Below are 72089 nucleotides of genomic sequence, written 5' to 3'. Positions count from 1 at the left end.
GAACTTCCCCTGTGGACTCTTTCTTCCTGGTCCCCCATTCGCTCAAACACCTATTCACACTCAGATGATGCCCTGCCAACAATACCCGTAAGGTGTGGCAGGGCATCCAGGAGATCACCAACTTCAGGGGCAGCGTCGTTCAAACTGAACAACTGGGCGCACAGCTGTCAGAGGAGCTAAACAGCTTCTTTGCTCGGTTTGGAGAATCCCAGCGGCCCTCCCCTGTCCCTGCCCTGTCCCCTCCCCCACCCAGCGCTGACACCCCCCCACTCACTGTCCAGGAGCTCAACGTCAGAAAGGTGCTCCTTGCAGTGAACCCCAGGAAGGCCGCAGGCCCAGACGGAGTCCCTGGCAAGGTGCTAAAATCATGCGCAGGCAAGCTCGCCCCCACCTTCACCAGGCTCTTCAACCTGTCCTTGGCCCAAGCCACCGTTCCGTCCCGCCTGAAAACCTCCACCATCATCCCGGTGCCGAAGACGTCTGCCATCACCAGCCTGAATGATTACCGCCCAGTGGCCCTCACTCCGGTAATCATGAAGTGCTTTGAGAAGCTGGTTCTTCAGCACATCAAGGACTGTCTCCCCCCACACCTGGATCCCCAACAGTTTGCATACCAGGCCAACCGTTCCACAGAGGACGCCGTTGCCGTGGCTCTCCACTCTGCTGTGAACCACCTGGAGCAGCAGCAGAGCTACATCTGGATGCTCTTTGTGGATTACAGCTCGGCCTTTAACACCATTCTCCCGGACAGACTCATCATCAAACTGGGCTCCCTTGGACTCCCCCCTCTCACATGTGCCTGGATTAACAACTTCCTGACCGACCGACCCCAGGCTGTGAGAGTTGGCCCCCAACTCTCCTCCACCCGCACGCTGAGCATCGGCTCCCCACAGGGCTGTGTGCTGAGCCCCCTCCTCTTCTGCCTCTACACCCATGATTGTAGACCGATCCACAACCACAACCGGATCATCAAGTACGCCGACGATACCGTTGTGGTCGGTCTCATCTCCAGGGGCGACGAGGCCGCCTACAGAGAGGAGGTCCTGAAGCTGGCTGATTGGTGCTCAGAGAACAATCTGACTCTGAACACCAAGAAAACCAACGAGTTCATCATAGATTTCAGGAGGCACAGCCCTGAGCCAGCTCCCCTCCCCTCTTCATCAACGGTGAGAGGGTTCACAGCGTCAAATACCTCGGCGTCCACATCTCTGACCGCATCACCTGGTCAGAGAACATCACCACCATCATCAAGAAGGCCCGGCAAAGGTTACACTTCCTGAGAATCCTCAGAAGGTATAACATCAACTCCGATCTGCTGCTGGCCTTCTACCGCTCCTCCGTCGAGAGCTTGCTGACCTACTGCATCATAGTATGGTTCGGCAGCTTCACCGCTGCCGACAGGGAGAGGCTGCAGAGGGTGATAAAGGCAGCGCAGAGGATTATCGGTCGCCCTCTCCCCTCCCTGGCAGACATTTACTCCACCCGGTGCCTCAGCAGAGCCAGGGCCATCTCCAAGGACAGCTCCCACCCTGGCTCCACCCTGTTTGACCTGTTGCCCTCTGGAAGGCGCTACAGGCAAATGAGGATCAGGACAAACAGACTCAAGAACAGTTTCTTCCCCCAAGCCATTGCCGCCCTCAACTCCGACCTGCACTGACGGACACTTTTCACCTGGTTTGCATTATTCCCCAAGCCATTGCCGCCCTCAACTCCGACCTGCACTGTTGGTCACTTTACACCTGTTTTGCACTATCCCCCCCCCCACAATCTGTGCCAGTACTGTTTACATTTCCTTTTCACTGTTTACATTTCCTTTTAATATATTTATATATTTTTTTAACTGTTTACATTTCCTTTTCCTTTTAATATCTTTATATATTTTTAATTTTATTTTTATTTTTATTTCACGGTAGCTGATATGGAAGTCCCAAATCTCATTGTATCCGTTGCAGAATATAATGACAATAAAGGCTTTTTGACTTTGACTTTGAACTTCCCCTGTGGACTCTTTCTTCCTGGTCCCCCATTCGCTCAAACACCTATTCACACTCAGATGAAAAACGTCCCCTGTGGACTCTTTCTTCCTGGTCCCCCATTTGCTCAGACACCTATTCACACTCAGATGATGAACTTCCCCTGTGGACTCTTTCTTCCTGGTCCCCCATTTGCTCAGACACCTATTCACACTCAGATGAAGAACTTCCCCTGTGGACTCTTTCTTCCTGGTCCCCCATTTGCTCAGACACCTATTCACACTCAGATGAAGAACTTCCCCTGTGGACTCTTTCTTCCTGGTCCCCCATTTGCTCAGACACCTATTCACACTCAGATGAAGAACTTCCCCTGTGGACTCTTTCTTCCTGGTCCCCCATTTGCTCAGACACCTATTCACACTCAGATGAAGAACTGTTGGGATCTGAAGCTGTACCACCTTTCTCCAGCATAGTGCGCCATGGATCCTCCTGAGCTGAGCCTCCAACTCACCTGTGGCGCATCTCGTCATCAGAGGATCCTCCTGTATATAACCTGCCTTCAGACCTTGCCTCAACGCCGCAGTGTTGATCCAGTTTGGTTAGCACCTGAGCCTAGCAAACACCTGAGAATCTCGCTATCTCTGTTGAGATTGGATTCTAACACCTCCTTTTCTCTGCTTCACAGGAATCCTTTTTCTCTTGGAAGCTCTGGATGAGCTTAACCTGCCGAGCCTGCCTTCTGAGCCAAACCTGAAGACTCTTCTCTGGATTCCCCTGCAGCTCTTGGCTAAGAGCTGGAAACCCAAACCAAGGTCTGCCCTCAAGTCAGAAGTAAGACGCTGAAGCGGTTATTGGACTCTGCTGAACTAAACAGTCTCTGGACCCAACAGTTCCTCTCTCAAAGTATAAGCCGCACTCCTCAAGACTCCAGTTGTGTTCTGCATATTGGGCTTTTCTGAACCAATCATCACAGAACACTGCGGCCAAACACAAGGCCCAGCAGACCACCTCCGACGTAGGCTGGAGGAGCAAGACGCTCAAATCCAAGGACAGACCCAAACCCTCCGTGAGTTACATACCTTGGTCAATTACCATAACCAAATGCTTCAAAGCTATGCTAACTACATGAGCAGTGCTAACGCCACGTCGGCGGCACAACCTTTTCCGGGACCAGTTCCGCCTCCGAGGTCACCGGCTGTGACGTCATCACCTGAGTTCCGTCCTAGTCTTCCTGAAAAGTTTTCAGGTAATATGAAAGACTCTAAAGGATTTTTGTTTCAGTGCCAACTTTTTTTTCAGAACTCTCCTGGCAGTTTCCCAACTGATCAGAAAAAGATAACGTTTATTCTGTCCCAACTAACCGGACGAGCCCTAGAGTGGGCGGAGGCAAGGTTTGCCTCCGAAGACAGCCTCAGATGTGATATTTCCGATTTTGTTTCTGAGTTTTCCCAGGTGTTTAATCAAGAGTCTGACCAAACAATTGACTCTTGTGCTCTGTTGAATCTAAGACAGGGAAATTCCTCTGTAGCGGATTTTTCCATCAACTTCCGGGTCAAAGCCGCTTCCAGATGGAATCAATGTGCGCTTAAATGTGCATATTTCAAGGCTCTAAATTATAATATTAAAGATGAACTTGCAACCTTCGACGAACCAGCGACTCTAGAGGAATTAATCCGCCTATTAGGTTGGATAACAGAATCCGTGCTAGAAACAGTTCAAAACAAAGGAATCAAAGTTTTTCTGTGTCAGCCCCTGCATCTAATAATGCAACTGTTTTTTCTGGTCCCACAGAACCCCCTTCCAAGCCGAGGTCTAAAACCCAGTCTCTCTCTATGCCAGTTCAGGTCTCTCACTCAGTGGAGACGGAAGCCGAACCCATGCAGGTTGGACATACGAGGCTAACTCCTGAGGAAAGGCTAAGACGTTTCAGAGGCAAGTTATGCATCTACTGTGGTGAGACTGGCCATTTCATCGCTTCTTGCCCAGTTAAGTCAAAAGCCGGGGCGCGTCAGAAGATCTGAGGAGTCTGACGGGCCATTTGAATTCTGAGAAATCTCCTCATCTGATGTTCCCAGCCACCTTGTTTTTCTCAGACCAGAATCTCACTTTATCTGCCTTCATCGACTCTGGCTGTGAACGTAATTTGATAGACTCCAACCTGGTTCAGCAGCTACAAATCGAAACTATCCCTGTAACCAAACCTCTTAGTGTCTCCACAATCGATGGGAAGAGACTCCACCAGGTTACCCACCAAACACAACCTCTCGAGCTGTTGATCTCAGGTAACCACCGTGAAACTCTGACATTTTTTGTTCTTCCCTCTGCATGTTCTCCCTTGGTGCTTGGTTTTGAGTGGCTGGAACGACATAATCCCCATATAAACTGGGCTGATCGCCATATTGAGTCATGGTCAACCTCATGTCACGAAACATGCCTTCGTTCTGCAGCTCCCGCTGTAAGGTCTCCTAGAGGCGGGGGGGAGATGGACTCTCCTGACCTTACATCTGTCCCTTCTGAGTATCATGACCTGGCTCCGGTCTTCAGTAAGGTTAGTGCTACGTCTCTTCCACCTCACAGACCATATGACTGTGCGATTGAGCTATTACCTGGAGCTCCTCTACCCAGCAGTAGACTTTACAACATTTCCAAGCCAGAACGAGAAACTATGGAAAAATATATTAATGAGTCTTTAGCTGCTGGAATAATTCGCCCTTCTTCTTCTCCGTTGGGTGCTGGTTTCTTTTTTGTGGGCAAAAAGGATGGTTCTCTAAGACCTTGTATCGACTACAGAGGCCTTAACCAAATAACAGTTAAAAATAAGTACCCACTTCCGTTACTAGCATCAGCCTTCGAACCAGTACAAGGGGCTACTGTCTTCACTAAGCTCAATTTAAGGAACGCTTATCACCTTCTCAGGATTAGAGAAGGTGACGAATGGAAGACAGCCTTCAAAACTCCTTTGGGCCAGTTTGAGTATCTAGTCATGCCTTTTGGTCTCACTAACGCTCCAGAATGTTTCCAAGCCTTGGTCAATGATGTCCTAAGAGACTTTTTAAATGTCTTCGTGTTTGTATACATTGATGACATCCTAATCTACTCTAAGAATCTTTCTGAGCATAAGAAACATGTCTGCCTGGTCCTGCAAAGATTATTGGAGAACAAACTTATTGTAAAAGACGAAAAATGCGAGTTTCATCAACCGTCAGTCACCTTTTTAGGGTTTGTGCTCAAGGGCGGGCAGGTTAAGCCATCTGAAGAAAAAATAAAAGCAGTTTTGGAGTGGCCGGTACCTGAAAACCGTAAACAGCTGCAGAGATTCCTGGGTTTCGCCAACTTCTACCGTCGATTTATCAGGAACTACAGTCAGACAGCTCTTCCTCTAACAACTCTAACTTCAGTCAAAAAGACCTTCCTGTGGACCCCCGAAGCACAAAACGCTTTTGATAAACTAAAGACTTTGTTTTCCAGAGCCCCTGTGTTAATCCAGCCCGATCCAACCAAGCAATTCATCCTCGAAGTGGACGCCTCTGACTCTGGTGTAGGAGCTGTGTTATCCCAAAGACTCGACTCTGATCAAAGAGTTCACCCTTGTGCATTTTTCTCTCGTAGACTTTCACCAGCAGAACAGAACTACGACGTTGGGGACCGTGAACTTCTGGCCATCAAACTGGCATTGGAGGAGTGGAGAAACTGGCTTGAGGGAGCTGAACACCCGGTTTTAGTTTGGACTGATCACAAGAATCTAGCCTACATCCAGTCCGCCAAACAAGCAAACCCTCGTCAGTCAAGGTGGTCTCTTTTCTTCTCTCGATTCAACCTCATTATCTCTTACAGACCCGGATCCAAGAACATCAAACCCAATTCTCTCTCTCGTTTTTATTCTGTTGATCAATCTGAGACGCCTGAACCCGTTCTCCCTGCTTCCTGCACTGTTGGAGTGGTTACCTGGAAAACTCTGCTCTGGCTTCTGAACCTGACCCAGGTAACGGTCCTCCAAACAGAACCTATGTCCCTTCTTCTGTCAGATCTCGCCTGATTGAATGGATGCATACAGCCAAGTTTTCCGCTCATCCGGGGGTGAGCAGAACCATCGCCCTAATTTCTAGACGTTTCTGGTGGCCTACCCTGCACAAACACGTGAAGGAATATGTTTTGGCTTGCTCAATCTGCGCCAGAAACAAAACCTCACATTAACCGCCCTCAGGCCTGTTGCATCCTCTTCCTGTACCAACTCATACCTGGTCTCACATCGCCATTGACTTCGTCACTGGTCTCCCAATCTCCCGAGGTATGTCTACAATTTTTACCATCGTCGACCGATTTTCAAAGTCTTGCCATTTGATTCCTCTCAGGAAACTTCCCACGGCCTTCCAAACCGCCCAGCTCCTTGTGAAACATGTTTTTCGACTCCATGGAATCCCCCAGGAAATCCTTTCTGACCGCGGACCTCAGTTTATCTCCCAAGTCTGGAAGGCCTTCTGCACAGCTCTCAACTGTAAGTCATCACTCACTTCTGGTTATCATCCACAGTCCAACGGTCAAACTGAAAGAATGAACCAGCAGCTCGAGTCTACTCTCCGTTGTCTGACCTCCAACAACCCCACCGACTGGAGCCAATACCTCACATGGAATGAATACGCCCATAACTCTCTCAAGTCTGCTTCCACCGGCCAGTCACCTTTCCAGGTTAGTCTTGGATATCAACCTCCTCTTTTTCCAGCAGACGAGAGAGAGATTTCGGTTCAGTCTGTCAACCATCACATCCGTCGTTGTCAGCGAGTCTGGAGAGACACCATCGCTACACTCAACCGCTCTTCTGAGACCACCAAGTGCTTTGCAGACTCAAAGAGACGTCCTGCCCCAGAGTACGTCGTTGGTCAGGAGGTATGGCTCTCCACTCGGGACATTCCCCTCAAGGGGATGTCTCGCAAGTTGTCTCCGAGATTCATTGGCCCGTACAAGATTGCCCAGGTTATTAACCCTTCTGCCATATGCCTGCACCTTCCTTCGAGTCTTCGCATCCATCCCACGTTCCACGTTTCCCAGATTAAACCAGTTGTCTCTACCCCTTTGTGCCCTCCATCCGACTCCCCTCCACCCACCCTGGACGTCAATGGACATCCTGCCTTCACCGTCCGCCGGATCGTGGACTCCCGTCGGCGAGGTCGCGGTTGGCAGTACCTCGTCGTTTGGGAGGGCTACGGTCCGGAGGATCGCCAGTGGGTTCCTGGTTCCTACATCCTCGACCCTTCGCTGATCGAGGAGTATGAGCGCTCCCTCCCATCGACATCTTCCGGACCGCCAAGAGGCGGTCGTTGAGGGGGGGGTACTGTTGGGAGCTGGAGAAGTTCCATCTCTCTCCAGCAGAGTCCGCCATGGATCCTCCTGAGCTGAGCCTTCGACACACCTGAGGCACATCTCATCATCAGAGGATCCACAGTATATAAGCTGTCTTCAGACCTTGCCTCGACGCCGCAGTGTTAAATCCAGTTGGTTAGCACCTAAGCCTAGTATCTTCTGAGAACCTTTGTTGCCATTGAATCCAGACTGGATTCTAACCCTTTGTCTCTGCTTTCAGGAAACCTGTTTTTCTCCTGTGAAGCTCTGGAAGAGCTTAACCTGCCGAGCCTGCCCTCTGAGCCAAACCTGAAGACTCTTCTCTGGATTCCCATGCAGCTCTGGACTAAGAGCTGGAAACCCAAAGCCAAGGTCTGCCTTCATGCTAGAAGTAAGACACTGAAGCAGTTATCGGACTCTGCTGAACAAAACAATCTCTGGACCCAACAGTTCCTCCCTCAAGGCTTTATCAGGACTCCTCAAGGTACAAACCTGAAAACCTTAAAACTCAAACTCAACTGAGCCAACGCTAACTGAACTGTCTCCCACACAGACTCCAGTGAACCAGCCCCCAGGCCTGAACCAGTACCAGTGTTATTTCCATGTGCTTTGTGAAACAATAAACCTGTTAAACTTTTATTCTGTCTCCGTGGTGTTCTGCATCTTGGGCCTCTCAGTAACCCATCATGACACTTGTCTTTTCTTTCATAATCTAATTCCCATGTAAGAGGAACCTGTTTAAGGGTCGCATTGTATATTCACATTATTATTATTTTACTCATGTTTTTCTTTCCTTGTGTTATTAACATATAATTGGGGATTGATGCATTTCGAGGAAAAGGACCCAGGAACTCTGTGATGAGAAGGACCTTACAGAGGAATAGAAAAGGTGATGAAGTTCCATTGTATTTATCTCACACTTAGCTGTGTTAACAAGTATTTAAATTACAAGATTCCTGAAATTATTGTGGAGCATTTTTAAGCTGTAACACCGATTGCACAGTAGGATTGGACTGCCATTTCCTTTGAGTAAAGTTTTCTCCTGTTTTTGTTATCTTAGGAAGGTAAGATGATTGTAATTTATTTCATGTTTGTTTAAACAGGTAAGATGATTCAACAAAAGATAGACTTTTTGTTTGTTGTTTTGGCCTGAGGTCCAATCTGAAGTCCTACAATCGTGTTACATGATTTATTTTATTATTATCATAAAGGATAATTCTCTAAGATTTAAATTTTACAGATTATTGGAGGATATTTGGAAATATTAATAATTGCAGATAAGAGAGAAGATACACCAAGAGACAATGGGACATTACTGCAACTATCAAAAGTTCTCTTATTTTAATTTGAACATTAATTACAGAAACTGGACTCATGAAAAACAGGATGTGTTACATCTCTAGATTTAGTTTCAAGATACTGGTCAGTTTTTTTCTTTCCTCTCAGGATCACATCTGATAGTGAGATTTAAGGACACTGGGACAAGGACTGCCCTCACTCTGGATCCGCATAAGCCATGGACACATGAACGATATGCAAGGCCCAGGGGACCAGGACAACCAAGACAAGAGGACCAGCGAACTCTAGCTACACGTCGAAAGAATGCAACACCAAGGAGCCACCAGCAGATGGATGACCGAGAGGACCAGATGTGACAAAAGCATCACAGGGGGGAATGGGATCCTTCTCCAATTGAATTAGATAAGTCAAACACTACGTACTACAATAGGATTGGAATAATATGAATATTATTTTCTATGATTAGTTGATATTGCTGATAAGAACACTAATTGTGGTTTTTCTGTCTTACTCATTTTGAGGGGATGGATTGTAAAGGCCGGTGACCCCAGGCATCAGACTGCAAACCTTCGACTTCCGCCTGCAAAATACTAAAGGAACCTGTGATCCTGTGTTCATGCCTTTAAAAGCCAAGGACAAGTCCCTGAAGTGAAAGAACTATATTTTTGATTTTCACAGAAAAGAAGAAATCACCAGCATAAATCATTTTGCATTCAGTAAAATAATCCTGATGACAACATGGATGTAACGTTCCATTATCCTGCATTATAATCTGTATTATGCCATTATTATTCTGCATTATAATCTGTATTACTGTCTTATTATTTTACATGGGCGGCTGTTTAGAGGACTGGGGACTCAGACTACTGACTGACTGACTTACTTAATTTTTCTTTTTTCTTTCATTTACCTAGCCTTATATACTATGACACACTATGACTAAAGTTTGAGTTATTTGAAGTGTTTTGAATAGTAATCCTTCACATCTTATCAAGATTGGGTTGAATGGTTCAAACAGGGTTGGTTTCACAGATCATCATGAGTAGCATGGTCAAGATGCGATTTGTGCTGCTGCCGACACAGGATGTGTGGGGGAAGCATGGGTCGATGGGATAGTTTCCTCTTACATGAGTATGAAATGAAAGAGAAAGATGCCCACAGGACGAAAAAGGGGTTTTCGATCCCATACTAATCGAATCATCGCCATGTGGAAAATGATGATCTTTCTTTGAAGGTTCAGTAATATTCACTTTTTTTTATTATTCACTTTAGTTTTGTTTTAACAAATTCACTCATTTGATTTTCATTTTATGTGATATTTCCCGACTCACACCCATTCCACACAGTGTCGGTAGGGATGGGAATCGAAAACCGGTTCCTGTTCAGAACCGGTTCCGTATTTTCCGATTCCATGGCATCGTTTGGCAGCTCGCTGAACGATTCTTTTTTCGATTCCCGCAGCACCAGAGCCTAGAGCGCCGGCTCTGGGGAGCACGACTTACGTCACGTTTTTTTACGTACGTTACGTAAGTTACGCAAGTTATGCAAGTTACGCAATTTGGAAATAACTATTCGAGGAGGAAGACAGCGAGCTGCGGTCACTTTTTGCATCAAAGCCCCGTCTTTCCTTAGCCCAGAGGGTAGATCAGGAAATCCAGCTCTATAAAAGCTTGCCCTCCATCCCCTGCAGGGATAGCGCCACTGTGGTGGTGGAACAAGCAAGATACGCTGCCCTTGCTATCTGGACTGGCTGAAAACTACCTCTGTGTGCAGGCTTCCTGCACCCCATCTGAGAGGGTGTTCTCCACGGCTGGAGACACCATAAGCCCTGAAAGATCCTGTATCCTTCCAGAAAAAGCAGATATGCTCATCTTTCTGCAAAAGAACTGTTAATTTTCCCTACTACTGTTTTATAATTAGTATTTTTTGTTATTTAAAATAGGTTATTATCCCATCATTTGTTATTAGACATTGTTGGTTATTAAGTTTGTTCTTGTATTCATTTTTAATTTAAACACAGATGTTACTCCAGTTTCACATTTCCTGTGGACATCTTGATCTTGTTGAGTTTGTAAGATTGTGCAATAGTTAAGTAAACAAAGTTGATTCTGATAATCAAACTGTTTGTTCTCCTTTTTCCCCCAAATTGGAATCGAAAAAAGAATCGATAAAGAATCTAATCGTTTCATAGAATCGAAAAGGGAATCGGAATCGTGAAAATCTTTTCAATTCCCAACCCTAAGTGTCGGTCTCACTAAGATTTGGTTGTCTCACTAAGATTTCGTTTTTTTTCACTTGAACTTCACACACGCGTAAGTGCACTTAGTTGCGTAGTATTCACATCACCATGCAACATCGCAAAGTACTTCATCTACAATGAACTACAGGAGGGACTGTTGAAGCAGGCTATTTGCCCTATTTAGACTTGTTGCATGGCTGTACACTGTCTCAGCAAAGAAACTTAAAGGTCAGTTTTGAGTCTCAGTAACACCATGGTCTCCAAGGCTGCATGAGGGGGTTTGGCAAAAAGAGAGAACATCATGTATAAACATTCCTTGAGGGTCGCAGTGACTTTGACGCAAATCTGCACACGTGGATTCGAGTAAGATGTCGGCAATATTCCGTTGTGCATGTGCTTACACATAGTGCGAGGATGAGACTATAAATGCTCTGTGGATTGGTATGTGAGTCGAGAACTTGCAAGAGAGAAAAGGCAGATATCTTCTTTTCGGATGTTTCAGCCCTGTGTTACTTGTACTGAGGACAGCATGTCAATTTGATCTATAAAATAAATGCTTCTTCTCCCGTCCTGGGGCAATCAGATGATCGACTGAAGGTGTCCTGATTTTTGACATTGTACCATTGAAAGCCACCACAATCGCTGTACCATGATGATTGATGACGAGTTGGGTGTTGCAATGGTATGATTGATAGCAACTTCATTTAGCTCACTGATTTCAAATGAAAAACACACAATCTGTTTTTTGTGCGCATGTCTGTTTTAGATGGCAGAAAAATACAGTGATGAAGATGCTCTGAAGATGATTATAGATGGGAATTCAAGTGGCATGGAGCAGCTCGGGGAAGATGAAGATTATGATGATGAGGAGGATGAGAAATGGACTCCTACTGCAAGGATGTGGGAAAGCCCAGATAGTATTGGTGATGAGGAAGAGGAAAACCCAGATGGTAATGAAGATGATGAAGGCCCAGAAGTCCCAGAAGAGGACACAACACCAAAGCAGTTGGCAAGGGGCAAAGTAAAAAAGGAGTATCGGTGGAGAAGAAAAGAGTTTGAACCTCCATCTGTTGAGTTTGTGGAATGTGTTGAGAAAAACTCTGAAGAGAGTCTTGACTCGACACCATATATGTATTTTAAAGATTTTGTGACTGAGGAAATGCTACAGGAAATTGCAGAAGAAACAGACTTTTACAGTGTGCAGAAAAATGGGAAGTCAGTGAACACAAATGCCCAAGAAATTGAGCAAATTCTGGGTGTGTACATGCACATGGGTTATGTTGGATTAATTGTACAAGTTATTCTACTTTAATCATATTATACTTATACATTCATATTTACACATTTGCATATTCCTGTATACTTGTATTACACAAACTGTTGAAATGTTTCACTTGCTGTCTTTCTAATGCTTGTTATTAGTGTGTGCAGGAAGCAAGGTCAGGAGAATGGAGGATTGCACATACTGGCACCGGATGAGGAGTGAAGCACTCCTTATCTCATGATATTGTATGATGTGATGCAGAACTTCTGGTTCCGACTGGGTTTCACCCCCTCCTCCCTTTTAGCAGTCGGAACCAACATTGTAGCCAGGGCGTTTCCTTTAATAAAGACTTGTGAGGGCAGAGCTGTTTCAGAGTGGTTTGGAGAATTGTAACTGAACAGTCTCTGATCACTCTCCTTGCAAGTAAATCATACTAAAATTCTCTATGTCTTTCTTTGTACAGGTTACTGCATAAAATGTTTGGTGTTTAAACCTAACATTAATTGGTCCTTCGAGCCGGATTGCAAGATACCCGACGACCCCCAGCAGGTAAGTGAGATCCAGATAAGCCTGCGGCCGCAGCAAAGAGACCCTTTACGGGACTGGTCTCTCCCTTACAGGATGGGGTCCGACGGTTGAAGCATTTCGAGGACGCAGAGAATTGTGAGTAATTTTTCTTTTAATAAGGAGTGAGTGAATTATTGGAAGAAAAATATATAAAAATATAAAAAATTTATAAAAATATAATAATATAAAAAAAAAAAAAGATAGAAGTGAAGGACAGCGAAGTCCTCTCAGCGTGGGGTCACGAGATTCCCCTTTGCAAACAGTTTAAACCTCGTGAAGGACGGCGGTGTCCTCTATCTTAAATAGTTAAATTCCGCATGGGGTAACGAGGTCCCCCTTTTGTACTAAAACCCTGACAATTCTAGACTCTATCAGGTAATACAGAAATTTTAAAACAGTTAAAGTCCGCGGGAGGGCAGGCTCCCCTAGTTTGTAAGGGCAGGCTCCCCGAGTTGTAAACTAGTTAAATTCTGCATAGGATGGCGGCGTCCTCTGTGTTTAAAATAAAGTAAAAGTTAACTGCGCAGTGTGTGTGTGAGTGTGTGTGTGTGAAAGGAAATATAGATATCACTAGATATCTGTATTTCATACCAAAAAGACAAGGGTTAAATGATGAGCTTTTGTGGATGTTTGTAGACAAGAAAACTCCACCTGTAAAGGTTGAAGTGAGTTTTACCACAAAAAGTAGTTGATCACCATCTTGTCTGAAGCCCCAGTGTTTAGAACACGACAGGTGTTAAAAACCCACTGGGCCCAAATTTAGTTCAAAATGGGAAAAGGGAAAAGTAAAGAAAAACAGAAGTTATTAGAGAAACTCCAGTGCAAAGATTGGAAAGCAGTCGAAAATGATGACCCATTGGCGGTAGAGCCATTGTGTCACTGGATAAAAAACTACGATTTTAATGGCAAATTGAGCACCACAAACATAAAAGATTTGCAACAAAAAATAAAAACAAAAAGCAAAAATAAAGACACTTTGATGGCAAAAGAAGGTTACATGCAAACCATGGTCTGGATGAAATTGGCAGGACAGAGAGAAGAGGGAGAGTGCAGAGCTAACAGAGAGAGGGAGGAGAGACAAAGAAAAGCAGTAGAAGGAATTCCCTCTCCAAAGAAGGATGTGGAAGAATGTGTAATTCAAGAATGGGTAAATCGTCACCACATAGAGATGAGTGGTGCAACACTCCAAATGTATATAAATCACGCCCTGCATGCAGAGAAAAAGAATCACAATAAAGAATCCACTGTGTTTTATCAGGAGGAAGAGGACACTGTGTTTTATCAGCAGTCCAAAGGTAGGGGCCGAGGCAGAGGCCGAGGAAAGGGAAGAGATTTTGGATCACGCTCAACTGATAATTCCAGAGCGTGTTGGTCATGTGGAAAAAAAGGCCACATAGCTAGACACTGTCAAAGTAAACCAAAAAAGCAGGAAGCTCAGCATGACTAGATGAGCAACCATTTTCTATTAGAGAGATAGAGGATGAAAATATGGATGTCCTAAACCTAGAAGATTTTTTTTTAAAGAAATGTTATAGACCAGAAATAGTTCTGATGGTCCAGGGCACTCCTGTTAAATTTTGTTTGATACAGGAGCCTGCAGAACCACAATAAAAGAACCCATACCCTTGCACATACCCATCGTAAAGATGATTTACCTGTAGGTCCATATTCAGCATTATTACAGCAAGCACAAGCAGCTTTACAGCAAGACCCAAATGAACTTGGTGCTGCTGCTGCTGCTGCTTCTGCTTCAGCCCCAGTCTTGCCAGCTCCTAAAGTTGAGAATCTACCGGCTTATTCTCCTATGCCCAGCACCTCCACAAGGGTTACCCGTTCTGGGGGACCTGTGGGGGCTTGGTCAAAAGATATGGGGGGAGGCTTAATCTCCCCACAGCCAGCCCCTGAACCCAAACCTGAAATTGAGTGCTTCCTTTAATTGAGCTGCCAAATCCTTTGGCGGGTCAGGGGCCAGCTGAAAATCCATTTTTTCCTGTCATGATGGTCTATAGGCAGGGGCGGATTTAGGAAATTTGGGGCCCTGGGCATGGATGGGCAGGGGGCCCCCCCCTGACAAGAAAACCTATAAAACAGTCCCATTCTACAGATAGAGAAATTTTAATAGAATAGACATTCATTATTTGTTCTAGGTTTTGTCCCTCTGTTCTTGTCCCTTTTTCCTCTCTATTTATCAGCCTTCTGATGGCATTTTAGCCAAAGCATTTTTATCAAAAACATAATTAATATGCACAAATAAGGATTAGTTGTATTAACTATACATGTGAATAGCACCCCAACAGTTTTCCTGTGTGACAGTGGTGCATGCAGAACAACTGTTAAACAACAAATTCCAGGTGCTGGCCAAGGACCTGAGACTGTCATAGTCCGATTAGCTCAAGGTCATTTAAAGGCTGTGCAGGAGATCCAGCTTGTGTGGTTGAGAGACCCTGAAGGACTCTCCTGCCGTCTGTACTGACTTTACCTGAATGTCCAGTTAACCTCTTAGGCAGGGATGCTCTATGCTTTGCTTAGACAGAGGCTGGGCATCCCATCCCTGGTAGGGACACTATTGGTCTGGTGTCATTGGTACTATGCATTATGCATGCCTTTCTTTTTTTTTATGCTTGATATGAGCATCAGTACTGATGAGAAGAATTCATTGTTTAAAGAGAAAAGGAGCATTTTGCTACATTAATAAAAATTTTTAAGCACTACACTAACTAGATGCTGTTTATCAATGTTGGAGTATCACCGGCTCTGATGAATGTGGAATTAGGACTGTTTTCCACTTTGTAAATGATTTTATTTGAACAACTGAGACAGACGGTAAATACAGTACTTTCTTCTGAATATATAGAATCGTGCAGAGTTAAACCCCACTCTTATATTTTTACCTACTATGCTTCATTAAAAATAATAACTTCACTATGAAAGTTGAACATCTGGGCTGTAGTTACTCTGTGTTGCCCATCTCATGTATTTTATCTGTGGCTGAAAACATGAATCATATTCATTGTTTATTTGCATATTCGTAAACAAATTTAGTGATTCATCATTAAATGGAGTATAGAGACTCTAACACATAATATACATGTAAAATCTGGCTTTCCCCGACAGAGTAACCCACTTGGATCAGTAATCATACCAAAACTGTAAAATAAATTTATAAACATTTTGCAAATACGATTATATAATGTTTTTGTCTGTCAATACTTTCCGTCCGGAGCTCTTCAGGAGGAGATGTTTTGGTTTCACCTGGTTTAATGTCATTAGTAATCTTCTTTACAGAACTTTTGGCTAACCAATTAATCGAAAGAATTAACGATAGACTGATCGATTTACGAAATAATTGTTAGTTGCTGTCCTAATTTCATCGTAACATTGTATTAAACATAACATTTCTTATTAAATACATGTGAAGTGGGGATGACATTCAACGAAACAAACATGTTAATCAGCCAAACTATCTTAAAATCCATGATGGCCCCTATATGTGACCAGAACATAAACCAATCCTTCCAAATAAAAAAAAAATTCTTTGAATGAGCTGCTATATTGAGTCATGATTTTACTCATGTCTCAAACGGGGGGATTGTAGGATTGATTGAGCATTGAGCATCATTATACAGCATATGGATTTATATTTTATGCAAAAAAACTTTTGTAAAGCATGTCTAATATGTGCTAAACATAATCTTCAAGGAAATTTAAGACCTAAAAAAGGTGCTTTCCCTAAACCTATTTATCCTTTCAATTCTGTTTGGTTATAATAGATTTGTTTTCTAAATGGATTGCAAGAAAGTGATAGTTAGATCAGATGAATAATAAGTAAGATCACTTTCTTAATTATTCTGTGGAACCTTATCGTACTGCTTAGCACTCTAGTAATTCTACTGTGGTACCTGTTATAGAATACACATTTGGTCTCCTTCACCGACCTTCAGAGGAAGTCCATCATACAAAGGGGGTTGTATTTTTTAGCATACAACCATCTCAAACTGGTGAAGGTTCAACAACTCTGCCGAGAGGTCATAGGAAGTAGACCATTGTGTAAAAAGATTATCCATAGAACACTTTTTGAAGTTTGAACCTAGATGATGTTGCGATTATTCATATTAGTTTTGTTTTTAGCTCTCATTCAGGGCAAGGATTCTTGTTGCCCTCATGATCCAGCTATTTGTAAAAGGGACGTCTATCTCTGCTATAACTCTACTAGAGTAATCAGTTTGGTGACTATTCCTTTTCAAACATTCTCGTAAAGATTTAAACATGACCCGGGAAATTGGCACGGTTATGATTTCTACCTATTTCCTCGCGTAGTTCAAAGAACTCATAATGGTTGGGGAGACGTATTTAGAACCACTGGACAGTGGAAAAAGGGATCGTATGGATGGACACCTTTAGCTAAGAAATGGATGAGTAGAATATCAGGGTTCACTGTTAACCATGCCTCCAAAGTTTTCACTATGACAATAAACTCCACAGCAGAACCCCTTTAGAAGGAAGGCTGTTCTTCCTCATTTCTATGTGCACGGTCTAGTGGAACCGATCCATGTTGGCCTTTGTATTTGTGCCCCGTAAATATTACACAAGAAGGAGATGAGATACAAGGGATTCTTACTTCTGCCCAAGGTGAACAGATAAAAATTCAAAATATTAATGGTCCGCTTAAAACAGATGAATTGTTTCAAGTCATCACTGGAATCTCTGGGCAAACAAACAACTGGCTTTTAATGGCAGAACAAGCAGCTATAACAGTGTCTAATGATTGTCTTGTGTGTATGGGAGCCAGACCGCTGTTACGTGTGGTTCCTGCTACCATAACTCCTCAATGTCTTCTAAATATAATGAATTATACGGTCCCATCTGATAATTGCACCTATTGGGATAAGATCTATCCCCTGACCACAGCTGAGAAAAACAACAAACAAAAAAAAAAAAAAACAATCTTTTTGAAAAAAAGTAGCTGTGGCAAATTTCACCTGTGTAAACAGGACCGGAGCGGGCCCGAAACCAGGCACACTAAATGAAACACAATGTGCAAGTATTTTACTGGTATCCATTTTTTTTTTTAAACCTCAATTCCGCAGCGACATCTGGTGGTGGTGTGGAGATAAAAAATTGTTTGACAGTCTTCCATGTAACATCACTGGATTATGTGCTGCTGTCACCTTGATTTTACCTGTTTCTGTTACATCACTCACAACGGATGAATTGTTAACGACTGCAAACAGCATTTTACCTCACACAGAGCATACTAGGAGGAGGGCATCTGAAAATGCATGGAGTGGAGATGACCCTACTTATATTGATAGCATTGGTGTACCCAGAGGTGTTCCTGAGGAGTATAAACTAGCCAATCAAGTTTCTGCAGGATTTGAATCTTTCTTATGCTGGTGGTGTACTCTAAATAAAAATGTAGACGGAATCAACTACATCCATTATAACGTCCAGAGGCTGGGAAATAAAACAGAACAAGGCTTCTCCGCCGTCCATGAACAATTGTCAGCTACCTCTCTGATGGCTTTCCAGAACCGTATTGCTGTTGACATGTTGTTAGCTGAAAAAGGTGGTGTGTGCTCTATTTTTGGAGATCAGTGTTGCACCTTTATTCCCAACAACACCGCTGCAGATGGCAGCCTCACAAAGGCCCTTGAAGGCCTTCGCTCTCTTAACAGCAAAATGAAAGACCATTCTGGAGTTGACACAAAAATGTGGGATGGATTTGGAGACATTTTTGGTAAATACAAACAATTGGTGCTTTCTATTTTAATGTCTATAGCTGTATTTGCCGCCATCTTGACCTTATGTGGATGTTGTTGTATTCCATGTATTAGAGCGCTGCTAAATAGACTGATTACCACAGCAATACAACCCATGAAAGCAGAAATGTATGCCCTCATGCCCACTGAAAAATACCCATCTGATGATGAAGACAGCGCAGAGGATGAAATCTCTTTGCATTTTCCTGACTTTTATCCTAATTCCAATGACATTAACAGTAACCCACCAGTTTCAAGTACCTCTGAGTGTACCCTTTACAGCTAAAACATGATTTCATAGTTGAAAATCTGAAAAGAAGTGACTACTGAATGATAAAATAAATAGATTAAAGTGAATAAACAGGGGGGAAATGTTGGATTAATTGTACAAGTTATTCTACTTTAATCATATTATACTTATACATTCATATTTACACATTTGCATATTCCTGTATACTTGTATTACACAAAGTGTTGAAATGTTTCACTTGCTGTCTTTCTAATGCTTGTTATTAGTGTGTGCAGGAAGGAAGGTCAGGAGAATGGAGGATTGCACGTACTGGCACCGGATGAGGAGTGAAGCACTCCTTATCTCATGATATTGTATGATGTGATGCAGAACATCTGGTACCGACTGGGTTTCACCCCCTCCCTTTAGCAGTCGGAACCAACATTGTAGCCAGGGCGTTTCCTTTAATAAAGACTTGTGAGGGCAGAGCTGTTTCAGAGTGGTTTGGAGAATTGTAACTGAACAGTCTCTGATCACTCTCCTTGCAAGTAAATCATACTAAAATTCTCTGTGTCTTTCTTTGTACAGGTTACTGCATAAAATGTTTGGTGTTTAAACCTAACAGGTTAGTACAGATGCCCAACGTACGAGCTTACTGGGAGACAGAGACAAGGTACACCCCAGTGTGTGATGTCACGGGGTCGATTCCTGAAATTGCTGATGCTGATTCACTTTAAGGACAACCTCAATGTGTCTGCAATGCATGGATCTGCTAAAGAAGAGACCTGGAGAAACTGCAGCCCAGGCAGAAAGCCCTGCCCCTTCCAAGGTTTCAGGCTTCTGTTGGCACCACCCTCACAACTGCAGGAAAGGTCAAAAAGTGTGGCAGACCACTGTCCTCTCCAGAAGCCACGCCGACCCCTCCCCGGAAGAGGAAAACCACTGAGCTGCCCCCTGATGTGAGAAAGGATGGGCCTCATCATTTCTCAACATGGGAAACCTGACAGAGATGCAAGCACGGCCTAGGCCACTTTGCCCATGTGTACTGGGAGAAATGCAGAGTGCATCTTTGTCTGAACAAGGACAGACATTTTTTTTCAAGCCTACCATCACTCAAAATGAGTAAAAAATAACTGAAATGTTATGTCTTCCAGACTTCCACCTGCCAGTACCATTGCTGCAGTGTTTTTGTAGGATTAGTTTGTGTGTTTTTTGTTCAAGAAAAAAAAAATCTTTTAGCATTGTAACTTGCTGTATCAAATATGATACTGATGATATTATTATTATTTTTTGTTGTTGTTCAGAAGGACCAATAAAGGCTCCAGTTTCAAAGAACTGGAATTTCTGTCAATTATTTAATGGTTTGGGCTTTACAGGGTTAGAAAAATCTCTGGTTGTTTCACAGAGTCCAAATGTTCTCATCCCATTGAAAACGGTCGTAAACCATATGCTTGTAATAAAAATGAAATAGAAAATGGAGTGCACGTGTAATGATTAAAGACTAAATCCAGAAGGAAAATTACTTTCTCCTGTGTGAAATTTAGTACTTAAATCTATATTTGTGATTTATATTAACTTACAATTTCTCTATGTTGTACTATCCTTAATAAACAGTCTGTGTTCTAACATCAGGCGTTTTATTTCATCCCATATTTCCCAGAATTGGCAGTATGGGACGGAATAAAACCTGCTATAATATGTCCCCCCTGTCTAAATCAGACAAAAAAGGTCCCAGCTTTTTCATTTTTGACTTGCACGCATCTTTTATGATGAAAACTCACCCCTGAAACTTTGGAGGTGATAGACCTTTGTTTCTTAAAGTTACAAAGGGGGAACAGATATAGCAGGCCACCTGCTATAATCTGTTCCCCCTGTCTAAATCAGGCAAAAAAGGTCCCAGCTTTTAAATTTTTGACTTGTACGCATCTTTTATGATGACAACTCACTCCTGAAACTTTGGAGGTGATAGACCTTTGTTTCTTAAAGTTACAGGGGGGCGCTGATTATAGCAGGCCACCTGCTATAATCAGCGCCCCCTACAGAACAATTTGGGTAGTCCGGTCAGCAAGGACCTGAGGAAGAGCGGCTGCTGACGTCACTCTGCTGCGGCCGCCGCTCAGAATGCTTTTTCTTTTTCGAGTTATGGACGGTACTTTGCAGGCAGACCATGAAAATCAAAAAGCAATGTCTGCTGTTTTTTCTCCTTGATTATGGCATAAAATGTGCAGTCTTAAAGAAGAAAATGAAAATGCAAACAGGATGATTGATTGCTAATTTCATTTATGAGTCAAACAATGCAGCCACATTCTTAAAATGAAAAAGCATTTCCAGAAATGCTTTTTCATTTTCAGATTTTACATTTCAAATTGAATTTTGGTATGTACTTGCTGGGGTACAGTTTGAAAAATAAATCTCAAATGTCTTTTTCTTTTTCATTTTAATTAAGTAAAAGGATGAGCCGTGTTAAAGAAGACAATGAAAATGCAAACAGGATTATTGATTGCTTTTTCATTTTAAATATGGTAATGATTTGCTTCCATACAAAATTGCTGTAAAAATTGACTTATGTAAATGTGTGGAACCAAGGGATTTTACTGACTCACCAAGGACTGACTTGAAGACAGCCTCCTGTACCTCTTGTTAAGGGTCTTGTAAGAGGCCCTAAGCGTTTGTAGCTCCCGTTGCAGGGTTTCCACCTTCCGGGTCAGCCTGTTACAACCCCCACACGTTATCCTGGGAGGACAATCAGGAGGCCCCTGGTCCCTCAACTGGTCCTACTCAGGGTCAATGTCCAGACTGGACACCGTTGGTGGTGTGGGCTCTGTCTCCCTCAGGTCCCTGAGAAGGGCAACTGAAAATGACACCCTGGCCCTCTGAATGGTCGCATTCCGTTGGTCCTCTGATGAGTGCCCCATCCTGAAGTGTTTGTCCAACCTTCCACTGGCATAATTGCACCCCAGAATGGCGCAGGGAGCCTTTCTGAAGTTCACCCTCCCTGAGGACAGATTCAACAGAATCTGCCTCTCAGAGAGGTTTTTAACCCCATGCTTCCTGGTAGGGGTGTGGGAGAAAATCGATATGGCGATATATCGCGATTTTCGGCCACCCGATTTAATATCGATCTTTCAGCTCCTAATATGGATTTAAAAAAAAACATTTCCCCCCTAAAACAATGGGGGGAAAATACGCCACTTCTGCACCGCCACTCTGGTAGATGGCGCCCTTGAGCCCTTTTGCTGTGCGGCGTGCCATTTCTGTAGTAGAGAGGCAGTCACAGTGGCAGACGCGGGCTGACTCAAGCCAAACAACATGGATAGCAAAATAACAATGCCTCCACAGTACAAAGCTTATGTCTGGAAGTACTTTGGCTTCAGATGTCAAGATAGTAAAAACGAGGTCGACAAGAACAGCGCCGTCTGCAAGCTTTGCATCGCTCCTGTAAAATATTGTGGGAACACAACTAACTTATGAGCTCACCTAGCGAGACATCATGCCGAGGTGTTAGCAGAAAAACAGCCACAGCCGCAGCCGCAGCCTAACCAGACCACTCTGGATAACTTTCTACCATCTAACTCACCTCGTGCTCAGCGTATCACAGAGTCCATTTTGCACTTTATTTGTAAGGATTTAAGACCATATAGTGTAGTTGAAAACGTTGGCTTCAGGTTGATGTTTCATGTATTGGAGCCTCGTTACAGGATTCCGCAACGTGTTCACGTTACGGAAACGGCTGTACCCAGGATGTATGAAGAGGTGAAGACAGCCGTTGAAACCTCTCTTAACACGGCACAAAGAGTTGCCCCGACGTGTGAGGGTTGGACGTCCAGGGCCACCGAGTCGTATGTTACTATAACGGCTCACTACATCTCTGATGACTGGGAGCTGGTTACACATGTGTTGCAGACGAGGGCAATGCATGAAAGCCACACCGGCAGTAACATCGCGGATGTCAAATGAGGTGAGGAAGAATGAGAAGGACATCAGCACTCTCACTGAGGCCGACATTGCAGCTGCAGAAGAAATAGTCACAGCTATGAAGCCCATGAAGGATGCCACTGTCGTCATGGAAGAAGAGAAAACTCCCACGTTGTCTGCAGTTGCACCAATCCATGCCCAGCTGATTGAAAAACTCCAGGATGACTCTAACATTACAAGGGAGATCAAATCTGCTATATGCCAGGATCTTAAGAAGAGGCATCTGGATGAGCACGTAAGAGAGACTCTCCATGTATGTGCAGCTTTGGATCCCAGATTTAAGACCTTGCCTTTTTTGTTGGAGGATGAACAAAAGGCCGTTTATGACAGAGTCATCACAGAGGCTGCAAGGACCCAGGGGCTGTTTAAGGTAAGCTAAACTGATGAAAAGCCTCTCAAACATTCAATCCAATAACATTTTAAAAAGCAAAAATAATAAGTTTAAAATGCATTATTAAACTCTGGTGAATGTTGGTAAACAATTATATTGTACAAGAAATATATTAAGTCAGCATTTCATTTTCATTTACAGTATGTAGACTTAAATAATTAACTTAATTTCATGTAATGCCTTTTTTCAGCAGAAAGGAGCCGGAGAGGAGGAGATTCAGACATGGGAGACAGAGTCTCAGGCTGATGGAGATGAAGATGAAGGGCTGGAGGAGCCAGATGAGGACCAAGGCTGCAGCCAAGGTGGTGGGGAGAAGGAGAACGCTGCAGCACAGTCCACATCCAGGAAGAGATCCAGGGATTTCTGTGGCCTGGCTGAACTTCTTGGTCAAACGTACGCTTCAGGTCAGAGTAGTAAATTTAAATACCCACTCATGTTAAAAATGTCTCCTCCCTAATATGCCTCCTGCTAACTATTTGAGCCTCACTGCCACACAGACTGTGCATTTTTTCCCTCACTCAAAGTCAAAAGTTTACTTCTTCTCATTTAAAAAAAATTCCTCACCGTGTAAGTGTAATGTACACAACTGGATGTTTAAAGTTTCATAAAACAGTCATTTGTCCAATATTTAACTAACATTATACACAAATCATTTTCTGAGAAGTCTAGATTTTTTTTGATAATGCAGAACAAACTTCACAGAACACAATTCTTAAAAAGCCTCTAAATTCTGGACATATTTTATTCTGACGTTAAATTGTGGGGAAAAAGAACTTTTGTTGTTCTTAAAGAATTTGCTAATTTTTGTTAACACTATGTATTCCAGGGGCTGCAAAGAAGTTGAAGATTGCAGACAAACAGGCACAAGAGGAGATGGGAAGATTCAAAGAGACTGCTCCCATGCCACTTACAAAAGGAGCCAATCCACTGGAATGGTGGAAGGAGCGAGACTATGAATATCCCCTCCTGTCAAACCTTGCAAAGAGGTATTTGTGCATCCCTGGGACAAGTGTCTCCTCTGAAAGAGTTTTCTCGACTGCGGGGGACATTATCACTGCACAGAGGAGCACACTCACCCAAGAGCACCTTGATCAGATTCTCTTTCTACACAAAAATCTGAACACAAAAGAAGTAAAGTACAAACACTAGGCCCACCCCTTTATCTGAATATTTAGTGTACTATTTCAGTTGTACTTCTTTGGTTTACTGTAATAACTGTGCACTTTATTTTCCTCATACTTTTCAAGTTAATATGTTCAGTGGCAAGGCACATATGCAATATGTATGCACAGGCATTTTATTTTCTTTTTTTTATTGTTTTTATTGAAGCAAATGGTTAGATAATCACAATAAGAAATACAATTCCCTTTTTTTTGGATAAACATACTTATGCAGGTATAACTTCTAATATATACACATAAGTACAAATGTTGAAGTAGTCACACCTACTACATATACAGACAATAAAAACAAAACAAAATAAGAACAATAAAAGAAGAGAACAAAACACCCCATTCCCACCCTGTCTCAGCCCAACATGTTCAGCAGAGAAATAAAATAGACAATAATAATAGGAAAAAAAAACATCAGCCAAATGCAGCAACAGGCACATATGTTTAGTTAGGTAGGAGCTCCAAATTTGAAAAATAAGAAAGAAAACACTGCCATTTTTGGAAAAAATTGTCTGTACATCCTCTCATTGTATATTTAATTTTCTCAAGTTTGAGGAAAAACACCATGTCCTTAAGCCACTGGGCGATGGAGGGAGATCTAGCAGACTTCCAGCGTAATAATAATGAACGTCTTGCAATTAAGGATGTAAAGGCTATAATATCTTTTTCCATTGAATTTAACACAACTGAGGAATCAGAAATACCAAATATGGCAGTCAGTGGACAAGGCTGCAGATTAACTTTGAGAATAGCAGACATAACTGTGAAGTAACCAGACCAAAAAGCAGCCAGGACAGGGCAAAAAAAAACAACATATGACTAAGATGACATGGAGAATCCTGACACTTATTACATTTATCTACAATTTCTGGATAGATTTCACTGAGTCTGGCCTTCGAGAAATGGACTCTGTGAAAAACTTTGAATTGAATTAAACCAAGACGAGCACAAGAGGTAGTAGACCGTATTCTTTCAATTGCATCTGCCCAGAGATCTTCATGTAGCTGTATTCCTAACTCTGATTCCCATGCATTCTTGATTTTGGTATCCCACTGACAGTTTAGTTTCAGAATGGAATTATATATCTTTGAAATGAGTCCTCTCTGAGAAGGACTATATAAAAGCAAGTTTTCCCAAGGCAATTCCGGGGGCATTGAAGGAAAACTGGGAAAGAGTTTTGAGACAAAACTACGAATCTGAAAGTAGCGAAATAAATGAGTACCTGGAAGATTATACTTAGAAGACAAATTAGTAAAACTATCAAACACTCCACGTATATACAGATTCTTTACATGTCTAATACCTTTATCATACCAAACTGAAAAAAGCGAGTCTGAAAGAGATGGGGGAAATAAGTGGTTGTTAGTTAGAGGAATCATAGACGATGCAGTTAGAAATTTATGTTGCCGTCTAAACTGGTACCACCTGATTATCTGTATATAGAGAAGGTTTTGTAGGCAGAGAAGAATATTGCAAAGCAGGTATAGAGGACCCTATGCAAGATGATTGTTCTAATTTACACCAAGGGGAGTGAGGAGAATCCAACCAGCAACAGAGTTTTTGGATGTGAGCAGCCCAGTAATATATCTGAAAATTCGGTAATGCAAGTCCACCACTGAGTTTACACCTCTGCAAAAATGTTTTACGGATCCTAGGTGGCTTTCCACCCCATAAAAAATGAGCAATTGTTTTATCTAAAGAATCAAAAAAAGTTTTTGGCAGAAAAAGAGGTATTGATTGAAACAAAAACAAGAATTTTGGTAAAATATTCATCTTGACAACATTTACTTTGCCAATCAATGAAAGTGGGAGACTACGCCATCTTTGAATATCTGAATTTATCTTCGAAATAAGGGGAGTAAAATTAGCTGTTAGTAGGCCTGATAAGGAACATGTCACATTTATACCCAGGTATTTGAACCCAGATAAAGTAAGCTTAAAAGGTAAGTCGGATTTTTGGAGATCACAAGCAGCCCTGTTTACAGGAAAGCACTCACTTTTCTCCATATTTAATTTATAACCTGAAAAAGAGCTATAGTTTTCCAGAATACTTAAAATGATAGGGAGGGAAGAAGCAGGATCAGTTACATATAACAACAAATCGTCTGCTTATAATGACAGTTTGTATTCGGTTGTATTCCGGGTTATCCCTCTGAATAAGGGAGAAGATCGTAATGTTATAGACAGAGGCTCTATAGCGATAGCAAAGAGTAAAGGCGATAGTGGACACCCTTGACGAGTTCCACGTCCAAGAACAAAATAATCTGAGAAAGTGTCATTAGTGTGAACAGAAGCTTTAGGGGAAGAGTAAAGAAGACGAATCCATGAAATAAATGTATCCCCAATTCCAAATCTCTTCAAAACAGCAATCAGGTACTCCCACCCCACCCTGTCGAAGGCCTTCTCAGCATCAAGAGATACAACTATCTCTGGAAGATTAGCCGAATGTTTAGAATAAATTATATTAAAAAGTGTGCAAGTGTTAAAAAACAACTGACGCCCCTTTATGAAGCCATTTTGCTCCTCAGAAATAATCAAGGGAAGCACGTTCTCCAAACGGCATTTTATTTTCATATGATCATTGGTTCAGATCATTGGTTAAACTGACAATAGGATCATTTTTTTTTTTTCATTTTTGTGCATTATCTGTAACTCAGGGTACTTTACCCTTAATGTTTTCATTTACAGTGGTTACAGTTCTCTGAATGTGTTGCAACGGTTACTTGATGCATTTGGTTTTATATGACAGTGTATAATGCCAGCAATGTTTATGTATGCACAGGCATTTTATTTTCTTATGATCTGTTCAGATCATTGTTTAAACTGGCACAATTGGAGATTTTTTTCCTCATTTTTATGCATCGTCAGTAAGTCAGGGATTAATGTTCTTGCTTATAGTGGTTACTATACCATCATTATGTTGTAATGATGACTAATTTGATTTGTCTTTCAGTGAAAAGCAACTTGTTGCACTTTATTTTAGGATGGCAGTGTGTAACTGGATTCTTCTGTCAGTGAAAATGTGCAAAAACACTAGTAGTAAATAAATAGGATGTTTTGAAGCAACTAGTTTGACTCAATTTGTCTTTTGATTAACATATACAGCACTTGATTTGTTATCTCTACATTTAATTTTGATTTTAGCTGGGTATAATATTGCAATATATCATGATATTGCAATATCGTGATAATATCGTATCGTGACCCAAGTATCGTGATACGTATCGTATCGCAATACTCACCCCTACTTCCTGGTCAGGTGGTGTGACATGGCCGCATACTGTTTAACACATATGGGGCACTCCCCCATCTTTTTTGGCAGAGTCATGCTGTGGGTTGAGAGGACAAAGAAAAGATGGCAATGTAAATAAAAAATGCTACATTAAGAGGAAAACCTTGCATTTTTCAGTTCTCTATTGCAACACTAGCTGTGTATTTTTTAAAAGTTAAATCTGTGACGTTTTATAGTGTACCAGTTGATTTCTTCACATGCAGTGAATGCTGTAAATAACAGCTTTATTAAATTAGTCCTCCTAATTCAAACAATCATAACAGCTTAAAGGCTAAATTAATGATGTATATCAGCTCTTCGTGCAGTATATAGTTATTACATGACTTAATAAAAGTTAGAAATTAAAAAAGCACCCCAGTTCTGTATTCTAACAGCTGTGAATTTTTTTAAAAGTTAAATCTGTGTTGAATTTCTTATAGTGTACCTGTTGATTGATTCACATGCAATGATGGCTGTAATTAATACAGTTATTATAGTTCCAGTGCTCATGTAAATACAATGCATTTATTTGCCGTCCCTTGAATGTATTATTTGGCATGATACAGAGAGATCATACTAGATAAAAAAAATAATAAAATAAGGGTAGGGTTTACCTCTGCACAATTCTGTAACTTCAAAAGAAAACAGGATAAAACCACATATAACAGACATATTTAGGCAATATGTGGTTAAATAGGAACATATTTACCTTCTGTCTTAGTCGCTGGTAAGTTTAAATGCAAACCTTTTCTAAGTGTAAAAAAGCCCTAATTCCACATTGGCCAGAGCCAGTGACGCTTTAAACATTGATAAACAGCATCTAGTGAGTGTAGTGCTAATAAGATTAGTATTAAACAGAATGAAAGACAAACAGAGGAACTCTATTTAAATAGATTCTATTTTTCTAGATTTCCACACGGTCCATAAGTAAATTAGTACAAATATTAATGTCTGGTAAATAATGCTGGAATCTGGCTGTTTATTTTGGATACTATTACATTACAGATAAGATAGTGTTATATTGTCTTTTATTATCCCCCCCCCACCGCTTTTCCCCCCAACAGTACGGCGAGCGTTACGGGACAAAATGTCTTCCACGACGTCCGCATCACCTACCTTCTCAAGTGATGAGGTTTGTTTACATAGATAATTTTAATACTGCCATCTATTGTTCAGTACCGTCTCAGTTCATCTCTCTCAACTTGCCGTAGTTACTTTCGAGCGTAATGGGCGATCTCGCAATCGCTAGTTTGTTGGCTATGCGCTGCCGTAGCGCAAAGATGTCTGCCTCCATGGCTGCGAGACCCGCTCCTATGTAATTATAAATAACGAATTCTAAGGCAACGCAAATATTAAGGTTAAGAGGCTGAGCTCGTAGATGATGATAAATAACATAGTTATGTATAATATATTACATTTCTGACTGTATATCCCTGTAATTATTACACACTGTAGCTTTAAAAGTAATTTTATGTTTGAATAAACTTAGGCTGATTCTTAGTGTTGAAAATGGACATAAGAATCTATTTAAACAGTCAAACAGTAAGCAATATTTACGGAAGAGGATTAGGGCCACTGGAAAAAAAAAAAAAAAGTAAACTGATTTTTAAATTTTATTTCAGTTTAACATGGGAAAAAAGTCAGAATTCTGTCATTAAAGTCAGAATTCTGACTTTTTTATTGTCAGAATTCAGTCAGAATTCTGAGAAAAAAAGTCAGAATTCTGAGAAAAAAAGTCAGAATTCTGAGAAAAAAGTCAGAATTCTGTCATTAAAGTCAGAATTCTGACTTTTTTCCCATACTATACTGAAATAAAATAAAAAAAATCAGTTAACTTTTTTTTTTCCAGTGGCCCTAATCCTCTTCCGTAAATATGGGATAATATAAAAGGTTGTGTTACGTTTAATCCTTTACTATTAAAAAACATTTGTATAATAGAAACATTATATAATTGTAGGAAACGGATATAATGCTGCAGGGCAGCCTCAGGGTGAAGCAGCTGCCCTTCACTGCTGCATGATGGAAGAGATGTGTTTGGAATTTTACCATAAAATAGACTAGATATGAGACCGTTAGTTAATACCCAAGCAGAGGGCTTATCATATAAGGTTTTTATCCATTTGATGAAATTGCTCCCAAAGCCAAATTTTCCCAGAATCTTAAAAAGGAACTCCCATTCTACACAGTCAAATGCTTTAGCTGCATCCAATGATAAGGCGATAGTTGGTTGTGTTGAGTCATATACATGATATTGTAAATTCACTAGTCTCCTAATATTATCTGAGCCACATCTGTTGGGGATGAATCCGGACTGATCTATATGTATTATGCTACCAATAACCTTTTTTAATCGAGTAGCAAATACTTTTGCTAGGATCTTTTGGTCACAGTTAAGTAAAGAAATTGGTCGATATCCGTTAGGATCTAGAGCATCTTTACCTTTCTTGTGAATTAATGTTATAAGTGCAGAATGCATTGATTGTGGTAGGGAGCCATTCTGAAAGGCTTCATTATAGATATCTAATAACAAAGGGCTTAGAATATCTTCAAATGATTGGTAGAAGTCCAAGGGAATACCATCTAAACCTGGTGCCTTGTTCAGTGGCATGCTTTTAATGGCTCGAGAGATCTCCTGAATGTTTAAAGGAGCCTCTAAATATTCCCTATCCTGTTCTGTGAGCTGAGGGAGGTTAAGATCTGCAAGAAATGTTTCGAATTTTTGGTCATCTAACTTACCTTGGGAACAGTATAAGTTATTATAAAAAGTGCTGAACCTATCATTTATCTGTTGGGATGACATTGTGACAGTGCCATCTGATTGTCTAACTCCTGGGATGTGGTTCATACTGTTGAGCTGTTTAAGACGGTAAGCCAGAAGGCGGCCTGGCTTTTCTCCCATTTCCCAGTATGCCTGTTTAGTTCGAAATAAGGCGTACTCAGCATTTTTGGTATATAAAGTGTTTAAGTTATATTTCACATTCACAATTTTATTCAAAGTGGTCCTACTCTGTTTTTATATAAGTTTTAAAACAATGAGGTAATATTTGAGGAAAATAGACAGATGCAAATATTGGCAGGCTCATAAATTAAAATGCATCGTCTCCTACATTTAATAGACGAGACAGTTAAAGGTGATAAAAATGTTGTATATAATGTTCCCCTGAATTTGAAACCTGAGAACGTTCTCATCAGAGACTGACTGAAAAACATTTGACTAGTATGTTTCAACAAAGGTGTAAAACGGTGGATTTTATTTTAAATAATCTGCGAAATGAAATCCACCGTTTTAGGGCTTACATGGATAAGAAACGTGATAATGTAAAGCAGGGGCGTTGCTAGGCACAAAGCTTTACTGGGGCACTGGCCCCCTACTGCATATGCCCCTCCTTCCATACATACATAAATACAGACAAGCACACTGATACATTCCTACCAAAATTACCAGTTGAGATATTAATGAGTGTAAGAGCATATTTGTTTTAACAAACATGAACAATTTCAACATTGCAGCTAAAAAAAATAAGACATTACCAACTTTAAAAATAAAAAGTTTCCTTATACACATTCTGAAGTAATCATTAATTCCTAGGTTTCAGAGTTTTAGTTCAGGGGAAAGTTTAACTCAACATGAACTAAGTTTTTCTTTTATTTTTTTGAGCATTAAAGTTTACCTCCTATTTTTCATTTTTGCAAAGCGGTCAATCACTAGACTGTGACTCAGCTTAGAAAGTTCTTCCTTTTCAACTGATAAAATAGCCAGATGATGGAGCCTGCCTTGTCCCATTGTGCACATTGTGTACCATTGTGTGTGTTGGGATCCAAAGGTTTGCCCACCAGAGGGCGCCGTGGATCCCTTTCTAAGAGCTTGTGCTCACCTGCAACAGCTGTTCCCCATCTGCTCATCAAGAGGAACTATTTAAGCTGGAGGACAACTTCACTCCTTGCCAGATTGTTTGCCAGTTATGGTTAGCAAGTCTGAGCCAACCTGCCTGCCTGAATCTTGACTCCCTGATTACCTGAACCTGAACCTAACCTGTTCCTGTCCTCTCTGCTTCTAGGAAGAACCTGTCTGAAAACAGAAACTCTGGAAGAGTTTCTCTGTCAGAAACCTGTCTGTCTGACTACTGAAGAGTCCTGGAGATCAGAAACCCAGGAAGGGTTTCTCTGTCTGAAACCAGTCTGTCTGATCAAGGAAGAACCCTGGAGAATCAAACCTGTTAGCCCTCAGCCTGCTGCCAGCCTCTGGACCTTCCAGGTTCCCCCCCTGTTGCTCTGCTCAAACCTCAGAACAGGTACAAACCTGCGCTCACTCAACTAGCAAGATTACCAGGACTTCTGCTAACCATTCTGTCCCCCTCTGCAGTGAAAATCTGTCGTGACCAGTCCTGGACCAGATTGTCCCAGAACCTGTTCAGTGTTCAAACCTGTGTGTTTCACAATAAACTTTTGAACTTTTTCCCCTGTCTCAGAGTGTGTTCTGCATGTGGGCTAGTAACCTGATACCCATCATGACAGTGTGGAGCTTTCTCAACACACTGGATGACCTTTCACAACTCCAGCTGTTGATTGTGATAGTGAGGGAGGTCTAGATGACCTGCGTTAGTGTTGGGAACATGGTGTTATCAAGCAAGTTGAAAACACACTGCATATCCTTGATGACAAGGCTTTCTTTTTCAACCAGGAAAAGCTTTCAAACCATTTTGAATTAAACCAACGTTTTTTTACTCCAAATTTGTCCTGGGGATAGTGGGACAACTTCACTTGTTGAGGACCATCATGTTTCCCCCTAAGTCACTAATGTCCCCTTCTTGTTTGTGGACGCTGGTTGTTGCTCCCTCATAACCTTCATGGTCCTGTCTCTCCTGTCTCTCACCCGTCTCTTGCCTGTCAGTCTCGCCTCCTCCTCCCTTTCCTACTCCAGCACCTTCATTCTCATTCTCAACAGCAAACATTAAAAAACGTAAATCTATAATTATGTAAATATCTATCATATTGCTTATAACGTTCCTAATGTAACTGCTTAGCTTAAATCACTAATTCATCACGGGACCTTACCTCCCTCTCTCATCTTGTTTTTCTGCTTTGTGTGAGGAATTTCCTGATATCCATCAACAAACCAATGCAGTCATTTTCAGTTAGTAGCCTATAAATCATGTGGTTTTAGTGGGAAAATAATAAAATTGACAGGTAAGAAACGTTACCAGAACTAAAAATGCGTCGCGGCCACACAGTGTCCCATCCAACTCAGTTGAGAGCAGCGTGTTAATTTACCTGCAGTTCATGCAGTGACATGCGCTGACGTGGGGGCGCTAATACATCCTCAATTTGGAGTTACCAACACACTTGCTGCGCATTTGAGTAGAAATATACGTCTCCTCCCATTGGAATTATCTAAATTGATGCATTAAAAAAATGTATCACTGTTGCAAATATTCATAAGATTTATAGTGGGGCACAGCTCATTTATACTGGGGCACGTGCCCCAGTGAATGGGGTCTGGCGACGCCGATGATGTAAAGAATATCTATAAAAGGTTTCTCTTCGGTCAGATTTCAGTCAGTTTTCTCATCAATATGCGAGAGTTTTGAGCGATGCGCGCTCCCGCGAGAATAATTACACATTAATTACATGCATGACGTGATAAAAGGTATTAGTATTAACTTACATCACAGTAAAAATCTGTATCACTTGGAGTTACATAGACTGGCGTGGCCACCAATTCCTGCAGCGAACCTGTTCTGGACTCAGTTTACCTGCGGTCACAGAATGCCTGGCGATAGACGTGATGGCGTCACACAGGTGCGTCCTGTGTGAAGGGTGTACCTACGGTAGGCTGTTGCCAGGCAGATTTAATGGGGATCAACCAATGATCAACATGCTCGGGAAGTCTATAACTTTTTTTATTTTTTTTTTTATTTCAAAACTTAGAAAGTTTATTAAAATAAAAGAAAATGTGAAAACTGGATAAAAGTATCTTTAAGCCAAAGTGACCATTAATAAAGCATTGCATATCATTCCAAACAGAAGAGCTATGTGAACAGCTCTAAAATAAATGGTCTAATGTTTCTATTTCCAAAGAGCAAAAGGAGCATTTTTCATCTACAGTGGAGATGAATTGTGAAATAAGCTTATTACAGGGGTATTAATGGTGAAGGATTTTAAATGTTATTTCTTTTACTTTGTAATTAAAAATGTATGTGGGTTACTCCAGGCTCTATTCCACTTAATGTTTTCATACAGGGGGGACCATTTGTACCTGATAGCAGGGATAGAGTTTGCACATAGAAGGTTTTGTTTCTATGTAAGATATGCATATTGTTCCAGATAAAACATTTATGAGGGGAGAAATTGTGTTTGTATAAAAGCAACCAGCAAGTTAGAGCCTGTTTATGGAAGTTTGACAGCTTGATTGGCAGTCTGTTGATGGAGTACGGGCACTGAAGCAAGAATGTGATTTTACCGAGTTTTTCCAAAGATGAAGTTTGGAACAATGTTCCACAGACTGTTTGGATTTATCAGAAATCTTTTAAACCAGTTGATTTTTAATATCTCATTAAAAAGAGAGAAGTCGATTACCGATAAACCCCCTTCCTCAATTTTATGAGTCAAGATGTTTTTTTCTGATTTTATGGGCTTCTTCCTCCATATAAAGTTATATAATGGCTTGTCTACATTAGCACAGTGAACTTTAGGTATTACTGTAGATGTAAATAAATATGCTGCTCGTGAGAGACCTTCTGCTTTAGAAAGCAGAACCCTGCCAAATGTAGATAAATCTCTTGTAAACCAAGAATCTAATTTTTTATTAATAGAGCTGTACAGTAAAGAAAGATTACTCTCTGTCATTAATTTGTGATTATGACTGATTTTTACTCCAAGATAGGTTACTAAGTTCTTTATATTTATCCCGCAAATTTGACCCGAGTGCTTATTTTTAAGAGAAAACAGCTATCATTTTGATAGATTTAGATTCAAGCTTTTTGAGAAATTGTTCACAACCTTTAGTGCATCTTCTATTTGGGATTCATTTTTTAGAAACAAGATTGTGTCGTCAGCCAGCTGTGATATCCATCCCTGTACGACCACAACCATTATTCAAACTTTCGTCCTTGCAAATACTTTATTTTGGACAAGTTTGTTTTAGGGATTGCATTGTATTTTATACTGTACACTCAAATGCTTTGACGGTCTGGCAGGATAAAACAAGGAATTCAAGCACTTCAAAAAGTATGTGTTTCTCTGGACATAAACCAGGGGAGAGGGCGTACGCAGTCCCCCAGTACCACAAATTATGCAGTTGAAATCCCCACATATGGGGAATTCGCAAAGGTCGGCACATCCGGGGTGCAATAGCAAGCCTCACTCTGGGTGAACCTCCTTCATGATCAAGGTGTCGCCTCTGCCAGGTAAGTATGATGTGGAACAGTCTAAGTCAAAGGCCCCATTGAAGGCAGCTGAATGTTGTTAAGCAGTGGCCAATGGAGCCCCCTACCCCTAAGAATGAGCAGTTGTTAAGTTGAGGCACGAGCTATTGATACCTTATAAGAGGAGGAGGAGCCCAAAAGCCTCATCTGTTCAGATCCATGGCACCTTTTTTGATACATTTGAGCCACCCTAGTTTGTTGGAGATGCTTATCCTTCCATTGAACCAGAGCTGACAGGATCAGTGGCACCTAATCCATTCATGATTCCTATATACCTTTTAGTATACAGGCATGAAAATTACAAGGTAATCATATAAGACTAAAAGGGGTATGCCTCCAATTACCTTGAATGGGAATGAAATCTTCCAGCCTTTTTTGCTGTCATTTTCTAAAAGAAAGTAGGATTCTATGCTCAACTACACAGTGCGCAGCTCCCCGTCACTGACAAAATAGCCATCAGTCTCAGTCAGCTAGGATAATTCTGAAGGACAAATAGCCAGCGGAAGGTTCTATAAAGCTGGGCTTTTTCAAGTTTGTAGAGTCTCAGAGGAGGGAGGCAGACATCAAGTTTGATACAGATCGGACAAAGTATCTACGAGGTATTAGCCATCAAAAATGCAGATTTTGACACACTCTAACGCTGCTACGACCATACACTGGGTACCTGGGACATCAAACTCACAGACTCCACTCAGTGCTAGGCCTCAAACAACATATCCGAAATCCAACCCTGTTCGACAATCTTGACCGATTGGCCTAAAATAGGTGTTAGGGTCCTATGACCACAAGAAGATATCCTGCTGGCACACAAAACACACTCTACTATCAAAGTGATTGTGTCTTTTCAGCATTGGTGGTTCAGTGGTAGAATTCTCGCTTGCCATGTGGGGGACCTGGGTTCAATTCCCGGCCAATGCAGTGTATTTAGAAGTTGTCTTTTCGAAAACACAAACATCCAAGGCTTGCACCTCTCTGGGCTATCCAAACGGTTGCACATGGGGGAATGTTGGCCTAGTGTACAGATGCGCTATCTGAAATACCCACAGCTGGCTCTCTGAGCAAGACCCATTAACCCTACTATTTTCCCTAGGCAGCCCACTCCACCTTAAGGGGCCGGGTTAAAGGCAGAGAAGTAATTCATCCATTTTGTGATCAATAAATTCTATTTTCTACTGTAGGTATAGCTACCAAATTTTACACACTTGTTCCAGACTGTCAATGGATTGTGTGTTGCCATTGTGGGGTCCCAAGCCCACAAGGTTCTTGAGTTATGCAAGGAAAAATAGCCAGCGGAAAGTTCTAGGAAGCTGGGCCTTTTCAGGTTTATAGAGGCTCAGAGAAGGGAGTCAGACATCAAGTTTGATACAGATTGTACAAAGTATCTACGAGATATTAGCCATTAAAACTGCAGTTTTTGACGAACTTGAACGCTGCTGCGACCATACAATGAGGACCGGGGACATCACAGGCGCCACTCAGTGCAATCTCTTAAACAACATATCCGAAATCCACCCCTGTACGACCACAACCATTATTCAAACTTTCGTCCTTGCAAATACTTTATTTTGGACAAGTTTGTTTTAGGGATTGCATTGTATTTTATACTGTACACTCAACTGCTTTGACGGTCTGGCACGACAAAACAAGGAATTCAAGCACTTCAAAAAGTATGTGTTTCTCTGGACATAAACCAGGGGAGAGGGCGTACGCAGTCCCCCACTACCACAAATTATGCAGTTGAAATCCCCACATATGGGGAATTCGCAAAGGTCGGCACAGCCGGGGTGCAATAGCAAGCCTCACTCTGGGTGAACCTCCTTCATGATCAAGGTGTCGCCTCTGCCAGGTAAGTATGATGTGGAACAGTCTAAGTCAAAGGCCCCATTGAAGGCAGCTGAATGTTGTTAAGCAGTGGCCAATGGAGCCCCCTACCCCTAAGAATGAGCAGTTTTTAAATTGAGGCACGAGCTATTGATACCTTATAAGAGGAGGAGGAGCCCAAAAGCCTCATCTGTTCAGATCCATGGCAACCCAGTCTCATGGGAAAATGTACCCCCACTACGTAGGTCCACACTGCAAAACGTAGTGGAGGTACATTAATGGCCATTTTTTTGTGGTACTGTTACGTTTCTTCTGCCTATACGTTTTCTATTGTTTTACGTCCTAGTCACGTGACTTTCAAGATTCCAGCTGGGAGAAGAAAAAAATATATATAGATGGCCGACATTCGCTCATTTTTTTGTGGAAAGATTAATAACTTGAGTTTGTTTTTGCATTAAAATGAGTTTTGATTACATTTCTAGTGAGAAATTTATAGTTTGTTGCCAGAATATTTACTCAGGGAATGTACATATTCACTTGCTTGTTCGTTTCTTGCAAAGATTTTTCAAGATAATGTGAAACTGTAACATTTTGGTATAAACATTGCTGAGATTTCTCTAACTTTTAGTGGGAAAATCAATAATTTCAATCAGTTTCTGCATTTAAATGGGTTTTGATTACATTTATAGCGAGAAGTGTAGGGTTTATTTACATAATATTTACTTAGTGAACATACATAATCACCCGCTTGCTAGTTTTTGCTACGGGTTTTCGGATCTCGTCAGGATTATGTGAAATTGCAACGTTTAGGCTGCTACCCATCGCCTAGCATTTAGCTGCCGCCCCGATTCAACATTGAATTCTTTGTGATTTAACTCCATCTGACGGATCAAACCCTCGCCACTGCGTGCGTTGCGTCTGAGGTTGATTTTCAGATCAATGCATTACGTCGTGGCATACGGGAGAAACTAATTAAACTAGTGAAAAAAAAGATCATGGGTTAAGATCGGATGTGTTTTATTTGGAAATCTACCGGATCCTTTGTGCATTTAACTTCCCGTTTGGTGCGATCTCATTGATGGGTTTTGACCAGATTTTGACCAAAGAGGATCTAAAAAAAACAAAAAACAATTTGAATACACAACCAGCATATCTGGAATCAGTGACAGAGAGCGACTGGGACCAGAAGTTTATTAGTTTCTCCCCACTGATTTCCATTCAAAATGTTTTCGATCCCACCGGGCTCTAGGGAAGGGGCGGGCATACCGCCACCTACTGTTCATGAGTGTGTAGCAACATTGTTTTACATCTATTAAATTCTATTTTTTTATTTTGTATTCTGAAGATAAATAAATAATGCTTTCCTTAATCTATAAATATCTTTTATATTTCCTTTATTTCCCAATCATCCTTTAAGACTCCATTCTTGGCCTGTCCTTTCAACTCTTTTCAATTTCTTCCTTTCAGGTCCGGATGTTTTAAAGTTCATCAATACGTGTTATACATTTTCTATCTCTCCACATCCTTCACATTTATCATTATTTTTCCTCCCTATTAAGTATAAATTGTCATTTAAATAAGTATGACCTACTCTTAATCTGATCATTATTATTTCTTCCCTTCGGTTTCTCTCATTAATATTTTTATTTAATACTGACTTTTGTACTTTATATAACCTTCTTCCTTTTTTATCTTCATTCCACCTTTTTTTTTGCCATTTTTCAATTTCTTTCCTCTTAATAAATGATTTTCCTTCCCCTTTCCCTAAAGGAATTGTAATTGTTATTTGTCTACTTTTCATTCCACCTAACTTTCCATTAATTAGCTTGAAAACAGCACTTTGTAGGCACCCAGTTTCTCTAACAATGGCCCTTTTTGGGTTACCCTCCATGCATTGGGTGTCAGTTCAGTGGCAGCTCCAGAACATTTTCTTAGGGTTAACCAGGCAGCACAATAATGTGCATGTGGCCAAAAAGTAATAGGGATCAAATTCGGTTCAGAGTCAAGCTATTGGGATCAGGCATCAGGTTCAATTTGCATATTTTCTTAGCCAAAACAAGGATTTGTTGGGCTACTGTAATTTTGAATTGAAAAACGTCCTGAATGGGAAGTCTTCAAACTTGAAAAACAAAGTCCAAAGTGTTTTTTTTTTTTTTTGGAATGATTATGACCTGGATGTCTAAGAATCTTCACCAGCTTATCAGGGAAATGAATGCCCACAATGTCTATATTCTCCAAAAGAGAATAACAGAACAGACCTTCATGAGGCCCTTGTTAAAGCTATGCATATATTTATGCATCTATGCTCTTCAAATAACTTTCTGGTTCGACGCAACATTTACATTAAATGGGTTGAGAGGTTGTTCTTTACCAGTAAATACATAAAAGATTCCCAGATGACTGCCGATACAAACTCTCCCCTATAAAACCTAAAACTAATTCTTATAAGAGAGTAAAATCTGTATTAATCTTCATTAAATGTAGCATATTGTTGTAAATAATCGATTGCTTTATTTTTGGTGTCAGCTTTTGGTCAATATGCTAACCTTAAAAGGTCAAAGTGGGAAAATGTAGTAGTAGTAGACAAATTAGCAATTAGAGGAGGCAATAACAATTACAATTCCTTTAGGGAAAGGAAAATAATTTATTAAGAGGAAAGAAATTGAAAAATGGCAAAAAAAAAAGGTGGAAACAAATACCAGTCTTACAAGATTTAGTGTTTTTTAATAAAGAATATTTCAATTTAATTTTCACAACAGAATGGCATTAAAAGAGCAATAACATAGAATAGAATAAAAGAATTCTACTTTATTGTCATTGCACTGTCACAGGCAACAAAATGTGGTTTGCATCTATCCAGAAGTGCTATCCAGGATATGAATATTATCACAGGTGTAAGTACAAGCAAAAAGTAATAGTAAGGGACTGTAAAAAGTTGTACATAAATATGAATATTGGAGCTACATGTATAGATTATACAGAATATACAGGAATGTTAGGAAAAGGATTATATATGTATTAGTGGGTTTATAATACAAGATAAATATTGGCAGATAAGATTTACAGATTGTATACAGATTGTGTATGTGTGTGAGGGGAACAGTACATTGTACAAGAAATATATTTTATTATTATTATTATTTGATTAGATTTTTTTAACTGTACCCTATAGAAGAAAATCCATGCTTGATCTCAATGGCGTAACGACACAACAATAAGCAACATTATCTGGGTGGGCCCCATAAGAAGTACAACACTTTGAAAGAATGTGTTTATTTTGGGAAATTTTTTTCTGTTATACCAGCAGCTCTTATTTTCTTTTTCTTTTCTGGAATCCGCTTAAGTACCTCTTTTTTGTTTCCATTGCTGCTAACACATTATACATAACGGTTATGGCTTTAATCTACGGTCTGGATTACCCATAATTCTATGCCGTAGTGTAAAAAATAAAATACTCAAATACATCGTTCTTTTAAGCTCTTTATTACGGTTTGAAACATGTGTGTATTTTTTTACCAACTGTCTAATGAACTATACACAGTTATTAACATAGTAATTAAAAGTACCGCTGTCTGCTTGGCTACTGGTGTCGTGTTTAAACAGCTCAACATCATGGGGAAATATGCCATGTGTTGCGGTATAAATAAGGCTCTGTCAAGAAAGCTGTACCAATATCAGGTGGGTTTATGAGGGGTTTTAGCACCATTTCATCTGCTAAGAGACAAACTAGTCAACCATTGCGTAGGGGGCCTACAAGTTATCAGTCAAGGGGACCCGAAGAGGTCGGGGGCCCCTTTTTTCCTTATTTTAAAAGCTAAGAAACACATATAAACTGATCGTTGTTTAAGGCAACAACAGATTTCCTATGGCAGATTTTTTACAAAAATAATAGGTTGTGTTTTATTAAAAAAGTCCTGTAATATTTTGTGACTCTAAACAATTGGTTCTGAGCTGATGAATATGTACCCATTAGGGCTTTCTGATTAGGGCTGTTAGGAAAGCTATTGGCTGTGAACTCAACCCCCATATTTATTTATTTATGTGGAAAGTGGAAAGTCACTTTTTTTTATATTAAGTCAGATTTGCAAACACAAAATGTTATATGAGGCAGAAGCTAACACTCAACACTAATCCCAACCCGCAATAACAATTACAATTCCTTTAGGGAAAGGGGAAGGAAAATCATTTATTAAGAGGAAAGAAATTGAAAAATGGCAAAAAAAGGTGGAATGAAGATAAAAATGAAGAAGGTTATATAAAGTACAAAAGTCAGTATTAAATAGAAATATTAATGAGAGAAACCGAAGGGAAGAAATAATAAAGATCAGATTAAGAGTAGGTCATACTTATTTAAATGACAATTTATACTTAATAGGGAGGAAAAATAATGATAAATGTGAAGGATGTGGAGAGATAGAAAATATAGAACACGTATTGATGAACTTTAAAACATCTGGACCTGAAAGGAAGAAATTGAAAAGAGTTGAAAGGACAGGCCAAGAATGAAGTCTTAAAGGATTATTGGGAAATAAAGGAAATATAAAAGATATTTATAGATTAAGGAAAACATTATTTATTTATCTTCAGAATACAAAATAAAAAAATAGAATTTAATAGATGTAAAACAATGTTGCTACACACTCATGAACAGTAGGTGGCGGTATGCACGCCCCTTCCCTAGAGCCCGGTGGGATCGAAAACATTTTGAATGGAAATCAGTGGGGAGAAATTAATAAACTTCTGGTCCCAGTCGCTCTCTCTCACTGATTCCAGATATGCTGGTTGTGTATTCAAATTGTTTTTTGTTTTTTTTAGATCCTCTTTGGTCAAAATCTGGTCAAAACCCATCAATGAGATCGCACCAAACAGGAAGTTAAATGCACAAAGGATCCGGTAGATTTCCAAATAAAACACATCCGATCTTAACCCATGATCCTTTTTTTTAACTAGTTTAATTTGTTTCTCCCGTATGCCACGACGTAATGCATTGATCTGAAAATCAACCTCAGACGCAACGCATGCAGTGGCGAGGGTTTGATCCGTCAGATGGAGTTAAATCACAAAGAATTCAATGTTGAATCGGGGCGGCAGCTAAATGCTAGGCGATGGGTAGCAGCCAAAACGTTGCAATTTCACATAATCCTGACGAGATCCGAAAACCCGTAGCAAAAACTAGCAAGCGGGTGATTATGTATGTTCACGAAGTAAATATTATGTAAATAAACCCTACACTTCTCGCTATAAATGTAATCAAAACCCATTTAAATGCAGAAACTGATTGAAATTATTGATTTTCCCACTAAAAGTTAGAGAAATCTCAGCCATGTTTATACCAAAATGTTACAGTTTCACATTATCTTGAAAAATCTTTGCAAGAAACGAACAAGCAAGTGAATATGTACATTCCCTGAGTAAATATTCTGGCAACAAACTATAAACTTCTCACTAGAAATGTAATCAAAACTCATTTTAATGCAAACACAAACTCAAGTTATTAATCTTTCCTCAAAAAAATGAGCGAATGTCGGCCATCTATATATATTTTTTTCTTCTCCCAGCTGGAATCTTGAAAGTCACGTGACTAGGACGTAAAACAATAGAAAACGTATAGGCAGAAGAAACGTAACAGTACCACAAAAAAATGGCCATTAATGTACCTCCACTACGTTTTGCAGTGTGGACCAACGTAGTGGGGGTACATTTTCCCATGAGACTGGGTTGCTAAGTCAAAGGCCCCATTGAAGGCAGCTGAATGTTAAGCAGTGGCCAATGGAGCCCCCTACCCCTAAGAATGAGCAGTTGTTAAGTTGAGGCACGAGCTATTGATACCTTATAAGAGGAGGAGGAGCCCAAAAGCCTCATCTGTTCAGATCCATGGCACCTTTTTTGATACATTTGAGCCACCCTAGGTTGTTGGAGATGCTTATCCTTCCATTGAACCAGAGCTGACAGGATCAGTGGCACCTAATCCATTCATGATTCCTATATACCTTTTAGTATACAGGCATGAAAATTACAAGGTAATCATATAAGACTAAAAGGGGTATGCCTCCAATTACCTTGAATGGGAATGAAATCTTCCAGCCTTTTTTGCTGTCATTTTCTAAAAGAAAGTAGGATTCTATGCTCAACTACACAGTGCGGAGCTCCCCGTCACTGACAAAATAGCCATCTTTCTCAGTCAGCTAGGATAATTCTGAAGGACAAATAGCCAGCGGAAGGTTCTATAAAGCTGGGCTTTTTCAAGTTTGTAGAGTCTCAGAGGAGGGAGGCAGACATCAAGTTTGATACAGATCGGACAAAGTATCTACGAGGTATTAGCCATCAAAAATGCAGATTTTGACACACTCTAACGCTGCTACGACCATACACTGGGTACCTGGGACATCAAACTCACAGACTCCACTCAGTGCTAGGCCTCAAACAACATATCCGAAATCCAACCCTGTTCGACAATCTTGACCAATTGGCCTAAAATAGGTGTTAGGGTCCTATGACCACAAGAAGATATCCCGCTAGCACACAAAACACACTCTACTATCAAAGTGACTGTGTCTTTTCAGCATTGGTAGTTCAGTGGTAGAATTCTTGCTTGTCATGTGGGCGATCCGGGTTCAATTCCCGGCCAATGCAGTGTATTTAGAAGTTGTCTTTTCGAAAACACAAACATCCCAGGCTTGCACCTCTCTGGGCTATCCAAACTGTTGCATATGGGGGAATGTTGGCCTAGTGTACAGATAAGCTATCTGAAATACCCACAGCTGGCTCTCTGAGCAAGACCCATTAACCCTACTATTTTCCCTAGGCAGCCCACTGCACCTTAAGGGGCCGGGTTAAATGCAGAGAAGTAATTGATCCATTTTGTGATCAATAAATTCTATTTTCTACTGTAGGTATAGCTACCAAATTTTACACACTTGTTCCAGACTGTCAATGGATTGTGTGTTGCCATTGTGGGGTCCCAAGCCCACAAGGTTCTTGAGTTATGCAAGGAAAAATAGCCAGCGGAAAGTTCTAGGAAGCTGGGCCTTTTCAGGTTTATAGAGGCTCAGAGAAGGGAGTCAGACATCAAGTTTGATACAGATTGTACAAAGTATCTACGAGATATTAGCCATTAAAACTGCAGTTTTTGACGAACTTGAACGCTGCTGCGACCGTACAATGAGGACCGGGGACATCACAGGCGCCACTCAGTGCAATCTCTTAAACAACATATCCGAAATCCACCCCTGTACGACCACAACCATTATTCAAACTTTCGTCCTTGCAAATACTTTATTTTGGACAAGTTTGTTTTAGGGATTGCATTGTATTTTATACTGTACACTCAACTGCTTTGACGGTCTGGCAGGATAAAACAAGGAATTCAAGCACTTCAAAAAGTATGTGTTTCTCTGGACATAAACCAGGGGAGAGGGCGTACGCAGTCCCCCACTACCACAAATTATGCAGTTAAAATCCCCACATATGGGGAATTCGCAAAGGTCGGCACAGCCGGGTTGCAATAGCAAGCCTCACTCTGGGTGAACCTCCTTCATGATCAAGGTGTCGCCTCTGCCAGGTAAGTATGATGTGGAACAGTCTAAGTCAAAGGCCCCATTGAAGGCAGCTGAATGTTGTTAAGCAGTGGCCAATGGAGCCCCCTACCCCTAAGAATGAGCAGTTGTTAAGTTGAGGCACGAGCTATTGGTACCTTATAAGAGGAGGAGGAGCCCAAAAGCCTAATCTGTTCAGATCCATGGCACCTTTTTTGATACATTTGAGCCACCCTAGTTTGTTGGAGATGCTTATCCTTCCATTGAACCAGAGCTGACAGGATCAGTGGCACCTAATCCATTCATGATTCCTATATACCTTTTAGTATACAGGCATGAAAATTACAAGGTAATCATATAAGACTAAAAGGGGTATGCCTCCAATTACCTTGAATGGGAATGAAATCTTCCAGCCTTTTTTGCTGTCATTTTCTAAAAGAAAGTAGGATTCTATGCTCAACTACACAGTGCGCAGCTCCCCGTCACTGACAAAATAGCCATCAGTCTCAGTCAGCTAGGATAATTCTGAAGGACAAATAGCCAGCGGAAGGTTCTATAAAGCTGGGCTTTTTCAAGTTTGTAGAGTCTCAGAGGAGGGAGGCAGACATCAAGTTTGATACAGATCGGACAAAGTATCTACGAGGTATTAGCCATCAAAAATGCAGATTTTGACACACTCTAACGCTGCTACGACCATACACTGGGTACCTGGGACATCAAACTCACAGACTCCACTCAGTGCTAGGCCTCAAACAACATATCCGAAATCCAACCCTGTTCGACAATCTTGACCGATTGGCCTAAAATAGGTGTTAGGGTCCTATGACCACAAGAAGATATCCTGCTAGCACACAAAACACACTCTACTATCAAAGTGATTGTGTCTTTTCAGCATTGGTGGTTCAGTGGTAGAATTCTCGCTTGCCATGTGGGGGACCTGGGTTCAATTCCCGGCCAATGCAGTGTATTTAGAAGTTGTCTTTTCGAAAACACAAACATCCCAGGCTTGCACCTCTCTGGGCTATCCAAACTGTTGCATATGGGGGAATGTTGGCCTAGTGTACAGATGCGCTATCTGAAATACCCACAGCTGGCTCTCTGAGCAAGACCCATTAACCCTACTATTTTCCCTAGGCAGCCCACTGCACCTTAAGGGGCCGGGTTAAATGCAGAGAAGTGATTGATCCATTTTGTGATCAATAAATTCTATTTTCTACTGTAGGTATAGCTACCAAATTTTACACACTTGTTCCAGACTGTCAATGGATTGTGTGTTGCCATTGTGGGGTCCCAAGCCCACAAGGTTCTTGATTAAGGCAAGGAAAAATAGCAAGCGGAAAGTTCTAGGAAGCTGGGCCTTTTCAGGTTTATAGAGGCTCAGAGAAGGGAGTCAGACATCAAGTTTGATACAGATTGTACAAAGTATCTACGAGATATTAGCCATTAAAACTGCAGTTTTTGACGAACTTGAACGCTGCTGCGACCGTACAATGAGGACCGGGGACATCACAGGCGCCACTCAGTGCAATCTCTTAAACAACATATCCGAAATCCACCCCTGTACGACCACAACCATTATTCAAACTTTCGTCCTTGCAAATACTTTATTTTGGACAAGTTTGTTTTAGGGATTGCATTGTATTTTATACTGTACACTCAACTGCTTTGACGGTCTGGCAGGATAAAACAAGGAATTCAAGCACTTCAAAAAGTATGTGTTTCTCTGGACATAAACCAGGGGAGAGGGCGTACGCAGTCCCCCACTACCACAAATTATGCAGTTAAAATCCCCACATATGGGGAATTCGCAAAGGTCGGCACAGCCGGGGTGCAATAGCAAGCCTCACTCTGGGTGAACCTCCTTCATGATCAAGGTGTCGCCTCTGCCAGGTAAGTATGATGTGGAACAGTCTAAGTCAAAGGCCCCATTGAAGGCAGCTGAATGTTGTTAAGCAGTGGCCAATGGAGCCCCCTACCCCTAAGAATGAGCAGTTGTTAAGTTGAGGCACGAGCTATTGATACCTTATAAGAGGAGGAGGAGCCCAAAAGCCTCATCTGTTCAGATCCATGGCACCTTTTTTGATACATTTGAGCCACCCTAGTTTGTTGGAGATGCTTATCCTTCCATTGAACCAGAGCTGACAGGATCAGTGGCACCTAATCCATTCATGATTCCTATATACCTTTTAGTATACAGGCATGAAAATTACAAGGTAATCATATAAGACTAAAAGGGGTATGCCTCCAATTACCTTGAATGGGAATGAAATCTTCCAGCCTTTTTTGCTGTCATTTTCTAAAAGAAAGTAGGATTCTATGCTCAACTACACAGTGCGCAGCTCCCCGTCACTGACAAAATAGCCATCAGTCTCAGTCAGCTAGGATAATTCTGAAGGACAAATAGCCAGCGGAAGGTTCTATAAAGCTGGGCTTTTTCAAGTTTGTAGAGTCTCAGAGGAGGGAGGCAGACATCAAGTTTGATACAGATCGGACAAAGTATCTACGAGGTATTAGCCATCAAAAATGCAGATTTTGACACACTCTAACGCTGCTACGACCATACACTGGGTACCTGGGACATCAAACTCACAGACTCCACTCAGTGCTAGGCCTCAAACAACATATCCGAAATCCAACCCTGTTCGACAATCTTGACCGATTGGCCTAAAATAGGTGTTAGGGTCCTATGACCACAAGAAGATATCCTGCTAGCACACAAAACACACTCTACTATCAAAGTGATTGTGTCTTTTCAGCATTGGTGGTTCAGTGGTAGAATTCTCGCTTGCCATGTGGGGGACCTGGGTTCAATTCCCGGCCAATGCAGTGTATTTAGAAGTTGTCTTTTCGAAAACACAAACATCCCAGGCTTGCACCTCTCTGGGCTATCCAAACTGTTGCATATGGGGGAATGTTGGCCTAGTGTACAGATGCGCTATCTGAAATACCCACAGCTGGCTCTCTGAGCAAGACCCATTAACCCTACTATTTTCCCTAGGCAGCCCACTGCACCTTAAGGGGCCGGGTTAAATGCAGAGAAGTGATTGATCCATTTTGTGATCAATAAATTCTATTTTCTACTGTAGGTATAGCTACCAAATTTTACACACTTGTTCCAGACTGTCAATGGATTGTGTGTTGCCATTGTGGGGTCCCAAGCCCACAAGGTTCTTGATTAAGGCAAGGAAAAATAGCAAGCGGAAAGTTCTAGGAAGCTGGGCCTTTTCAGGTTTATAGAGGCTCAGAGAAGGGAGTCAGACATCAAGTTTGATACAGATTGTACAAAGTATCTACGAGATATTAGCCATTAAAACTGCAGTTTTTGACGAACTTGAACGCTGCTGCGACCATACAATGAGGACCGGGGACATCACAGGCGCCACTCAGTGCAATCTCTTAAACAACATATCCGAAATCCACCCCTGTACGACCACAACCATTATTCAAACTTTCGTCCTTGCAAATACTTTATTTTGGACAAGTTTGTTTTAGGGATTGCATTGTATTTTATACTGTACACTCAACTGCTTTGACGGTCTGGCAGTTGTTAAGTTGAGGCACGAGCTATTGATACCTTATAAGAGAGGAGACCCAAAAGCTCATTGTTCAGATCCATGCACCTTTTGTACATTTGAGCCACCTAGTTGTGGATCTACCTCCATTGAACCAGAGCTGCGATCATGACCTAATCCATTCATGATTCCTATATACCTTTTATTTACAGCAGAAATTAAAGGTAATCAAAAGACTAAAGGGTATGCCCAATTACCTGATGGAATAAATCTCAGCTTTTTGCTGTCTTTTTAAAAGAAAGTAGGATTCTACTCAATACACAGTGCGCAGCTCCGCACGACAAAAAGCCATCAGTCTCAGTCACTAGGATAATTCTGAAGAAAAAGCCAGCGAAGGTTCTATAAAGCTGGTTTTTCAAGTTGTAGAGTCTCAGAGGAGGGAGGCAGACATCAGTTGATACAGATCGACAAATATCCGAGGTATTAGCCATCAAAAAGCGATTTTGAACACTCTAAGCTGCACGACCATACATGGTACCTGGGACATAACTCAAGACCACTCAGCTAGCTCAAACAAAACGAAATCCACCCTGTTCGACAACTTACCGATGCCTAAAAAGGTGTTAGGGTTGCCACAAGAAGATATCCTGCTACACACAAACACACTCTACTATAAAGTGATTGGTCTTTTCAGATTGTGGTTCGTGGAGAATTCTCGCTTGCCAGGGGACCGGTTCAATTCCGCCAATGCGTGTATTAGAAGTGTCTTTTCGAAAACACAAAACCAGCTTGCACTCTCTGGGCTATCCAACTGTTGATATGGGGAATGTTGCCTAGTGACAGAGGCTATCTGAAATACCAGCTGGCTCTCTGACAGACCATACCTACATTTTCCTAGGCACCCACTGCACCTTAAGGGGCGTTAATCGAGAATAATTATCCTTTTGTGTCATAAATTCTATTTCTACTAGGTATAGTACCAAATTTACACACTTTTCAGACTGTCAATGATTTTGTTGCCTTTGGGGTCCAAGCCAACAAGTTCTTAGTATGCAAGAAAATAGCCAGCGGAAAGTTCTAGGAGCTGGCCTTCGTTCTGAGGCTCAGAGAGAGTCAGACATCAAGTTTGATACAGTTGTACAAGATCTACGAATATTACTTAAAACTCAGTTTTGAGAACTTGAACGCTGTGCGCCGACATGAGACGGACTCACAGCGCACTCGTGCAATCCTTAAACAAATATCCGAAATCCACCCCGTACGACACAACCATTATTCAAACTTTGTCCTTGCAAAACTTATTTTGGACAAGTTTGTTTTAGGGATTGCATTGTATTATATACTGTAGTACACTCAACTGCTTGACAGTCTGGCCAGGACTCAACAAGAATACCAAGTCACTTCAAAAAGATGTAATTTTTTTTTTTTCTTTGAGGACACAAAACCAAGGGGACAGGGGGTACGGAGTCCCCCACATAATTCTACCAACAAATTATCGCAGATCGAAATTCCCACATATGAGCACTTGCAAAGGTCGAGGGCACCTCCAGAGGTGCAATAGCAAAGAGCCTCACATCTGGGAACCTCTTTCATGAATCATAAGGTGTACGCCACACTGCCTAGGTCAAGTAATAGATGTGGAACAGATCTATAGTCAAAGGCCCCATTCAAGGCAGCTGAATGTTGTTAAAGCAGTGGGCCAATGTAGCCCCCTACCCTTCAGCTATGAGCACAATTGATTTTAAAGTTGAGCACAGCTGATTGATCCTTTCAATGAAGTGCATAAGGCAGGAGTGATGAGCCCAAAAAACGACGCCCTCATCTCTGTTATACAGAAGTGCAACAGGCATCCTATTTGACACTACTAATTGAGGCCACGCTTCTAGTTTTGTGTTGGAGATGCATGTTCTCCATTCGACCCAGAGCTGAAGGAACTCATGGCACTGAATCCATTCATGATTCCACTATATACCATTTTTAGTCTACAGGCGAAAATTACAAGTATTCATATAAGACTGAAAGGGTATGCCTCCAATTACCTTGAATGAGGAAGTAAATACTTCCAGCCTTTTTTTCTATCTCTTTCTAAAGAAAGTAGAGATTCTATGCTCAACTACACAGTGCGCAGCTCAGCTGTTACTTGACCAAAATAGCCATCATCCTCAGTTCAATTAGGATAGATATCTGAGAACAAGATAGCCAGCGGAAGGTTTCATAAAGCTGGCGCTTTTTCGTAGTACATTGTAGAGCTCTCAGAGGAGGATGGCAGAAACCAAATTGATACCGATACAAAGTACCTACGAAGAAATTAGCCTATCAAAAATCTGCAGATTTGACAGACTAGAATCGATCTAACGACCATAACACTGGAACCTGGGTAACATCATCGAACTACACGAGGCTCCACCCAGATGCTATGTCTCCAACAACATACTCCGAACATCCAACCCATGTACGGACAATCCTGGACCGATTTGGCCTAAAATGAGGTGTTAGGGTCCTATGACTACACAAGAAAGATATCCTGCTAGAGACAAAACAGACTCTACTATCAAAGCTTGATTGCATCTTTTCTGCATTGGTGAGTTTACAGTGTAGGAATTTTTACTTGCCAATGCATGGGAGGACCTTTGTTCAATTCCCGGACAATGACAGTGTGTTTCACACAGAAAGCGCGATTGTCTTTTGTGAAAACACAATGCATCCATGCTATCACCTCTCGAGCTATCCAAACTGTTGCATATGGGGATAATGTTGGCCTATGTGACAGATGTGCTATCTGAGATATCACAAGCTGAATCTACTGAGCAAGACCCATTAACCCCTACTATTTTTCCCTAGGCAGATCCACTAGCACCTTAAAGGGGCCGGGTTAAATATAAGAGATGTAATTGATCCATTTTTGTGATCAATAAATTCTATTTGGCTATTAAGTTAGAACGTTTACCAAATTTTCCACACTAAGTTCACAAGACTGTCCAAAGAAGATTGTTTATTGCCATTGTGGGGTCCCAAGCCCACAAGTGTTCTGGAGAGTTAATTGTGTAGGCAAGTGTGCATAAAAAATGTTTATATTTCACTCCAAATCCGTTTTGAGATAATATATTTTTAATATATGTTTTTAAATTGTATTTTATTTTGGAGCGGGAGACAGCTATTTCTTATTTCTTCTGTCTTCCTGTTTTTTCCGCTGTCATATCCTGTGTGTTCCCGCTGCTATTCCTCAGTTCGCAAGCCCGAGCCGCGCTGGGGAGAAAAGGTTAAGCATACACGTGTGGTCCTTCTAAATGTATTCTTAAAAATATCAAAATGTATGTTTATAAACTCACGTTGTTATATACCTTTGGTTAAATGTTATATGTTATTATGCAGCGCTTGTTTTGGGTTTATTAAATCCCTACAACTGGTGACATTTAATTGGTCTTACGGAGCCAATGTGGTTCTCTTTTTCCGTTTCTTCTCACATTTGTTAAGGTGATGTTGTGGGAAGCCCGAACCCAAGAACTGCTGTCCTGATTTCCTTTTGTTTTAAACAGAATAAACCTGCCCTAGCTGCTGCAATTACACCTATGTCCCCTTCGGCTGCTATAGATCCTTTGACTGTTACACAACGCAGAGTTCAGATTATAGGCGCGGGCTTACCATTGTGCCGTGACCCGGATCCACACGATGGCATCGGACAAGTATCAATCTTGGTTCGTTGAAAGAGTGGATCAACGTCAAGCTGCACCTGAGGTGCTTAGTTACATTAACACATTTAACACAGACTGAATAGTATGACAGAGTTGAAACGTAGGAATAATGTTTTTGCTCAGCTAAAAAAAAAAAAAAAAAAAAAATAGAAAAAAAATATTGTGTTTTTATTAGAAATAGTGAGAAAAAAAAATAGCTGAAACTGACTTATGTTAAAGATAAAGCAACGAGATAAAATGCGTTCATTGAGTGTTTAACTTCCATTTGGAGAGAGGTAGAATGATTTGACAGGCTTTGCCTTTACCCCAGCTCGAAACTCTAATGTTGCAAGGCGCTCCAGCCCTAATTGTTTCTACACTTGTGGTTGAGAAAAATGTATCCTCACAAGTAATGTCGCACGAATGGTGTGGTGGCCCCTGACAATCCCGTATAGTGCTGACCCCGCCATTAAGTGACCTATTTACAAAGCATTGGCAGCAGCAAGTTGGACAATCTCCATAATGGATCGTCCTTAAGGTGAATAAGATGAAGGGAATGATATGGGTCTGCAATCTCAGGACGGGGTGGTTCATCACAGAGTGAACCAACTTACCTCAACTTGACTGGGGGCAAAAAGGCTAGTACTGCATGCAGTCAGACGTCAATAGAACCCCCCACTATTTCAAGGGAGATGGATCAGAACAAAAACACTGATGGTGAGTGGAATAGGTTAATGAAAATCAACATCATAAAAACAGCACACCCACACAAAATAACATTGTAGTCTGAGGATCCTCTCTAAGTTGATGGGAAAGGGCTTAAGGATATTCGAGTGAGGATAACACTGCGAACAAGTCCTTCACTAAAGCCCTCGGAAAAGCCGGATATTGTCTAACAGCATCCTCAGAACAACAATTTTAGTGATGTGCCAGCTATTCATGTATGCGGAAGGAGCCGAACTTTTACAACACTGTGCCATATGGCAAGAGAATCGCTCTATGATTACTGGGTACTCTTGAATAAGGCAGTTGATGCCGGCAGAAGAGGGTCTGTTGAAGAGATTAGGGCGGCATGTAGATAACCTTGCCAAAGAAGCACTAAGATGTTTGTGAAACATTTCCAGACCCGAGCTCTTGCTGCAATTTTGAAGTTCAAAGCACCGACAAATGGACAGCGATGAGAAATTCCAGAGAGCACATTGATCGTTACCAAAAAATTGAAACCAAGAGCAGGGAAATGCCTTTTTTCCAGGACGAGATATCCTAAATATTAGACTACAGTTCTCATACTCAAGCTCACTGTACCTGAACCACCATCCTACCTATATAACGAACACATTCCCATCACACCAAGAGACTGGTGCAGCACCCCGTTACCAGTGTAATGACACTGCATGAGGACTTTAATCAGGTACATTTTGAACTACAACTCTTCAAAGAACAGTCAGATGCAGCAGGCTAAGAACTCACCTAGCCAAGTACATCACAAAGCATGCGGGTTTGTCATCCGAATCATTCCACCCTCTCACACTCCTGCAACAGACACAACGCTTGTTTATAGCAATTGCTTTGAACCAAATCATATCAACGAGGAAGTCCCAACCCTCATCTGTCAGAACGAGCATGGTCTTCGTTCCACAAGACCCACAGCATTAAAACTAGCGGCCTGCATGGGAATGAGGTGTGGGGGCTCAACAAGAAAAGACCCCTCAACAATGACATTGAACACAAATATGAAAAGGCATGTGCAGCAGCACCATACGGTAGCCAGAGTGAAAGCTCAAAACACACAACGAGTTGAGCCATTTGATGAACGGTTTTTATACACCCTGGGGACTTTAAATAACAAGTTTTTCAGCTACAGGGATGCTTACTTCGAGTTGCCATGGCCTGCACCTGAGTGTCAGAAGGCGAACAAATGATGCTGAGTCAGAACTCACTTTCTTCAGAAAAACCAATTCCCCCTTTTCCTTCCAAGAAATTGTTCTTCATTGTTGCTGGTGGGGACACTAAGCAAACCCCGCTTATGTCATGAAGTGAAATGAAAACTTATGGTTAGACCATGTGTTGTCCTTTGTTAGTAGAGCCAGGTCAAAGGACGATTTTAATCATTGAGCACGAATGTCCATAAAATTTCCATGCATCGAGCTGAAAATTAACAACGATTTATTGGCTCTATGTCTGTCCCCAGTCTTCCTCCCCCAGAAATGTGAGCATTTCTAGACAATGAGAGTGGCAAGTACTTCTCGATGTGAGAGAGAGAAGAACTTACCAGAAGAAGATTGGCAACAAGTCAAAACTACAACAGTCTGTTACACTGCTGGCAAGGACTGACACACTCTGCTGTGAGTGGTAAGCTGACCACATAATATCTCCCATGTTCCTTCTCCAGGGAGTATACTGTAAACTGCGAACCAACTTCATCTAAGTCTATGCCAACGTAACAATATGTTGCTCGCATTATCACTCCTTATGGGGAGATAGGAGTGAGGTCCCTTTATAACGTTCGCTAACCTGTCAACAGCCATCACACTGAAAAGAAACAGCAAATTGCAGAATGAGTGTCCTCCTTGTCTGGACGGTTGAAGATTTGAGGTCCTTCAAGGTAAGCACCAGGTTGAAACCACTCGCTTTCCAGAAAAGGGACATAGTCGCACAAGACGGCCCACAGATTCAGAAACTGACTGCGATTACAACAGGTTGGGCTTGGTGGTTCTTGACATTTGACTTATGACCACACTGATGATGCAAGGAAAAACAAGGTTGGTCGAGATCTGCTTGAGAAATATAACAATGTTTTTTTCTAAGCATCGCTCTAAGATTGTGGCAAAGGCAGAAAGGCTTATGTCATCGCATCCGGCTTGTATGATGATAGAACACGTTCCCGTCTCCATACCAGCCGAATCCCACCAGCATCCATTATCTCAACATGCGTCAGTCTTAATCTGACATGGAAGGAACAAGAGATAAAAAGAAATCAGTGAGCAGAATAATGACCTCTCCGCATTGTCTGCTAGTCTGGAAGAAGGATGGCAGTCCTGAAGGATATCACAGACTTCAGTGGTTAAATCAAGGACACTCTAAGACGCTCATCCCACTTCTCCACACCAGTCCGACGTTTAGCTGCTCTTGGTAGTGAGAGCACAACACTTATTTCAGCACTATGGATTTATGACATCAGGATTCTACAGACATTTTCCTATGGCGGAGGAGGGACAAGAAATCAACAGGCATATCTCACAACTCCAATGGGTTATACGAATCTAAAAAGAATAGCCTCAAGGCCTTTTTTAACAGCCGCCTCTTTTGCATGAGATGACATGCTCAGCATATTTGGAAGATCAGAACTTTATTAGCTTGTTGTCTGCTACCTGGACGACTCTCCTTAGTTTTGCTTCGAGTGAAAAAAGATCTCTGGAGATGTTTCTAGAGGTTGTGGGTTCCAATACGTCCCCCATTTCACCCCATACCAAGCGCACCCTTCCTTCAGATGTCGCTGCACAATCTCAAGTTGATCCCAATAAATGTCACGTTTATGCGATCATAGACAGGAAATTTCTGGGTGCACATCATAGATGGCTATGGATGTGTCTGGTCGATCCTGGAAAAGTGCGAATCATTACAAAATGCAACGACTACCTGATTGGAGGATATGACGCACACCTTCGCCAAGAGGATAAAGTCCTTCCTCGGTATGGTGATTTAATACCAACAATTCATTCCGAGCTGCTCGTCATGTGCCCAGCCACACTTAGCTCGCTCAACTGCTTTGGACAGAAGAGGAAGGGCAAAAACCAAAATGACAACGAATAGCGGGTTTCTTACAGAAAACTGAAAACCATCCTACCTGACAAAGGAGTCTGGTGAAACAGCCTTTCTGAGATTCTTTAAAGATAAGTTGTTGAATTGTGTTTGTCCTTTGCAACATCCAGATTTTCACAGTCTCAGATCCTGATTTTGTCAATTGATGCTTCAATGATGGACTTGAGCTGTCCTGTCTCAAGTACCATCTGGAGAGAGAGGAAGCTCGCCCCATCCATCTTGCTCAGTCAAGAACGCTGAATAACTCCAAAAAGAATTATCCAGCTCACAGGCTTCAGAATTTTCTTGGAGCTCTGAAATGGAGTATATGTGAGAAGTTCAGTCACTGGTTAAGAGGATCCAGACATTCAACGATGTGGACTGATCACAAAAGAAACACCCAACACTACAACATGACAAAGCCAAAACTTGATAGCTTGTGAGCAGCGTTAGGTTGCGAAATTGGCACCTTCTCTTTTGATCCTAAAACACATACCTGGATCCAAGAAACAACAGTGGGCTGACGCACTCAGTAGGATCCATTTTGCAACAACGTCAGCTCATAGGATCATCACTGAGGCTACTCTCTGTCTTCTTCAACGAAAGCTGAATAAAGCATCCAGCCAAATGGTACCAGGATTCTTCCACCAAAAGGTCCAAGCCAAAAATGGAGAACCCACTTGTGTCAGGTCCAGAAACCTCATTGTTAGTGTGCAACCTTCACATAGTGATGCAGTCAAGCTCATCTGGAGATGCATTGACGATAGGGATTTGGTTACTGAGGACTCGTGCGAATAGCACTAATCAGTCGTGTGTCAAATGTGGGCATACCAAGACAAGATCCGCTCCCTGTGTTACACTTTGGATGAAATACAAACATGCCCAAAAGCATTGACCCTGATGTCTCCAATAATCTGCCATTCATAATCCCGAGAGAGGCGACCAACAAGACGTGAAAAGCAAGACTCGGTTTAGGACAATGGTGATCCTTAAAATAAACAATGGGAAGAGACCTTAAAATTAAGAATGGGATCCTTTTATAGAGTCACTCATCTCGAGACCCTCTCAGCAAGACAAAAAAAAAGGCCACCAGTTTGTTATCTCTTCTCCCTATTGATAGCCGCAAGGACAGAGCTTTAGCAACGGCATTCATGACAGCTAGACATCCAGGGACAGGCACGGACACTTCACCTGGTCAAGACAAAGATTCTTTTGGTCAAAAGATGGATACAGATGTGAAGGATGTACGTCAAAATGTGTTGTCAGAGTGCATTCTCGCCAAAACACCAGAAACCTTGTGCTCGAGCCCATCTTAAAAGCAAAAGAATAGGTCGCACCCGATTGAGTACTGGTGTAGTTTAGACTTCTGGAGCGCGGAGGATTAAACGCAAAACACAAGTGAATGTGCTTGTTCCTGACCGACCATTTCACAAAACTAAGCCCACGCATTCCTTTGCACCAATCAAACAGCAAAGCGAGTTGCAAAAGAAGTTTGTGAGGGACCCGACTTCATCAGCGAGTTTTGTGTTTATTATGGTTTCCTAACGGATTCTCATTCGTATCAGACAAACTTATAGACAACAGTGATGCCTAATTGCTGAAACTTGCTTCGACCAGCGGAGTCTACAAAGTGCCGTCACACACCTCTGCAAATCAGTGTATCCCAATCGGGTGAAAACGGAGGCGCGACCGAGAGGTTCAACTCGCACACTCAACCCACTGGCAGCATGCTCAGATCATTGCCACTACAGAAGAGGAAGAACAAATGGCCATGAACAGATACAACAACAATGACTTTCAAAGTAATGCTTAACACCAGATCAATGAACTACAGGATTAGCATCCATTCCAACTCATGTTTGGTTCGGTTTCCGTGGCTCCCAGTGGATGTGATCTCAAACAAGAGTGTATGTTGACCAGTGACTTATGATTATAAGAACGACCTATGCACCAAAACTCTCATGTCAACATCCGAATGAGGCACTAGGATAGCTCAAACACATGCTGTGAAGAATACAAGAACTAAAATCAGGGCAGAGAGGATAGCAACAGAAAAGTTAAAGGTACACATCCTGAACATTGGCACAGTGAGGTTTGCTAGCAAAGACAAGGAGGTGAAAGAGGTGCAGAAAAATTCTATCTGACAAGTGGAATGCCACAGTCTTTAACAAACAATTGTCGACAGAAATCTTCCAAACTCACACATACAAGTTAGGAGGAACAAAGAGGAGTAACAAAAAAGGTTGTGTCACCGATAAACCTATACTGGACATCAGTTATCATACCTGTGAGGACAGCCAGGATGAGCATCACTGATTTGTCCGGGGTAGAGGAGCACAACCCTGATCGAGGACTCCTTGACGCTTTTGGAAGAGGGAAGTTTTGGGTGATGGAGATAATGCAAGGGAGATGAGTAAAATCGATGAACTGTGACAGCAATGTCTCTCAAGGAACAAGACAGTGTCAGAAACCATCTTTATCCAACCAGAGTCATGTCGACCTCCATCACAGAGATAATGGTACCTCAGGTGACCATACTGATGGAGCCATTTTTTCGGCAGAAGAAGATTACAATAACATAAAGTGGAGTACAAGCTCATTCTTAATGGAGTACAGAGGTTTCTCTTGATAAATTCAGATGCAAACTTGGACAGGGAGTCTTCCATCTAGAGAAAATACTGACCAAGTTGTTAGGACTCGGGTGGTCGGGTCATCAAAGGCTGAACAGACTCATTGAATCTATGGTCAAAGCCCTTTTGATTTTAGGTGATTTGGTCAATTCTGTGAGCCCAAAATCCCAGACCATTCTTACTTGTTTTAGAGTTTAATCTGTTATTAAGATGTTCTGTTCATTGGACCGTTCAGCCAATGTAATATTCAAATTGGATATTTGTTTTTCCGCTAATTTGATCTTGTTGATTATTGGTGTAAAGTGGCACAGAATTGTATTGATGTAAATGGCAATCTATTGATTCTTGAGAAGGGCAGAGGCCTGATCAACCGTTATGTCCCACGAACCTAGTTTTGTAAGGTGGCATCACAACCGTTGTTATCTAACTAGGTATACAACCCAGTGCTACAAGTTCGATTCAAGTAATGTCCAAGTTTCATTTCATGTAAGTTGATCGTAAAATTTTAGACTGACTACTGGAATTTTTGAGGTGAAATATCGAGGGGTGGATTCTAGCAAGTGTGGTCAAAAATTTTTATATTTCACTCCAAATCCGTTTTTGATAATTTATTTATATAATTGTTTTAAATTGTATTTTATTTTGGCGGAGAAGCTTTTAATGTCTTGTGTTTCCTGTTTTCGCGACATATCCTGTGTTTCCCCGCTGCGCTTTCCCTCAGTTCGCGCCGACGCCGCGCTGGGGAGAGGTAAGCAAACAGTCTGTGGTCGTTCTATTTGTTTCTTAAAAATATCAAAAATTAATGTTTTATAATCCCTACACGTTGTTATTAATAACCATTGGTTAAATGTTATATGTTTATTGCAGGCGCAGTTTTGGTTTTTAATTCCTACAACTGGTACATTTAATTGGACTACTGTGCCAATAGTTGTTCTTTTCGTTCTTCTCATTTGTTAAGTGTAATGTGTGGGAAGCCCGAACAAGAACTGCACTGGTTCCTGAATTTTCTTTTTTTCTAAATCAGGTAATGTGAGTTGTTTTAATTAATATTATCAGATATATTTTTATGGAAAGTTCTTTTTATTATTAATTCAATTTGGCCTGAAAGAATTGCAAATATTGGGCAGATTATATCCGTTTGCATTTTATTTAATTGTTTTGAATGAATGAATGTATTATTTTATTATTTTTGAACCTCTGAGTTGTTTTGAACACATTCCTGTCTGAGTTCGCGCCGAGCCGCGCTGGGGAGAGGTGTATGTGTGGGGAAGCCCGAACCCAAGAACTGCTGTCCTGAATTTTCTTTTGTTTTAAACAGAATAAACCTGCCCTACTGCTGCAATACACCTATGGTCCTCGTCTGCTGATTCCTTTGACTGTTATACACAACGCAGAGTTCAGATTAGGGCGGCTACATATGCAAGGAAAAATAGCCAGCGGAAAGTTCTAGGACGCTGGGCTTTTTCAGGTTTATAGAGTCTCAGAGAAGGGAGTCAGACATCAAGTTTGATACAGATTGTACAAAGTATCTGCGAGATATTAGCTATCAAAATTGCAGATTTTGACGAACTTGAAGGCTGCTGCGACCATACAATTAGGACCAGGGACATCACAGGCTCCACTCAGTGCAATCTCTCAAACAACATATCCGAAATCCACCCCTGTACGACCACAACCATTAATTAAACTTTCGTCGTGGAAAATACTTTATTTTGGACAAGTTTGTTTTAGGGATTGCATTGTATTTTATACTGTACACTCAACTGCTTTGACAGTCTGGCAGGACACAACAAGGAATTCAAGCACTTCAAAAAGTATGTATTTCTTTGGACATAAACCAGGGGACAGGGGGTACGCAGTCCCCCACTACCACAAATTATGCAGTCGAAATTCCCACATATGAGGAATTGGCAAAGGTCGGCACATCCGGGGTGCAATAGCAAGCCTCACTCTGGGTGAACCTCTTTCATGATCAAGGTGTCGCCTCTGCCAGGTAAGTATGATGTGGAACAGTCTAAGTCAAAGGCCCCATTCAAGGCAGCTGAATGTTGTTAAGCAGTGGCCAATGTAGCCCCCTACCCTTCAGCATGAGCAGTTGTTAAGTTGAGGCACGAGCTATTGATCCTTTATAAGAGGAGGAGGAGCCCAAAAGCCTCATCTGTTCAGATCAAAGGCACCTATTTTGATACATTTGAGCCACCCTAGTTTGTGGGAGATGCTTGTTCTTCCATTGACCCAGAGCTGACAGGATCAGTGGCACTGAATCCATTCATGATTCCTATATACCTTTTAGTATACAGGCATGAAAATTACAAGGTATTCATATAAGACTGAAAGGGGTATGCCTCCAATTACCTTGAATGGGAAGTAAATCTTCCAGCCTTTTTTGCTGTCTTTTTCTAAAAGAAAGTAGGATTCTACGCTCAACTACACAGTGCGCAGCTCCCCGTCACTGACAAAATAGCCATCAGTCTCAGTCAGCTAGGATAATTCTGAAGGACAGATAGCCAGCGGAAGGTTCAATAAAGCTGGGCTTTTTCTAGTTTGTAGAGTCTCAGAGGAGGGAGGCAGACATCAAGTTTGATACAGATCAAAGTATCTACGAGATATTAGCCATCAAAAATGCAGATTTTGACAAACTCGAACGCTGCTACGACCGTACACTGGGGACCTGGGACATCAAACTCACAGGCTCCACCCAGTGCTATGCCTCAAACAACATATCCGAAATCCAACCCTGTACGACAATCTTGACCGATTGGCCTAAAATAGGTGTTAGGGTCCTATGACCACAAGAAGATATCCTGCTAGCAGACAAAACAGACTCTACTATCAAAGTGATTGCGTCTTTTCAGCATTGGTGGTTCAGTGGTAGAATTCTCGCTTGCCATGTGGGGGACCCGGGTTCAATTCCCGGCCAATGCAGTGTGTTTAGAAGTTGTCTTTTTGAAAACACAAGCATCCCAGGCTTGCACCTCTCTGGGCTATCCAAACTGTTGCATATGGGGGAATGTTGGCCTAGTGTACAGATGTGCTATCTGAGATATCCACAGCTGAATCTCTGAGCAAGACCCATTAACCCCACTATTTTCCCTAGGCAGCCCACTGCACCTTAAGGGGCCGGGTTAAATTTAGAGAGGTAATTGATCCATTTTGTGATCAATAAATTCTATTTGCTATTATAGGTAGAGTTACCAAATTTTACACACTTGTTCAAGACTGTCAAAGGATTGTTTGTTGCCATTGTGGGGTCCCAAGCCCACAAGGTTCTTGAGTTATGCAAGGAAAAATAGCCAGCGGAAAGTTCTAGGACGCTGGGCTTTTTCAGGTTTATAGAGTCTCAGAGAAGGGAGTCAGACATCAAGTTTGATACAGATTGTACAAAGTATCTGCGAGATATTAGCTATCAAAATTGCAGATTTTGACGAACTTGAAGGCTGCTGCGACCATACAATTAGGACCAGGGACATCACAGGCTCCACTCAGTGCAATCTCTCAAACAACATATCCGAAATCCACCCCTGTACGACCACAACCATTATTCAAACTTTCGTCGTGGAAAATACTTTATTTTGGACAAGTTTGTTTTAGGGATTGCATTGTATTTTATACTGTACACTCAACTGCTTTGACAGTCTGGCAGGACACAACAAGGAATTCAAGCACTTCAAAAAGTATGTATTTCTTTGGACATAAACCAGGGGACAGGGGGTACGCAGTCCCCCACTACCACAAATTATGCAGTCGAAATTCCCACATATGAGGAATTGGCAAAGGTCGGCACATCCGGGGTGCAATAGCAAGCCTCACTCTGGGTGAACCTCTTTCATGATCAAGGTGTCGCCTCTGCCAGGTAAGTATGATGTGGAACAGTCTAAGTCAAAGGCCCCATTCAAGGCAGCTGAATGTTGTTAAGCAGTGGCCAATGTAGCCCCCTACCCTTCAGCATGAGCAGTTGTTAAGTTGAGGCACGAGCTATTGATCCTTTATAAGAGGAGGAGGAGCCCAAAAGCCTCATCTGTTCAGATCAAAGGCACCTATTTTGATACATTTGAGCCACCCTAGTTTGTGGGAGATGCTTGTTCTTCCATTGACCCAGAGCTGACAGGATCAGTGGCACTGAATCCATTCATGATTCCTATATACCTTTTAGTATACAGGCATGAAAATTACAAGGTATTCATATAAGACTGAAAGGGGTATGCCTCCAATTACCTTGAATGGGAAGTAAATCTTCCAGCCTTTTTTGCTGTCTTTTTCTAAAAGAAAGTAGGATTCTACGCTCAACTACACAGTGCGCAGCTCCCTGTTACTGACAAAATAGCCATCAGTCTCAGTCAGCTAGGATAATTCTGAAGGACAGATAGCCAGCGGAAGGTTCAATAAAGCTGGGCTTTTTCTAGTTTGTAGAGTCTCAGAGGAGGGAGGCAGACATCAAGTTTGATACAGATCAAAGTATCTACGAGATATTAGCCATCAAAAATGCAGATTTTGACAAACTCGAACGCTGCTACGACCGTACACTGGGGACCTGGGACATCAAACTCACAGGCTCCACCCAGTGCTATGCCTCCAACAACATATCCGAAATCCAACCCTGTACGACAATCTTGACCGATTGGCCTAAAATAGGTGTTAGGGTCCTATGACCACAAGAAGATATCCTGCTAGCAGACAAAACAGACTCTACTATCAAAGTGATTGCATCTTTTCAGCATTGGTGGTTCAGTGGTAGAATTCTCGCTTGCCATGTGGGGGACCCGGGTTCAATTCCCGGCCAATGCAGTGTGTTTAGAAGTTGTCTTTTTGAAAACACAAGCATCCCAGGCTTGCACCTCTCTGGGCTATCCAAACTGTTGCATATGGGGGAATGTTGGCCTAGTGTACAGATGTGCTATCTGAGATATCCACAGCTGAATCTCTGAGCAAGACCCATTAACCCCACTATTTTCCCTAGGCAGCCCACTGCACCTTAAGGGGCCGGGTTAAATTTAGAGAGGTAATTGATCCATTTTGTGATCAATAAATTCTATTTGCTATTATAGGTAGAGTTACCAAATTTTACACACTTGTTCAAGACTGTCAAAGGATTGTTTGTTGCCATTGTGGGGTCCCAAGCCCACAAGGTTCTTGAGTTATGCAAGGAAAAATAGCCAGCGGAAAGTTCTAGGACGCTGGGCTTTTTCAGGTTTATAGAGTCTCAGAGAAGGGAGTCAGACATCAAGTTTGATACAGATTGTACAAAGTATCTGCGAGATATTAGCTATCAAAATTGCAGATTTTGACGAACTTGAAGGCTGCTGCGACCATACAATTAGGACCAGGGACATCACAGGCTCCACTCAGTGCAATCTCTCAAACAACATATCCGAAATCCACCCCTGTACGACCACAACCATTATTCAAACTTTCGTCGTGGAAAATACTTTATTTTGGACAAGTTTGTTTTAGGGATTGCATTGTATTTTATACTGTACACTCAACTGCTTTGACAGTCTGGCAGGACACAACAAGGAATTCAAGCACTTCAAAAAGTATGTATTTCTTTGGACATAAACCAGGGGACAGGGGGTACGCAGTCCCCCACTACCACAAATTATGCAGTCGAAATTCCCACATATGAGGAATTGGCAAAGGTCGGCACATCCGGGGTGCAATAGCAAGCCTCACTCTGGGTGAACCTCTTTCATGATCAAGGTGTCGCCTCTGCCAGGTAAGTATGATGTGGAACAGTCTAAGTCAAAGGCCCCATTCAAGGCAGCTGAATGTTGTTAAGCAGTGGCCAATGTAGCCCCCTACCCTTCAGCATGAGCAGTTGTTAAGTTGAGGCACGAGCTATTGATCCTTTATAAGAGGAGGAGGAGCCCAAAAGCCTCATCTGTTCAGATCAAAGGCACCTATTTTGATACATTTGAGCCACCCTAGTTTGTGGGAGATGCTTGTTCTTCCATTGACCCACACTGCATGAAAAGTGGGATTTTCGTCAATATACGGCACTGTAGATTGTCGTGGAACTTCAGGTTAGCGGCAGTTTACGGCAATTTGCAGGCTTCGTCGAAAACTCCCGTAAATTGTCAGAAATTGACGTGGAATTTCTTAGGCAGTGTTCCCCCCATGCCTCCCCCCCATGGAATTCTAAGGGAGGCTTTAACATGTAAATGAACATGCTGTGAGCTATACAAATGCAAACCTGGGTAAGAAAATCTCTGATACAAAGAGATCAGGTATAGCCTCTTACATTTTAGCTTGAATTGATTTATTTAATTAAAGTATAGAGACCAAAACAGATCTTTAGCTGACAGAGCAATACATTTAGAGCAGTAATTATTTTTTTTTAAATTTGCATTTAAGATAAAAAATAAAATGTTGTCTGTCAATATGCTCAATTCACAATTACTTAAGTGGAAAAGTTTCAAGAAATGATTCTGAGATGATTCACTTTATAACATGGCGCATTATCCTGTTGGAAGTAGCCATCAGAAGATTGGTACACTGTGCTCATAAGGACATAGGTCAGCATGCTAAATTGGTTTTAAGTGGCCCAAAGTGTGGCAATAAATATACCCCAAATAGATGGTAGAAATAGATCAGGCTCAGTATAGCCTAATTATAGACTCTTACATTTTAGCTTGAATTGATTTATTTAATTAAAGTACGCTAGATTACTGTGTATGCAAATGTTATGTAAAAGAAATACACAAAATAATTTACTTCAAAAATTAGTTTTAATCAGAATCAGTTGGCTGTAATGGTTAATTTTTTTTTTTTAGATTTCCACTTTTTTTTTTTTTTGTTATTGAATATATAAGAAAACAATAACAATCTCAAATAACAAGTCAATAACAAATATTTCAATACAAGAAGAAATATCACAACTCCTGCTTTTGAAAAATAAAATTAAATGCACCGGCTGGAACAAAGTATAAAATAAAATAAAATAAATAAAAATAAATAAAATAATAATAGTAGTTAAAGTAAATGAATCAGTGGGGACTACCAACTGAAATTCTTCAATTAACTCAAACAATTTAATTGCATTTAAATTCTGCATCTTTCTCAGACATCTTTTGAAAAGGGAAAGTTCATTTTTGAGAGCAGAGATTGAGAGGGAGCATTTTGCATAGCGACATTTATGGATATAATACTTTGTTACAATTATTAGAATATTGATTAAAAATTCCAATTTTTTTTTCTTTAATGGATAAACCGAATTGAATGTTTTGCCAGGAAATAAAATCTAAATTTATTGTTTTAGAAGACAGAAAGTTTCGAAGTTGATCCCATAAGTTTAATACTTCTTTACATTCATAAAAAAGATGTTTAGTTGTTTCCAATTGAGTTGTACAAAAGCCACAGTTCTCAACATTAAACTTAAATCTCTCTCTTAAAAACTCATTTGAAGGATATATGTTATTTATTATTTTAAATTGTAATTCTTTATATTTAGGAGGAATTGGGAATTTCAAATAATTTGTCCTAATTTTGACTATCATAGATTTCTTAAAATTTTGTAAGAGAGCTGTGCTTTTTGTTCTTCCTGGGTACATATTATTTATAGAATATTGATTCAAAAACTTGTTGTTGCATTTATTATCTCTAATGTCCACCTGCTCAAATTCAATCTTATGGAGACAAACAATTGCAATTGCAAACAATTTATAGGTGCATTACTGCCACCTTCCAGAATGGAGCGACGCGAGCTCTTCTCGCGAGTCCTTCCGTATAACAATGACGTCGTATGTGATTGGAGGAGCCTGATGAGCCTTCGGCCCCATTGTCCAATCACGTGTGAGCTTTTGTGCACTACGACTTCTCGCGAGACCAGCATATTAGCAGACATGTTTGTGTTACTATACTCAGAAGAGCTTCATCTCCAGTTACCGTGTTTGTATTTTGTTGTTACGTGAACAATGGCTGCACGACGTCTCGCGTTCAACTCGCCTCCAACTGCTCTTAGTCCACAACTTTCGGCCAGCCCGCAGACTGACGAGAAGAAACTGCTGATTGCTATCAGCGGACTGTCTCGTCAGCTTGCCCAACATACTGCCGACATGAATGAGCGCCTCACTCAGCTGGAGAATTCCCTGCAGCAGACGAGCAACTTTGCGGGATATACGAACTCGAGGAAGAGAAGACGGGTGCACAACGCCACGCTAGCGGTAAATATATGTTCGATTACTGGTAGCTATGCTAAAAGCAGCCTAGCTTAGCTAGGCAAGCTAAAGACAACCTAGCCTAGCTAGGTAAGCTAAAAGCAGCCTAGCCTAAAGCTTTATTAAAGTGTATTTTTTGTGATTCACAGGAAGCAGTATGCCGTCTTAACAACTCGGAGACTAATTGCAGGCGCTATGAACCGGAGCAGGGGTAAGGTTTAAAGAATATGCTTTCATTCTGCGGTAAAAGGACATGGATACGGATGGATACCGACCATAGCTGTACTTTTTTTTTTTTTTTTCACAGACTACAGTCGCCTCACAATGAGGCGGTGACCTCCTATTTGCTCGGATTTGCACGATGTTGATAAAGACGACATTGTGTGTAAGTGACTTGTTTTAATGTTTTCTCCTTCCATGTTACTGTGACTTGCGTTTGATTTTTTTTTTTTTTTATTCATACCACTCTCATTTAATTGTTTTCCAGCTGCCTGTAAGACGTATTATGAGACGGTATGCAGGAGCTTCAGATACACGCTGCTAGCCAGCACGCTGCGTGCGGAGGCTGCCAGGCTATCTGCTCGGAGTCGGGCCAGAAGAAAGAGGGTAAGACTTTATTTGGTGACTATTTTTCAGGTGCATTGATAGATGTGTTGTGTCCATACGCAGTGCGCTGATTCATGTTTTTTTTTTCAGCTGCTGAAGGCGAGGCAGAGTGTGCTGGCAGATGAGGAAGTGGAACTCTGGAAGTCCGCCACCGTCGACCTCATGTCCGACGAAGAAGATGGCGTCGTCGGCGGTGTCTCTGGATGGATTGTACGGTCGCCGTCATTTCGTAGGCCGGATCTCACTGAACTCTGTGTTAAGCTGCAGTCCCGGTTAGAAGCGATGCCTTAGTACAGGGCCACGCACAGTAGGCGTCTGCACATCGGACCTGCCTCGGAGGGAATGCTGCCAGTTACCTCCAACCCCGAGGAAGCAAATGGACCGTTCACAGAGTTTTAATTTTTAGATACGCATGTGTTTGGATACGCGTTGTATATAGTTGTGTGTGTTTTAATAAAGCTCTTTCTTTGCATAAACAGCTTCCTGGCAAATCTTCATTTCCTGTATAAATTCATTCATGTCCTTGATGGTAGCATAATAATTGTGTAGTAGTGTAGGATAACATAAATACACAGCATATGAATGAATAAATATATGAATGAATAAATATATGAATATATATATATATGAATGAATAAATATATATATATGTAAATATATATATATGCCAACCAATCACGAGCGACTTTACTTGTTTAAAAAGAAGTGGTTCCGTCCAATACTCAGTAAGAAAATTAAAGCCTGGCGTGGCCACGTGTGGTTTTGCTGCCAATCACGAGCGATTTCATTTGTTTGAGAATAGTGGTTTCAGCCAATACTGAGAAGGTTATTCAAGCCAGACCTGGCCAGCCGCGCGGGTTTGCTGCATTCATATGCTAATTAGGGCCATTAGTACAGCTGATCGCTCTCCACATACGTCACGGTACGTTTTCGACAATTTGTGGCACGACAAACGCGGACAAGCACGGGTTGCAAATTGTCGGAAACTGACGAAAATCAGGCAGATCTGCGGGAGTTTACGGGGGTTTACGGGGACGAAAATCTCACTTTTCATGCAGTGCCAGAGCTGACAGGATCAGTGGCACTGAATCCATTCATGATTCCTATATACCTTTTAGTATACAGGCATGAAAATTACAAGGTATTCATATAAGACTGAAAGGGGTATGCCTCCAATTACCTTGAATGGGAAGTAAATATTCCAGCCTTTTTTGCTGTCTTTTTCTAAAAGAAAGTAGGATTCTATGCTCAGCTACACAGTGCGCAGCTCCCCGTCACTGACAAAATAGCCATCAGTCTCAGTCAGCTAGGATAATTCTGAAGGACAGATAGCCAGCGGAAGGTTCAATAAAGCTGGGCTTTTTCTAGTTTGTAGAGTCTCAGAGGAGGGAGGCAGACATCAAGTTTGATACAGATCAAAGTATCTACGAGATATTAGCCATCAAAAATGCAGATTTTGACAAACTCGAACGCTGCTACGACCGTACACTGGGGACCTGGGACATCAAACTCACAGGCTCCACCCAGTGCTATGCCTCAAACAACATATCCGAAATCCAACCCTGTACGACAATCTTGACCGATTGGCCTAAAATAGGTGTTAGGGTCCTATGACCACAAGAAGATATCCTGCTAGCAGACAAAACAGACTCTACTATCAAAGTGATTGCGTCTTTTCAGCATTGGTGGTTCAGTGGTAGAATTTTTGCTTGCCATGTGGGGGACCCGGGTCCAATTCCCGGCCAATGCAGTGTGTCTAGAAGTTGTCTTTTTGAAAACACAAGTATCCCAGGCTTGCACCTCTCTGGGCTATCCAAACTGTTGCATATGGGGGAATGTTGGCCTAGTGTACAGATGTGCTATCTGAGATATCCACAGCTGAATCTCTGAGCAAGACCCATTAACCCCACTATTTTCCCTAGGCTGCCCACTGCACCTTAAGGGGCCGGGTTAAATTTAGAGAGGTAATTGATCCATTTTGTGATCAATAAATTCTATTTGCTATTATAGGTAGAGTTACCAAATTTTACACACTTGTTCAAGACTGTCAAAGGATTGTTTGGCGCCATTGTGGGGTCCCAAGCCCACAAGGTTCTTGAGTTATGCAAGAAAAAATAGCCAGCGGAAAGTTCTAGGACGCTGGGCTTTTTCAGGTTTATAGAGTCTCAGAGAAGGGAGTCAGACATCAAGTTTGATACAGATTGTACAAAGTATCTGCGAGATATTAGCTATCAAAATTGCAGATTTTGACGAACTTGAAGGCTGCTGCGACCATACAATTAGGACCAGGGACATCACAGGCTCCACTCAGTGCAATCTCTCAAACAACATATCCGAAATCCACCCCTGTACGACCACAACCATTATTCAAACTTTCGTTGTGGAAAATACTTTATTTTGGACAAGTTTGTTTTAGGGATTGCATTGTATTTTATACTGTACACTCAACTGCTTTGACAGTCTGGCAGGACACAACAAGGAATTCAAGCACTTCAAAAAGCATGTATTTCTTTGGACATAAACCAGGGGACAGGGGGTACGGAGTCCCCGACTACCACAATTTATGCAGTCGAAATTCCCACATATGAGGAATTGGCAAAGGTCGGCACATCCGGGGTGCAATAGCAAGCCTCACTCTGGGTGAACCTCTTTCATGATCAAGGTGTCGCCTCTGCCAGGTAAGTATGATGTGGAACAGTCTAAGTCAAAGGCCCCATTCAAGGCAGCTGAATGTTGTTAAGCAGTGGCCAATGTAGCCCCCTACCCTTCAGCATGAGCAGTTGTTAAGTTGAGGCACGAGCTATTGATCCTTTATAAGAGGAGGAGGAGCCCAAAAGCCTCATCTGTTCAGATCAAAGGCACCTATTTTGATACATTTGAGCCACCCTAGTTTGTGGGAGATGCTTGTTCTTCCATTGACCCAGAGCTGACAGGATCAGTGACACTGAATCCATTCATGATTCCTATATACCTTGTAGTATACAGGCATGAAAATTACAAGGTATTCATATAAGACTGAAAGGGGTATGCCTCCAATTACCTTGAATGGGAAGTAAATCTTCCAGCCTTTTTTGCTATCTTTTTCTAAAAGAAAGTAGGTGTCATGGTTGGTCTGATATGTCTGACCCACATGCAGAACACTCAGGAAAAACAGGTCACAGATTAACGTTTTATTCTTAAAGGAAATAATAATTCGTAACTCCTCTAGGAAACGACCACCAGAAGAGGAGTTCGCGAGGCGAATCTCTCGAGCGGAACACGAACAATCTAGGGATTAAGGAGAGGAAACAATTAGCGGAGGAAGGCAGAGGGAGAAGAAGAAGGTGAGACGCGCCGGCTTACCACTTAGGCTTGGGAACGGCCGGGGGGGGGGGGACTGAGTGAACTTAGCTCTGCAGGCGGAGAGGTTCCGACAGCTGACCGGTGGAGCAGGGCGCAGGCTGGGTCCGAGCGGCGCTGGCCAAATCCTGAGACAGCAGGGGAACCAGACGGATCCGGGGGTGGTCCTTCCACGGCCCGGTTCGGCGGTCCACGAAGCCGAGTGGGTTTCCAGGAGCCAGAGACGAGGGATCAGCTGGGCCAGAAACGAGCTGAGGCGGAAGGCTGCTCTGCTTCGCCTGAGCCTCGGGGGGGAAAAAGGCAAGCAGAACCTGGGAGACACAGAGAGCACGAGCTTAGAAAAAGGTTTGATCAGCCTGGAGACTGAGGCCTCTGAAGCATACCAACAACGGATAATACTCTGGCGTCCTCCTGCTGTCAGAGTGCAGATCTTATAGTGCAGCCCAGCGCCGCTGAACACACGCCGAGGGCGCGCACCCCGCCCATCAGTCAATTGCCGTCAGCTGTGGAGAGAGCAGAGGGAAAAAGCAGGCCAGCAGAGACTGAGTCCTGACACCACCCCCCCCTCAACGGTCACCACCAGGGGACCGAGAGGAAGACGTGGAGGGACGGGAAGACCGGAAGGACTCAAGGAGTGACTGGTCAGTGATCCAGGAACCGGGAACCCATGACCGGTCCTCGGGACCGCAGCCCTCCCAGTCGACGAGGTATTGAAAACCTCTACCCCGGCGACGGGAGTCCACGATCCCACGGATCCGGCGTCCCTGGAGGTCCGGGGTGGTTGGGGGGGGTTCGGCCAGAGGGCACAAGGGACTAGAGACGACGGGCTTAATTCGGGAAACGTGGAACGTGGGGTGAACTCTAGAGTGGGATGGGAGACGGAGACGGACTGCAGTGGGACTGACGATGGAGGTTATCTCGTAAGGTCCAGAAAAACGGGGGGGATAGTTTCCTGTGGGAGGAACGGGAGGGGAGATCCCTAGTAGAGAGCCAGACCCGCTGACCGGGTTGGTAATGGGGCGCCGGGACACGTTTCCGGTCGGCGAATCGGCGGTTCCGCTCCGCCGTTCCTTGGAGGGCCCGAATGGTCTGAGCCCAGAAGTGTCTACAACGGAGAATGTGGTGGTGGACGGAGGGGACCGCAACTTGTTTCTCTTCAGAGGGGAACAGGGGAGGCTGGTAGCCTAGGGAGGCTTCAAAAGGCGAGACTCCGGTGGCAGAGGAAACTTGGGTGTTGTGGGCGTACTCAACCCAGGATAGGTATTTGCTCCAATCTGAAGGATTAGATGAGGTGAGGCAGCGGAGAGTGGCCTCCAGCTCCTGGTTCATGCGCTCCGTCTGACCGTTAGTTTGCGGGTGGTAACCAGAAGTGAGGGTATACCTGGCCCCCAGGGCTGAGGCAAACTCCTTCCAGACCTTGGAAACAAACTGTGGACCACGGTCAGACAGGATGTCCTGGGGGATCCCATGGAGGCGGAAAACATGTCGAACCAGGAGCTGGGCCGTTTGCAGGGCGGAAGGGAGCTTACGTAGGGCGACGAGGTGACAAGCCTTAGAAAAGCGATCAATGATCGTGAGGATAGTCGTGAAACCGTTGGAGGAGGGAAGACCAGTAACGAAATCTAGAGCGATATGGGACCAGGGGCGTCCTGGAACAGGAAGTGGCTGTAGGAGACCGGCAGGGGGTCTGTTAGAATCCTTGTTTTGGGAGCAAACAGGACAGGAGCGCACAAAGCCTCTAGTGTCGCGGGACATGTGGGGCCACCAGAAGTGACGGGAGAGGAAGGAGTAGGTGCGGTGCACCCCGGGATGGGCAGAAAACTTCTCTGAATGGGCCCATAGTAAGACCTGGGGACGAACGGAGGCAGGAACATAGAGACGGTCAGGTGGGCCGTCACCCGGGTCCGGGTCCGACTGTTGGGCTTGAGAGATTAGATTCTCGATCTCCCACTTGAGCGCGCCGAAGGTGCAGGAGGATGGCAGAATGGGGGCTGGTTCCTCTTCAGAGTCCGGTGGGGAGTGCAGGCGTGACAATGCATCTGCCTTCTGGTTCTTGGACCCGGGGCGGTAAGAGATGGTTAGATTGAACCGAGAAAAAAAAAGTGACCAACGTGCTTGCCT

At 42.0% G+C, this 72089-nt stretch overlaps 1 long non-coding RNA gene and 14 other non-coding genes across 15 annotated transcripts; 6 read left to right on the top strand and 9 right to left on the bottom strand.

Annotated features, from left to right (window-relative positions):
* Positions 1 to 34727: 34727 nt before the first annotated feature.
* LOC119777789 lies at positions 34728 to 34890 on the bottom strand. The gene has a single exon (XR_005279971.1). It is a non-coding gene; the product is annotated as a U1 spliceosomal RNA (small nuclear RNA).
* An 857-nt stretch (positions 34891 to 35747) lies between these two features.
* trnag-gcc lies at positions 35748 to 35818 on the top strand. The gene has a single exon. It is a non-coding gene; the product is annotated as a tRNA-Gly (tRNA).
* A 773-nt stretch (positions 35819 to 36591) lies between these two features.
* On the bottom strand, positions 36592 to 36754 carry LOC119777783. Its single transcript, XR_005279966.1, has one exon. It is a non-coding gene; the product is annotated as a U1 spliceosomal RNA (small nuclear RNA).
* A 6529-nt stretch (positions 36755 to 43283) lies between these two features.
* On the top strand, positions 43284 to 43354 carry trnad-guc. Its single transcript has one exon. It is a non-coding gene; the product is annotated as a tRNA-Asp (tRNA).
* Positions 43355 to 44127: 773 nt separating this feature from the next.
* LOC119777785 lies at positions 44128 to 44290 on the bottom strand. Its single transcript, XR_005279968.1, has one exon. It is a non-coding gene; the product is annotated as a U1 spliceosomal RNA (small nuclear RNA).
* An 857-nt stretch (positions 44291 to 45147) lies between these two features.
* On the top strand, positions 45148 to 45218 carry trnag-gcc. The gene has a single exon. It is a non-coding gene; the product is annotated as a tRNA-Gly (tRNA).
* Positions 45219 to 45991: 773 nt separating this feature from the next.
* LOC119777788 lies at positions 45992 to 46154 on the bottom strand. Its single transcript, XR_005279970.1, has one exon. It is a non-coding gene; the product is annotated as a U1 spliceosomal RNA (small nuclear RNA).
* Positions 46155 to 47011: 857 nt separating this feature from the next.
* Positions 47012 to 47082, top strand: trnag-gcc. The gene has a single exon. It is a non-coding gene; the product is annotated as a tRNA-Gly (tRNA).
* A 12626-nt stretch (positions 47083 to 59708) lies between these two features.
* LOC119777784 lies at positions 59709 to 59871 on the bottom strand. Its single transcript, XR_005279967.1, has one exon. It is a non-coding gene; the product is annotated as a U1 spliceosomal RNA (small nuclear RNA).
* An 853-nt stretch (positions 59872 to 60724) lies between these two features.
* Positions 60725 to 60795, top strand: trnag-gcc. Its single transcript has one exon. It is a non-coding gene; the product is annotated as a tRNA-Gly (tRNA).
* A 773-nt stretch (positions 60796 to 61568) lies between these two features.
* Positions 61569 to 61731, bottom strand: LOC119777791. The gene has a single exon (XR_005279973.1). It is a non-coding gene; the product is annotated as a U1 spliceosomal RNA (small nuclear RNA).
* An 853-nt stretch (positions 61732 to 62584) lies between these two features.
* On the top strand, positions 62585 to 62655 carry trnag-gcc. The gene has a single exon. It is a non-coding gene; the product is annotated as a tRNA-Gly (tRNA).
* Positions 62656 to 63428: 773 nt separating this feature from the next.
* On the bottom strand, positions 63429 to 63591 carry LOC119777790. The gene has a single exon (XR_005279972.1). It is a non-coding gene; the product is annotated as a U1 spliceosomal RNA (small nuclear RNA).
* Positions 63592 to 69152: 5561 nt separating this feature from the next.
* Positions 69153 to 69315, bottom strand: LOC119777786. The gene has a single exon (XR_005279969.1). It is a non-coding gene; the product is annotated as a U1 spliceosomal RNA (small nuclear RNA).
* Positions 69316 to 69831: 516 nt separating this feature from the next.
* LOC119777781 lies at positions 69832 to 70700 on the bottom strand. Its single transcript, XR_005279965.1, has 3 exons — positions 70352 to 70700; positions 69972 to 70279; positions 69832 to 69896 (listed from the first exon to the last, which is right to left on the bottom strand). It is a non-coding gene; the product is annotated as an uncharacterized LOC119777781 (long non-coding RNA).
* Positions 70701 to 72089: the final 1389 nt, after the last annotated feature.

This window comes from Cyprinodon tularosa, unplaced genomic scaffold (assembly GCF_016077235.1).
Source record: "Cyprinodon tularosa strain WSP-4 unplaced genomic scaffold, ASM1607723v1 ctg1271, whole genome shotgun sequence".
Classification (NCBI taxonomy): domain Eukaryota; kingdom Metazoa; phylum Chordata; class Actinopteri; order Cyprinodontiformes; family Cyprinodontidae; genus Cyprinodon; species Cyprinodon tularosa.
Note: the sequence above shows the minus strand (reverse complement) of the source record. Positions and strands in the feature narration are given on the sequence as shown.